The following is a 61161-nucleotide window of genomic DNA, read 5'->3' as shown; positions in this document are numbered from 1 at the left end:
TTTGTTAATGTTGCACGTCTACGCTTTATGTCAGTATGTAACCTTGTTTAAATGTTGCTCTTGCACTGACTGTGTCCCCTGTTTGGACTGTATTTAGCCCGGTTTGTTAATGTTGCACGTCTGCGCTTTATGTCAGTATGTAACCTTGTTTAAATGTTGCTCTTGCACTGACTGTGTCCCCTGTTTGGACTGTATTTAGCCCGGTTTGTTAATGTTGCACGTCTACGCTTTATGTCAGTATGTAACCTTGTTTAAATGTTACTCTTGCACTGCCTGTGTCCCCTGTTTGGACTGTATTTAGCCCGGTTTGTTAATGTTGCACGTCTGCGCTTTATGTCAGTATGTAACCTTGTTTAAATGTTGCTCTTGCACTGATTGTGTCCCCTGTTTGGACTGTATTTAGCCCGGTTTGTTAATGTTGCACGTCTGCGCTTTATGTCAGTATGTAACCTTGTTTAAATGTTGCTCTTGCACTGCCTGTGTCCCCTGTTTGGACTGTATTTAGCCCGGTTTGTTAATGTTGCACGTCTGCGCTTTATGTCAGTATGTAACCTTGTTTAAATGTTACTCTTGCACTGCCTGTGTCCCCTGTTTGGACTGTATTTAGCCCGGTTTGTTAATGTTGCACGTCTGCGCTTTATGTCAGTATGTAACCTTGTTTAAATGTTGCTCTTGCACTGATTGTGTCCCCTGTTTGGACTGTATTTAGCCCGGTTTGTTAATGTTGCACGTCTGCGCTTTATGTCAGTATGTAACCTTGTTTAAATGTTGCTCTTGCACTGCCTGTGTCCCCTGTTTGGACTGTATTTAGCCCGGTTTGTTAATGTTGCACGTCTGCGCTTTATGTCAGTATGTAACCTTGTTTAAATGTTACTCTTGCACTGCCTGTGTCCCCTGTTTGGACTGTATTTAGCCCGGTTTGTTAATGTTGCACGTCTGCGCTTTATGTCAGTATGTAACCTTGTTTAAATGTTGCTCTTGCACTGACTGTGTCCCCTGTTTGGACTGTATTTAGCCCGGTTTGTTAATGTTGCACGTCTGCGCTTTATGTCAGTATGTAACCTTGTTTAAATGTTGCTCTTGCACTGATTGTGTCCCCTGTTTGGACTGTATTTAGCCCGGTTTGTTAATGTTGCACGTCTGCGCTTTATGTCAGTATGTAACCTTGTTTAAATGTTGCTCTTGCACTGCCTGTGTCCCCTGTTTGGACTGTATTTAGCCCGGTTTGTTAATGTTGCACGTCTGCGCTTTATGTCAGTATGTAACCTTGTTTAAATGTTGCTCTTGCACTGACTGTGTCCCCTGGTTTGACGATGTCACCAGCAGAGGGCGCTGTGCGCGCGTTGAAAACCATCGCCGCTGTAACCCGAAGACGTTGAAAGCCGCGCTGGTCCCTCGTTCCTGGGTTCCAGCGGGCCCTGTCCTTCCAGGTGTCCGCTGTTCGAAGGCGACACGAAACGCGTGTCACGCTCAACCTGCAACGAGTCCGGCGGCTGCCGACAGCGCGCTGTTTCGCAGCCACTTTTTGAATTGAAACTCGCCAGTGACGTCATTTCCGGGATGAGGTCGACGTAAGACAAGTCAACTGAACTCAACAATAACAAACATTCGCGGTGACCGGAGTTAACGGTAAGGTGAACGTGGTAATCTTATTTGTTCGTTTTTTTTACACGACGTTCTGCGCCTGCTTCGGAAACGTCGCACGACGAGACGTTGGAAAATGTCAAGCGTTATTGAGTTATTTTTAGCCGCCTGCCCCCTAATGCCCTACTGTAACGCAGCCTGCAGTACAGTACGGTGCTTTTTAAACATATGTCGTCACTTTTAATCCGCACGAAGCACGAATTTTAACGAGTTTCGTTGCATTTCCATGACATTTCCTCGGTCGCAAAATAACCCTGCGGTTAAAAATAATTGCTGTAGTAAATATAGCCGCGTGTTTGTGTGTGTTTTCCTCCTGATCTTTTGCCGCACTGACTGTCATCGTTTTTCATCGATAATAACAAAAAAGGGGAAATATGGTTCATGTTCGTGCAACACGGTGGTTGTGCCGGATTATATTTTTATAATCTTGACCCCCCCCCCCCAACCCCAAACCCCGCCCCCACCCGAGTTCGTAACAATCCGGTTGTCATGGCAGCGAGTTTTAAATTCCGCGACCTGTCGCTGCGCAGCTGCCCCCCACCCCTACCCCCAGGTGACATGTGGTCCTAACCCCCCATCTCATGGGTAAGACATAGTAAGATGATTCAGGACGCGTGCAGTAATAACAATTACTAAGCCTTTGTTAGGGGGGCCATGAAGATTCCCCCTATGCAGGACCGTTTTAAAATATTAATAATAAAATGTTAAGTCAACGTCTCAAAAATAAAATTCTCTCCTCAATCCTCTACTTATAGACTATACTATATATTTATAGACTATATATAGCCCCTACCATTTATGAGACGGCACCCCAGAACCATTTAGAAACCTGTTAGAATGGAATTATTTACCAGAAGCCGCGTTAGTTTGTTCACATCAATCTAACCAAATGATTATTAAATAGGACCACTGCATGCTGATGAGGCTATAAAATCAATGAAAAGGTTACCATTAAATGGTTGGTCAGAGTGTTAACCTGTTAACCTCAGCTCTGTTACAGGCTTTAAGGCCTAATCTGTGGACGATTAAGTCGTCTGTCTTCTGTTCATGGCGGTTTCTGTTGCATAGTATATTCGCAGGCATGCCAATACATTTTTATAAAAATGCTAGCATAGTAGCAGAGGTCATGGCTACTTTTGTAAAGCCACTTATATATTATTGGTCGTATAGTTGTTTTAGTCTAGTCTTTGCATCCAGCTGTTGTTTTAGTCTTTATTAGTCTTAGTCGCATCCAGACTCGAATTATTCTATTGAAGTTTCAGTCAACTGAGTATTTGATATTTTGCACGTGCACGGCTAGATTCAGAGCGGGTGTTCTGACAGATCAGCATACTTTGTCAGAATAGCATACCAGTAGAGCAAACTGATAGCCCTAAGCCTAACCCTAACCACACTTACGCTGACAAACATTACAGACGCGACCAAAATGTGACCGTGATCGCGCAACGTATGTGCATTACCCAAGGGTATGCTGATCTTTTAAAGCACCGGCCTCAGACTGAACACTGCCAACATTTACTGGTCATGCAGGCGGTTTTAGGCGTGATATGTTACACATGTGCATGTGAAAATAAATAAGTAAGAAATACATTTGATCGGACAAATGTTTTGTGTAAATCAATCTCAAATCTTTGCGATGTGTTCAGGGCCACTTTGCCGCATGTATAACCAGAAAGTAAATGTTTTGAAGTTTGTAGGGGAGGTTTGTAGTAGCCTAGTGGGTAAAATCACAGGTTCAAACCCCACTTACTACCATTATGTCCCTGAGCAAGACACTGTCCCCAGGGGGACTGTCCCTACTGATTGTAAGTCACTCTAGATAAATGCTCTAAAATAGAAACGAGGTTATCCATTTTGTGAAATACTTTTTATAAGAAGCTGCGCTGTTGTAAGCCACAGAAGCCTACGTATGGCTACAAGACTCAGTTTTGCTGTATCGTGCACCATTCAAATGATAACATATCTAATGCAAAAATGTTCTCATACATTATTTACAAAATAGCAATATTTATCTAATTATAGATCATAAAAATGAATTAACACATATATAAATCTCACTTTTGTTCTTTATCTCACTTTGTCAGCATCTCTCCTCACCACTACAAGCCTTTTCTCAACAGCTGGTGAACATTCTATGTCCTGTGATGTCACTGCCTGGTGCCAAAGTTGGGATCCAGATGGGCTCCCTTCCATGCTGAGCCAAAGATTGGTTGTGTTGCGCTTCTCCTATCCTGGATATCTGGCATCAAGCAATTAATCTGTGAGTTGTTGTTTAATCTGAAATGGAAGTTTTTCCAGTCATTCTATGATCAGTGTGCAACTTCACCTTTTTTTCCACAGTCCCTTTGCACCTTGAGTCGTGTGTTCCGTCCAAAGGCTGTGCAAATATTTAACTATGTTAATGTCGATGGTTTTTTAAATATGTTTAGTGTCGTCACTGGCGGCTGTATTAAACTGCAGTCTAGTTGTATGGTCTCTTTTGTAAGAAAAAAAAAATTTGACCTGCATGTAAAAAAAAAAACTTTACTCCACTGCTCTTGTTAGCCAAAATACTGGGGAGACGCAATGGAGGTGTCAGAGGAGACAGGTGGACGCACCTTGGTCGAGGTGATCAGTGACAAATACAGCCCAGACAACTTCCCCTACTGCCGAGGGCCTGGCAAGGGTGTGGTGATCCTGTCAAGCCCACAGAGCTCACCTGTCAAAGGTAACCGCCGGCCTTGCTTCTGTATACGTGCTTGGTGCTGTTGACGGAAAACCCAAGTGTCCTTTTATTCGTCAGACCGCCTGAACCTGCCCAGTGTGCTAGTGCTGGAAGGCTGTGGCATCACCGAAGCCGGGGACGAGTCGGAGGTCGCCACCTTTTGTGCCCACGTGGTGGAGCTGGACCTTTCCCACAACCAGTTGCGTGAGTGGTCTGAGGTGGGTTGGCAGTGTTGTTGCCAAGTGAGTTGCCTTTTGAAAAATTGAAGAAAAAAAACAAACAAACGCCAAGACTTAAGTGGAAAAACCCACGCCATATTGATTATTGTCAGTTACTTATTTCAGGTCAGCAAGATATTGGCAAACATTCCAAACCTCGACTTTCTCAACCTGAGCATGAACCCTCTGTCTGGGTCTAACCTTGAGCCGTCTGCAGCCGAAGCCTTTTCAGGGCTCCGCCGTCTGGTCCTCAACAACACGCGCGTGTCCTGGGACGTGGTGCACACGATCACGCGGGAAATCCCTGAGTAAGGACCCGGACATTCTCTCTTTATCATTGATACGGGACACCAGGATGTGCTTTTAGTCTGTAACACCCACCGCTGGCGTGTGCTTTACATGTGTCCGGCCCAGGCTGCAGGAGCTCTTCTTATCTCTGAATGAGTATGATTCTGTGGCCCTGTCCCCTGTCCCCTGCCCGTCCCTGCGGCTGCTGCACATCACTGACAACCAGCTGCAAGACTGGAGCGAGGTGCGCAAGCTGGGCATGATGTACTCGGGCCTGCGGTCCCTCATCCTGGCCAACAACAGTCTGAACTCAATCCTGGAGCCACAGGACTCGCTATGCCGCCTGTTTCCCAACCTGAAAAGCATCAACCTTCACAACTCGGGTACACGAACAGGGCTCATTCATTATTCACTTGTTGTGTGTGGTGTTTATTGAGGGTTAAGCACATTGTTAAAGGTCCCTTGATAGGAAATTTGTATATTGGTCTTAGGGGTCCCCTAATACTGTATCTGAAGTCTCTTTCTGAAAATCAGTCTTGGTGCAGAATTCCCCAGGTTCCCAAGGACGTGCCATTTGGGTGTGTGTAGCTTTAAATGCTAATAAGGAGGAGAGAGGGGGGACGAGGAGGAGAGCGCCCTATAGAATGTGAAAGTGAAGTGATTGTCATTGTGAAACACTGCAGCACTGCACACGGTCACACAACAAAATGTGTCGTCTGCGTTTAACCATCACCCTTGGTGAGCGGTGGGCAGCCATGACAGGCGCCCGGGGAGCAGTGTGTGGGGACGGTGCTTTGCTCAGTGGCACCTCAGTGGCACCTTGGCGGATCGGGATTCGAACCGACAACCTTCTGATTAGGGGGCCGCTTCCTTAACCGCTAGGCCACCGCTGCCACCAATGTCAGAAATTACATAATCAACACCATTCACCAACCACAATGTTTGGCGCAGACAGGAAGTCGTGTAACCTTTGCCCTTATGGCGTCATAAGGGGACAAATTCCACATTCGACCATCTGAGCTACCGTTCTCTGAACGGTGAAGCAGAATCCAAAGCACTCTTTACACCTATCGCCATTTCTAGCCACTGCAGGACCACAGACAGGCTAGAGGAACTTGTATTACTGTTAAATCATCTGAATAAATGAAATTTTCATATCAGGGGACCTTTAACATCTTTTAACACATGAATCATTTAAAAATTAATCACCATAACGACTGGATTCATTTTGACAGACATATGTTAAATGTTAAATAAAAATTATGCTGTATAAAAATATATATGATATACACTTCCTGTCACAGGTTTCACACATTTTTCTCTTAGGGTTTTTATTTTACTGAGACTTCAGCAGTTGAGGTGTACAAAAGTAACCAAGTAACCGGTAAAGCGGTGTCAGCGGATTCAGTTGGAGATGCCACGTCTGAAATGACAAAAAGTGGTTTGACTGGGTCATGAGCTTGCTGAGCTGGTTTGAGATCAACTGGACAGAACAGTAAAAGCTGCAAAAGACATATATGTAGGGAATAACTTTTTGCAGAATTATATTTTTTTCCATTTTAGAAAGATGATTATGATTTTTGTGTATTTACATTTTTTTTTACAAAAAAAAGCAGTGTAGAAAAAATGTACATGGTCTGCATAATGATGCCGTGCGTGTGTGTGTTTGGTGAAGGACTGAGTGGCTGGGAAGACATTGAGAAGCTCAACATGTTTCCTCAGCTGCGGGAGGTGCGGTTGATGGGCATTCCTCTGCTGCAGCCCTACACCACCACAGAGCGTCGCAGCCTCATTGTGGCACGGTGAGTGGAGCACGAGAAGGTGGAAGTAGGATCAGATAGATATCAGTAAATAGTTGTATTTTGAATCATTAGGCAAAAATAGCCAGTACCCTAAAACATCACAAGACCACTGGGGCAGTGGTGGCCTAGCGGTTAAGGAAGCGGCCCCGTAATCAGAAAGTTGCCAGTTCGAATCCTGATCCGTCTCCGTCCCCACACACTGCTCCCCAGGCACCTGTCATGGCTGCCCATTGCTCACCAAGGGTGACGCGTTAAGTGCAGAGGACACATTTCGTTGTGGCACCGTGTGCTGTGCTGCAGTGTTTCACAAAGACAATCACTTCACTTTCACTTTTCACTTCACTTTTTACCAAGGGTGATGGTTAAATGCAGAGGACACATTTTGTTGTGTCTCCATTTGCTGTGCCGTGTTTCCCAATGACAATCACTTCATTTTTACATACTGTGCGTTTCCTGAAATTTACATTAGACATTACCATTAAAAAGTCCTATTTTCTAATATGCGCTGGTCAGTAACTCACATACGTCAGGGTCTTATGAAACTAGCTGTGATCGGTTGTAATTCATAGTAATTTGCTGCTTTTTATCAGGAGATTGATCATTTTAGTCTCCCTAGAGCAGCGTAAGGTCAAGTGTGTTGATCAGGCACTAACTGGCTAGGCTAGTATCGGCATATTTTGCATTTATTTTGACCCACCATGTTCGCATATGTAAAATGTTGTGTCATTAAAGGACTGATTGGTTGTGACTAAATGTCATGACAAATGACAACTGAGGAATAGGTCATAGAGCATCGGTCTGTGTTTATATCGTGAGGCAGCACTCTAGTTGTGTCTAGTTCCGATTAGAAGCATGTATTCTAGTTAAGTGTGATGCTGCTCGGAACACTGTCACTCCCTGGTTATCTCTGCGCTGCAGGCTTCCAGCTGTCGCCGTCCTGAACGGCAGTGTGGTGACAGACGGGGAGAGGGAAGACGCCGAGCGATTCTTCGTACGATATTATCAGGACAGCCCCGAGGACGAGCTTCCACAGAGGTGATAACGCACACCCGCGCACACACACACCTCACATACACCAATAAGACATAACATTAACACCACCATGTAATAGGCTGCAAAAGTAGCCCTGATGCATGGAGGCACGGCCTGAAAGAAACCAGGTACCACGTGGTATCTGCCACCAAGCTGCCAAAAGCAGATCCTGTAAGTCCTAGAAGTACCAAGATAATATATTTGTGGATCAGATTTGTTTTTAATGCTCGATTGGACTGAGATTTGCACACCAGCTCAACTCCTTAAATATGCTGCTGTGTTCCTCAGACTAGAGCTGACTCAGTGGAACCTTGACAGTTCAGGATTTAAACCCGCAACCCTTCGGTTATGAGCCTGCTTCCTTACATTTACATTTACATTTACAGCATTTATCAGACGCCCTTATCCAGAGCAACTTACAACCAGTAGTTACAGGGACAGTCTCCCTGGAGCAACTTAGGGTTAAGTGTCTTGCTCAGGGACACAATGGTAGTAAGGGGGATTCGAACCCGGGTCTTCTGGTTCATAGGCGAGTGTGTTACCCACTAGGCTACTACCACCCTCCTTACCCGCTAGGCCTCCGCTGGCCTTAGCGGCCGCTTCACAGCTTGTGAACTAAACACAATAATTTTTTTGTTTTGTGGCACCTGTACAGGCATCACAACACTTAAAGCGCCTCTTTCACCATTCCCAGTCGGTCCCATGGTAAAAATCCAGTCAGCATAACACAGAAATGCCTGATCTCAGATCAGTAAGAGCAATCCCCGCTTTGAGGATCCCCGAGTTAAAATCGTTTTGTCACTTCTGGGGATTCCTTGCCTTTTGCAACTCGAATTTGATTTAGGGGTGTTGGGGCGGTGCCTGTTCCCTCTTTCTCTCCCCTCAACCCATTCTTTCTATTCCAGACCTCACAGTTGAAATGGTTGGGGAGGTGTAGTGGGATCTGGAGGCGATGCCGGGAAGCAGGTCACCCACACCTTTTCGCCCACCACATTCCACTTAACTTGGGGAGAGTGCGGGGGAGAGCGTTGCGGGAATGGCCGCAGTGGACTCTCCTGCTGGAGAAGCTAACCTTTGAGAGACAATGTGGCCAGTCTCTCCATGCTCAAAGACACCTTTGTTTCGGCATACTTAGATCAGAAAACTGATACGCAAGGTGGCAGCTTGAAGTTTTTTTAATTTTATTAATTTTTTTTGTATTTCCCCCTCTCCATCTGTAGTTGTATGGGGATTGAGGTGTCAGATTTTTTTTTTTTTTAAAGTAGCGCCCCATTACCCCATTTCTTGCCTCGTTCTTTTTCTTGTTGTTGTTAAGTTGTCCTTTAAAGGGATTAAAGAACAGTCCTCTGTGTGTAATTGTAGCTGGTCCACTGCTGTCCATGTGGCCATGTGATCACGGACGTTCTGATGAGAGGCGACTGGCGGGGTTTCCACAGTGATTTGGGAGAAATGCAGGGTGTCCTATGACTCAATCTTCCCCTCAAGGTTGATTCATTCTTAGGATGAGAGGCTGTGAAAAGCAAACAGGTTTGGAGGTTTGGAAAGTTGACATGTTTAAAAAAAAAAAAAAAAGTATCAGGAAAGAACGTGACCCTGTAGTGACCCGTCCGCAGACTGAGATCAGAGCTGGTCACTGCCGTTGAGAGGACGGAGATCTGACACAAGCCGGGGACACCTCAGAGCCTTTGAGTAACACTAACCTTGGCCGTAGCACGAGAGAAAGTGAGAAAAGGGAGACTCCCTTTGAGAAACCTTAATCGCTCCTACATCAGAGTCTGGCCACGGTTTGCCGAAGGGACGATTTCAGCGGATGGGTAGGGGCGAGGGACAGTGCTGGACGAGGTAATCGCTTGATTCTTGGCTGTCTTTGAGGAAACAAAACCTTGTCCCACACAAAGGAAGCGACCTGTGACAATCTTAGGCCAAACCCAGCAAGAAGGGTGTGGGGCAGAACGTGCAAGAATGAGGAGAATGAAAACGGAAAGTCGGGTGAAAAGTGGCCAAGCTGCATCCAGTTTCCCTGCTGTTCTTCCCCCGTGGAACAGCGGGGAAACAGAGAGATGGGGCGGACTGGAAAGGCCAAGAAAGAGAGAAGGGAAAACCCTGGGCAGAGGGAGAAGAAGGGGAGAGCGAACTCCCGAACTGTGATGGCCTTTGAGTAACTGAGCCCCGGCCGGCGGGTTCGCGGCTACAAGCTGGGAGGCAGAGCTGGGGCTGAAAGATGTAGGCGAGTGGGACGAGAGGAGGAGATTTGGAGAGATATGAGAAAGAGGGAGAAGGCCTCTGACGGCCTTTGAGTAACCATAGACCCAACGATGAGTGTTTGGAAAGAGTGTAGAGATCCAGGGTTGGGATTGGGGCAGAAGGGGCTGAAAAATAATCGCGGCTGAAACCTTTGAGCATGTCATTATTCATGCCGGTAACCAAGTAGATAAGATCATGCAACTCTAGACAGTATGATGTGGCCAACAGAGGCCATTTAAATCCGAGATTTAGCATTCTTTACACATGCTGACCTTTTTCCGATTTTCTATATCCTTAGATTAGCATTATGGAGTGCATTAATTGTTTATTAAATAGTATTAACAGAGCTATGGACCTAATTCTTTTAAAATAAGATGTCCGTGTAATGCTTATTCATGAATGTTTATCTGTAAGCATTGAGCCGCTGCATATCGCAGCCATGGTATATGGTTTCGCTGGAATAATTCTATAGATTTCCTGTCCAGTGAGATTGTGGGCGAAATACAGCCGCTGCTTTTGTCTAGTGTCATCCTAGATAGAACTAATGACTGGGCGAGGAATCCAGGGCACCCACGTTATCACCGCTAGTGTGATTTAGCCGCGTTTAAGAGTGCTAAGCGCACTAAATGAGAGCTTTGAGTGAAACAGTGCCATTCTGAGACAGAATGGCACTTTGTACAGGCTGAATTCCCATGGCAGGCCAGTGAGCTTTAGGCACAAACCCAGGCAAGGGGCTCGCTTTGTGGGGAGACTTTTTGGGCAGGCAAGGGGAAATTGCTTTGATTGGCTCAGCTGTTACAGTAGCTCTCAAAGCAAAGTCTTTCTTCCAGATTTTATTTAATCGTTCCTGGGTCTTATCTCTGCCGCAATCCCCCTGTGGGGGTGGGGGGTGGGGGTGAGAGCTTTCTCACGGCAAAGGGACTCGTTGTGCTGCTTTGCGCACACACACACACACACACACACACACACACACACACACACAACCCTTTACAAACTATTAGTCATGCTCGCCAATAAGCAGACTTATTCAGGATTACTTCTTCAAGGTACTCTCCCATTCTAACTCTCATTCCCGAAGGCCCTTTTCTATTATTTGTTTTATATTAAACTCACTCTAAAGCTATTTCAGAGGTTCTGTACAAGATATAGCACATCGTAATAATCTGTTAATCTGTCTGCGTGTTTGCTTTGGCTGTGCATGGCGTTCCTGTGTATTGTTCCTCAGTTCTGAGTGTACAGTGGCATCATGTCTTAGATTATACTCAACATTACATATGTCAGATCCGATGTCAGATCTGTCTGTCCTCACTCTCAGATTGCACATTCTCACTTCGCTCAACATTACACTACATATTTACCTCTTGCACATTATATTATTTATATTACATTACACAATACACAGCATTAAAAATGTGCCAGTCACAGGCTTGGAGGAGATTGATTTTATCATATTCAGCTTGTGAGTATCTAGGCAGGTTTCTGAAGGAGTTCAGTTACAGTTGAACTTGTTGATCATGCGAGTAATGTGTTAGGACAAGAGCCCGTCTGACATTAAGATGCTTCATCAGGATTTGGTTTCATTGAAGATGATGCTAGATGATAATGGCTCATCGAATTACTACGTTTAGCTGCAGACAGAGCTGGATGAGACAAGACAGATCGTTGAAAAGCGATGTGAGGTCCAGCAAGCTAGTAGAGCCAAGGCTCTGGACCAAAACATGAACCAATTGACCTGAGAAGAAGTGGAAATGGCAACTATATGACATATTGTGCATTGGGAAGGGAGGGTTTGCCAAGGTTTATGAAGCCAAGGATCGTCAAGCGGGTCAGTTTGTCGTCGTAAAAGTTCAACAGTGCAACAGTGCAACCTAAATCAACCATGGTAGAAACCACTGTTCTACAGAGGCTAGACCACAATTACATTACCAGGCTTATTAAGACATACTATTTACATTTCCAGATTGACTTACACTCAGTAGTGACAGGGACAGCCCCCCTGCAGACACTCAGGGTTAAGTGTCTTGCTTAGGGACACAATGGTAATAAGTGGGATTTGAACCTGGGCCAAGGCGAGCGTGTTACCCACTAGGCATCTGTGCACAGTCACGGAGTCTTGTGAAGGTGGCGATCTATACAAGCTCTGCATCGTATCCATGACAAAGGTTGTTTCCACAAGGGTATCAAACCAGGAAATATGATGATGCTGGCTAGGTGAGAATTGGTCAGAAGAGAACGCACTAGGGTGGCTGGGACATATTACCTAGTCTTACATAGTGAACCACGTCACATGGTGCTGCATGTGTTGCCGCCATATTCCATCACCCCCGCAGCCGCGTGTCTCCTTTTAAAAGTCATGTCAATTACAGCTGATGATCTATGCCCGAACCTGATTGGGCCCTATTTTACTCGGGCTCTGGCTTGCACAAACTTGGGGAACAAATCACTGTTGTTTAAGTTAAGCCTTTAAGGGTTGTCTTAAGTTAAATTTAACCATTTTCATTTGACTTTTGTTTGTCACATTTGCACAAAAATTTAGATAGCGTTTGAAAATGTGCTTTAGAGTCATTGAAAAGTCATGGAAAAGTCAGGGAAATTCTTTTGTAAAAATGTGTAAGACCCTGATGGTCCCTGGGCATCATTCTCATCTTTTGGCAGAGGGCAGATGTCCTGTCTTTTCTGGCAGCAAACAGTCAGCTACTAGGCACTGGATGGGCACCAGCGAACCTCCAATGCTTAGGAAGGAAAGGAAGTGGTGGGGGCCACTTCACAGTTTCCTGGAGGTCACAATAAATAAAGACCCAGCGCAGAGGTCGAGTGTCGAGGAGCTACTGCAACACAAATTTGTGTGCAATCTGGAGAGTGATGCGTCCTCTTTGGCAGGATGCCTGCACCACTGTAGGGCCCTGGGCTAAAAATGTACAAACAAAGCTCTGAATGGTCTGCCGGCTCTTCCCCAAACTTTTCCACAGATGAAAAAATGTGAACGGTTTGGAGTAAATGAAGATGGAACACAGAAGAAAACGACAAATTTAATGGCGGCGAAACAAATTATACACTTTTTGAGTGATTAGCCATCTGAAATGAGCTCTGGAAGCTCTGGTACAACATCGTGACCACAGTCTACACAAAAAAAACCTTCACCAAAAAGGAAGATATTTGTAGAGTAATATCTATGCAAACTATCCATTTGGGCTTTTTGAAATGTATTAGAACTATAAAATTAATTTGTTTCACTTTCTCATGTCACTGCAGTTAATCCATCTATTACAGCTATTTTGGGGGTTGTAATATAATATTTAGAATTATAATATATATATGATTTAGAATTAGTATTAAAATAATATTTTACTAATATAATTGTCATATAATAATTTAACTGTTTAGCATTGTAATAGTTAGAATTCCAATAACAGAAAGTAAAAACTTTTCTCAGAATGCAATATAAAACTATTTTTAAAAAGTGCAATCCAAAGAGCGTTCTTTGGACTCTACTTCTTGTGTGCATTCTGCTGTGCTCATCTTTTAATTACGAATGGGAATTACTGGGCATATCACTGGTCAATCTGGATTATTGATACCTCATTAGGAAGTCGTTACCTGGACATGCAGCCTGCGTATGTCAGGCAGACCGTAGCAGGTAAATGACACCATGCTTTCAAAAGTATATACACAGCCAATGTGTGAATTCTTCATTTGTCACCAGCAAAACTGACCTGTACATTTCCATTTTTATTTGCCCAAATTAATTTTAACATGCATTTTGAGTGCGGTGCGGTCTAATGCAATCTAACGCAATCTTTTTTTACAACTTTTTTTACTTTTCACTTTTTTCACACCTTCACCCTACCTGTTACACCTATTTTATGTTTTATGTTAAAGACATAAAAGTGTAATTGTTTACTTGCAATATTTGCAATACTGTAGTCAATAGCAGTAGCTAAAGCATTTCACTGCACATCATATTGTGTACGACTATGTATGTGACAAATAAAATATGAATTTGAATTTGAAAGAAACAGGTACTTTTGACAGTTGCAGTCGGTTTAAGACTTTAAGTAAATGTCTTGTGGTCTCTTGTGTTCCTCAGGTACCACAGCCTGGTGTCCCGATATGGGCGCCTTGCCCCGTTGGCTGAAATTGACCTTCGCCCTCAGTGCAGTGTCCTCGTGAACATGCGTTATGGCGAGCAGGTGGAGCAGCTGACCCTCAGGCTGGAACAGACTGTGGCCGAGCTGAAGAAACAACTGAGGCCGGTAGTGCAGCTACCACCCAACAGGATGCGGGTCTTCTACATTGACCAGCAGCTTGGCTATGCCCTCGCCCCCCAGGAACTGAAGTATGGTGCCCGGGCGCTGCACTCCTACAGCATGAGGGATGGAGATGAGATTTTGGTTATGCCTAAGAGTCAGTGATGTAGAAATCTGTGCCCAAAGAACCTGCTTATCCTGAATCTGGTGGCTTGGGGTGGAGGAAATCATGGACGATGCTATGCTGTCACCTAATAGGGGTCTTTTTGTAAGGATATTGGTTGGTTGTAATTTACAATGTTTTCTTCCTGGCTCAGAGAGCCAAAGGTGGTGGATTGTCGACCTACAAAAGGTGAGGTGTAATATTGGGTTTTGATCAAGCTTTCTTTTGTGAGTGCTAAAAGTGAACAAATGTCAAAATGACAAAACATAAGCCCTCGCTGGGACTTTTTATAAACAATTTTTATGGGCACAATTTTTGGTGAACTGAACATCAGGGTGTCACTGTTTTATCCAATTTATATTACCTGTTGTCTTGATTCTTGTGAGGTAAGTTGTAATTTAAAGCACCATAGCTGCAAAGTTGACAGTGGCATGGACATTCTTTACACAACCTTTTATTTGCTCTTTATTGTCTTGGGCCTCATTCACCAATTTCTGCTTGATTTACCCCACCCTCGTTCTTGAAAAAGATATAAATTTGGTTCTGGCATTTCTAAAATGAGTAATCCTACCATTGTTCCTAGTGAGTTTAGGTGAACCCTAGGCTGTGTTCACAATTCTATCTAGCTGTTCTCGAAAGCCAAAATATCTTTCAAAAGTTGTCATGTGTGACACACCACGGCACAGCACCCAGTGCACACAGTGAAATTAGTTCACTGCATCCCATCCCTGAGGAAACTTTGGGCGGCCATGAAAGACGCACAGCGAGCAGTGTGTGGGGACGGTACTTTGCTCAGTGGCACCTTGGCAGTTCGGGATTCGGATTTCTTCGGGTCGGAGCAATTATTATACATTTTTACACTAAAATGACTGTTACTCATCCCAGCTCTAAAGCAGTTGCTGAATGAGGCGCCTTGTGTTGAGTAATATTTTATTAAATTACAGAATTTCAGTAGACAGTGGCCTGTCTATGAACACAAGATTGTGTTTTGCATTGCCAATGCCAAGAGGTTGCAGAAATTGTGACGAAAGTCTTTCAGGAAGAAAAACCCTATAGAGCTGTTCTCTGTGCATCTCAGGAATAACAGATCGTCTAACGTCAGATTGAGAAATAGTGCACTGATGTCTGTGTCAGTTGTCACTTTCTTAATGATTTTGCATGTATATGCGTGTACTGTACCATAAGGTTGTGAAGGGAGACGTGTCTAAGCACTTCTGTATCCCAAGGGGTACAGTAAATATAGTGCGCTTGATGTTAAATTTACATTTTTGGCTAAAGGTGTATTCTGGAATTCAAGCTTTGCCTTGAATACAGCATGAGGAATCACAGAGGTGCATAGTGAGTGAGTGTGTGTGTGTGTGTGTGTGTGTGAGAAAAAGTAAGGGCCAAAGAAAGTGAACCTTAGCCGGCAGAGGTAACTGCACACCGTCCACTCTGTCAGGGTCACTTCCTCTCTGCTTGGATTACAGCGGGTTCAACCAACGGGCTACAGCCCCACCTCCCTCGATGAGTTCGTATGCAGCCTATCTCAACCGCATTTCACACCCACAAGTCCAACACCTCCATTAGCAGAGGTGTCAGCAGGCTGCAACTTGGCCGTGTTTGCTTGATCCAGACCTCTGGCTCATGACGGCGTGTGTAAGGCCAGTGTAAAATAATCCCAGTGATCTTTGTTTTATTCAAGATGCCACAGTACAGGCATTTGACTTAGTATTTGTTTTAAAAAAAAAAAGAAGAAACTAACTGATTGTCAGGAGAACATGTGCCTGTGGTACCATGTCTCACCTTATGAGCCAGATTTCTTTTACAAAGAAGCAGCTTCAGGGACAGTCCTCCCCCCAACATCCCCATGCTTCCCAGCATAGAACGGCTAATCCTGGGATTGCTGTTACCTTGCACAGCCCACTCTCTGATTTCAGTGTGCTGCCCATGCAACTCTATCTAGCACGGGGTGTGAGCTGGGAGATCAAGGCCCCTTCCGATGTCAAATAAAGCATGTGTGTGCAATATTGATATTGATGGGTATTATCTTGTCAGGTGAAAACATTACTCATCTTATTGTTATGCTGTGTCTCATCACTATCACAATAGAAGCTTAATTGACATTTGTTTTGCAAAAAACCAAATCAGAAATACAGAATATATAAATAATTATTACATTTGCAAATTGTAATATAATATAAAAGTAAATGTTTTATGTCGAAATTTTAAAATCTGATAAAGCAAATGTGGTCTTGTTTTTGTCTTATCACTGTCCCATGACTGTCTAATCACTGTGTTCACTGAGTGTCCCCATGTGGTCCCTGTTCTGCCTTTTGTATTGGGTCGCTGTTGATGTTCTTATGTCCTGTCTCAGAGCTGAACCCCGAGATTACTGCTCCTATGAACAGCAGTGTGCGCTAAAACCTGTTTGTGTTCAAGGAATGGAGAAATGTGTTGTTTTTTTGTACCATAACAAGTATGTTTATGTATTTTTGCTCATTGTGACTGAAATAAAGACAAAAAATTCAGAATCATTCATACAGTGAGACACACCTGGGTATTTTGGAGGAGTTCAAAAAGATGAAAAGGATTATTATTTGCTTTGTGACACACAGCATAGCACAGCACATGATGCACACAATGAAATGTGTCCTCTGCATTTAACCCATCACCCTTGGTATCCATGAAAGTAGCCCAGGGAGCAGTGTGTGGGGACAGTGCTCAAGGTGACCTTAGTGGCCCCATGGCGGTTTGGGATTCTCTTACTTCGCAGCTAGGCCACCACTGCCCCAGTAAGTAAGATTTTGAAAATAAGATTTTTGCACATATGTCAGTGCCAACTTGAAAGCATTCTCTGGGCTTGAAGGTTTGGATGGATGCCTCCTGGTGGAGCCCAAGCAAGCTGCAGTCCAGCTGGAGTCGACCCAGTGACAGAATGGCCAGGCAAACACCAATGACTTGGCTGAAATAATCATCAGATTTAATTGAAGTTACAAAAAACAGGCACAGGTTCATAGATTATGGCAAATACATTCCTGATTAGCACCATCAGCCCACCTACACTGCTGTCAGGAAACTCATGGCGCCTGGACTTGCTCACCAGCTGGCGGCTTGGACTCAGTACAGTGGGCAGGAGTTGGGGGTTATCAAGCCAAGACAGCCGGGACTGTCTGGTAGTGCTCTGCAGGAGGGTCAGTGAGGGCTAGAAAGCTTTTTACCTTGCTCCATGCCCCAGAACCTGGCTGGACATTACGTAGCCTGATCCACCCCATGCACCATGGCACTGGAGCCTGGGCAAAGAGCACTGAACGAGAGCCATTGTGCCCTTAAAAGTGGTAGGTTTTTCTGGGGGAGGTTTGGGTTACCTGAGGGGGTCTGCACTATGGAGTAGATGTAAGAAGAGCAGGGCAGGGCAAGGCCAACTGCTGGGCAGCAGGTATGGGGCTGGGCAGGGAGGAGAAAGGCAGTGAAGGGATTGGATGACCCAGCTGAGATGCCTTCCAGGATCTCTCCATGGAGCTTCACCTTTGATGGACCCGCGTATACGTGGATGAGAGGGCCTTTTTGATACTTTTGACCCTTTTCCCACGCTTCCCTCTTGTTGTCAGCAATCCATCCCTGTCTTGGTTGACATTCGGGTAACTGGGTCAGCCTGAATCTGATTGGACAGGTCTACATTAGTGGGCTACTCCATGGCAGTTTGCCTAGATCCTTGATGCCATGAGCGATGCTCAACACAACCCATGCATGAATAAGATATATGAACATACCACAAAGAGCATTAATACGTTTAGATTTACTTTAAAGATCATGGTGAGGAACAAGAGCAGTCTGGAGATCCAGAATAAGGACGTGGAACTTCTTACCTTCCAGCTCCCCCCTCAGATCCAGAATAAGGACGTGGAACTTCTTACCTTCCAGCTCCCCCCTCTGCTTCATGTGAAGAAATATGCCAGGGAATATGCTACTTATATGTTTGGTCAAGTTCCTGCATGGATTGAGTGGTGTGATTTGTTCATTTATGCGGTAAGGTGTAAAAGAGCAGTCCGCTGAGAGCCTCAGCTGTGGTCACTGGGAATCTGGGGACAGCCTTGTGTCCTGCGGCCTTTCACACTCCCGCTGTCCCCCGACACAGCGCTCTCTGGTTACCTAGACTGTCCGCGTCCCAACAAAGCCACGTCTGACTCCTTCTCCCTCCCGTCTTCTTCCCAGACCCCATCGGCATGGATTCACCTGAGATTTTCCCCTGCCGCCGCAGAAATCTCTCCAAAGATCTATGGTAATGAGGTCCCACTGCGGCTGCTCTGGCACTTGTGTTCCACGGGCTTAATGAGTTGGAGGGGAGGTACACAGAATGGGGTGGAGGTTTAAAGTGTATATGCACACACACACACACACACACACACACACTGAGTGTCCTAAGTGACTCATGTTAATGCTTTAACCTAATCCCTCAGTTTTTAACGGGGAAAAAAACGTATAGTTTTTTTTTTTCCCACAACATTCCATGTTTTCTTTTGTCAATAAATGTCCCAATGTGGGCTGCACTCCACTGGCCTTGTGTTTTTTCGCACAGAGCACTGATGGTAGTTTCTTAGTTTTAGCCACCACACATGGACAAGAGCAAGGCTACAATATTTCTGTGTTGTTGTTGTTTTTCTTTTTACTTTTAGCCCTCCCCTCCCTCTTACTGTTCTTTCTGCCTCTTGGACCTTCACTCTCCCTGTTCTCCCTCTCTTCTGCATTAGAAACACCTCCACCCCTCTCTCCGCCCCCCCCCCCCCACCCCACCTTTCCCCAAAAGCTGATCTCAGATTAGCTTTAACACTATCCCCGGTGACAAAGGTAGCACCCGCTCCTGGTGAGGTACCCTCCAGTGTGGCGTTAACAGGGGCTAAGACAACTCCCGTACTCCCATGCCAGGATCACCTTCCCGGACATCCCTTCTCATAACTAGAGGACGCCATCATTAAGGACTGGCCGGGCACTGATGCACCTGCTTCTGCTGGTATAGCCCTGTAGAGCTGGATCAGTGGAGAACACCTGCGTTCGGGTGCTCAGAGAGTGTGGGCATAGCCCCTTGGTGTGCCCTCTCCTCCATCTTGCCCCATCAGCCTTCACCCTTCACACTGTGGATGGTATCCAGGTGGATGGGACTGACCTTTGCGCTAGTGGACGACTGATGCCACAGGTGAGGTGCTGATCATCGTAGTGCTGACTGCAGGTGAGTGGATCTCTCTTTCTCTCTCACAGCTTTATACATTCACCTCCATTACATGTGAATGTTATTTGTCTTCATACATTCAAATATCCACTGAAATCTGATTAGTCATTCACTGCATTAGTCAAAATTCAGCACTGAAATAAACTATTCCCAAAACGATTCATTTAAAATGTAAACCATATTGACAGAAAAAGAAAAAAATTTCACTCCAATATGAATTATTACTAAATAAAATGACTAAATATTCAAAAAAGTATGTTCCTTTATGACATAATTAAGCCTTGCAAAATATGGCAAGGCTTTAAAAAATGTATTAATATGTAATTGCACTTTCCATGGGCACTACAGGATGCTACACTTCAGATTCGATACTCGTGCTTCATTTAGCTAACAAGCTTGGCATTGAAGGATGAGAAGTACTGACTTCGGTGACCAGGCTGTGGGCTGCACTCTCTTGAGTCACTGCACTCTTTTTGATCTATTCTTGCTGATCAATAGAAACAGTCTGAAATAAAAGCAGCCCTGGACGCAAGCACCAGTGCAAGGAATGGCTGAGAGTGTAACTTTCACTGCAGATGAATGGGTGATGACTACATGATGACTCACTATCAGCAATATCAGCACTTAAAAGAAACCTAAAAGAACTCTATCATCAGCTACTGTCACTTTTCATCTTATAAGTGGTTCCTCAGAAGAAACTAAGTAATCTGAAAAAGGCTGAATCCCACAGAACGTAATGCCCATGGTTGGGTACAAACTTTGAATTTAAAAGATGTCCCCCCAAAACAGAAATGAAATCAAACCTGAAATGATATAATGTCAAGGACATTCACTTCTGTATTTGAAAGTGTTGTTGACCTCTAATTAATTTTGTGTTTGAGTGTACAACAGGGTTGTTTTCTAAAAGTTATTAAATTACTTAATTTTGTGTTCAGCGTGTGGGATGCTGACAATATTTAACCACATTCTTAAATCCTTTAAAGAAATGAATTTATGTCACACAAACAGACTTTTCTCTTCTTGCCTCCTGGGTCAAAGGAAACCCCAAATGACTGAAACATGATCTGAGGGAAATAAGGAGACAGATTAACGTGCCTGTTTAATCAAGTTAAATTTTGTTAAATCTTTGGTTTTCTGGCAATTCCCAAATGTATCTGTCAAATGCCGCTGAAGAAAATAAGCATGAGAATGGCTGTACATCCTGATTAGGGACAAGCTGGTGATGCCAGCATGGCTCTGAGTCCTACCCTGAAGGGTCACTGCTAAGACCCTGGCAATTCGAGGCTGCTCAATTAAAGCCATTAGTTACCTCTGTTTACGCCTGTCTCAGTAGCCAACAAGCCATGGCACACAAACAGACATGGTAATGGACTCCTGGTCTCACAGAGAGACGCTGCCTTTGGGTGCCTGGCAGAAAGTGGCCTGGTCCAGCCTCTCTCTGGTCCACTCACACGGGCGCAATGGAGAACGTGATCCCTCACACATTGTTCCAAAAAGCATAATGGGACCTTTTCAGGGCTTGGCCAGCAGGCCTAGTATGGTTGGGGAGAAAGGGGGAGAGCGCCCCTGGGGAAACTTGGGAGACTGTTCTTTACAACAGGGAAGATTAGGAGTCATTGGCCTGCTGGCTTTGCTAGTCTTCTTTTCCTCTCTTTGCATCTTGTTCATGATGTTGTTCATTTTTGCCCCTTGCCTTTATATGGACGTGACCGAATCATCAGTTAAATTGTCTACCTTTCACAATACAAAATTGCACTGAGAAAGATGGAGGAATATATGGTGTATATGGTTTTGTCTAATTCATTATGTAATGCATTAACAGTCTCATTATTATTATTATTAATGTAGTAAAATACCAGTCCTTTCATTAGACGTAAGGTGATGGAGAGGATCAAGGTTCACTGGTTCAACCAGCAAGGTTGAATACTGAGGTCACTAAGCTTACTGGTGTCTTTTCATGTTTAGGATGGGCCGAGCAGGGACTTCGTTTGCTTTGCTCCAGCTCTTCAGCATCCTTGCTCCTGGAAGATGTGAGTTAATTCCTCGTTGCCCCTTTAACTCAACAGTTATGCACTGATATGCAGCCAAACTGGAAGAGCATGGCTGCTGCAGTCCAACTGTCATTAGCTATCACTGCAATCAGCAAGGATAAGGATGGAACATAACAAAAGCTCATAAAAGGCAAACATGAGAAATCCTCCACTGCCAATTTGTCACAAACAGAGTCCCTGGTGTCTTGTTTCACGTTTACCATACGTTTCAGTGATTTTATCTGGAAAAACTGACTACTCGCAATGTATCAGGTGACAGTCGGCCAGACTATTGTGACTGGTTTGCAGCTAGTAGCCCTTTGCTCTGATGACAATGCACTTCAGTGTCGCACTCTTCTCTTCCTAGCTCTTTCTCAGGATATCCTCTACCCCTTTGGACCAACCCATAGGGATTTAGAGACCCCAAAGATGGATGATGGCAGCTCTCCAGAAATTTCTTTGCTCATCCCATTTGTCTTCTTTACCATTCCTTACCGCACCATTTACGTAAGTCCTCAATGGCCTTACATGTGACCACATAGCAGAGTCAGAGGTTCTTAGTGTTGCCTCCTGGTTCAATCTAACTATTTGTTCTTTGAATGAAAGATTTATGACCATCATGCATCCATTAATGTTCTGCAGGTGAACAACAATGGAGTGATTTCCTTTAATGTCCAGGTGAGCCAGTTCACACCTGAAGCGTTCCCTCTCAGTGATAGCCGATCCTTCATTGCGCCCCTCTGGGCAGATGTGCACAACGGTATCCGTGGGGATGTGTATTATCGTGAAACCACAGAGCCAGACATCCTAGATAGGGCATCCCAGGATGTCCGCAAGTACTTCAAGAACATGCCCACATTTACCGCCACATGGGTCTTCATCTCAACCTGGCATCAAGTCACTTTCTATGGGGGCAGCCAGACCACTCCGGTAAAACCTTTTAATCATTTAAATTGAAATGATTAATTAAACACAGGACCTAGCTCAAAAAAAGCTGATTATTCCCAAACAGGTGAACACATTTCAGTGCATACTGATCTCAGATGGAGCAGCATTCTTTGCTATGTTTAACTACGGGGAGATCACATGGAGTACAGGTACTGCCAGTGGGGGGGACCCACTGACTGGTCTTGGTGGAACCACGGCACAAGTAAGTTAGACATGACTCTCCTGTTGCATTCCGAGTTCTAAGCATGTTACAAAAAAGTGACCTCTCACACGACCATCGCTGTACCCTTCAGTCAGGTTTTAATGGTGGAGATGTTAGTCACTTCTTCAACCTCCCTGGGTCACGCTCCAACGATGTTGTTAACATTGAACAAACCACTAACGTCAACCAGCCAGGGAGGTGGCTCTTCCGGATAGACTCTGAGCAGATCGACCCAGCAAATGGTTGCAGCTACAATGGTAAATCAAATGCAGTGATGCACACCACTGTTCAGTCTTTGTCAAAAGCTCTTTAAAAGCTCATCAGTTCACCTTGGCTTCCTCGCTTTAGGCCGCTTTTACCGACGCGGGGAGGTATTTTGGCTCTCAGAGCAGTGCTCCCAGCGATGTCGCTGTCTGGATGTGGATAATGAGGTCATCTGCCAAGAGGCTCCGTGCGGGCAGCTTGAAACGTGTGAACAACAGGAGGGTGCCTACCACTGCCAGCCCACACGCACCAGCACATGTGTGGTGTTTGGTGACCCTCACTACCACACCTTTGATGGGTTCCTGTACCACTTCCAGGGCACCTGCTCATACCTCCTGGCCCGGCCTTGCTGGGAAACACCAGGGCTCCCTTTCTTCAGTGTTGAGGCCAAGAATGAGAATCGTGGCTCTACCACTGTCTCCTGGTTGAGGGACGTCACTGTTGATGTCTATGGCCATCGGGTGAACCTGCCCAAAGGCAGCATGGGAACTGTTCAGGTGAATTTATAAATCCTCTGCTCGAACTGATGCTGCGAAGGAATATGAAAATATGAAAACAGATCTTGTTTGTCCAATGTTCCTACTCAAAATGTTTCTCTTGCTTGATCTCAGGTGGACGGCCTCGTGAGAACTCTTCCAGTCCACCTCCAGTTGGGAGCAGTGAGGGTATACCAGTCGGGCGTGGCAGTTGCCCTAGAAACTGACTTTGGCCTTCTGGTGACGTATGACGGACAGCACTATGCCTCCATCTCGCTGCCCAGTCCCTACTTCAACAACACATGTGGGCTGTGTGGTAACTATAACGATGACCCTGCTGATGACCCTGTGTTGCCCGATGGATCGCTGGCAGAGAGCGTGGTAGAACTAGGAGGAAGTTGGCGGGCGGCGGACACCGACTGGAGGTGCACAGACGGGTGTACGCATAACTGCAGCATTTGCGATCCGGCGACCGAAGCCTTCTACTTTCGTTCAGACTACTGTGGCCTCATTAACAAGACAGATGGCCCTTTCAGGGACTGCCGAGCTGTCGTTGACCCCACTGCCTTTGTCTACAGCTGTGTCTATGACATGTGCAGTAACCGTGACAACATTACCACCCTATGCCAGGCTATACAGGCTTATGCCCTTGCGTGCCAAGCACTAGGGGTCACCATTCATCCCTGGAGGTCACGCACTTTCTGTGGTATGTTCTCTCAAGAAATCACAGTAAAATATCTGCAGCATACTTTTGTGGCCATTTACTACAGACTACAAACTTATATGTATAGAAATTTCAATGTACAGTTTTTTTTTAATCAGAATGTGGGCCTATAGTGCATATAAATATCAGATCCTTAAAATAGATTACATACACAATTACAAACTTTAGCACAGGTTAACCTTCTGATCACTCTTACCAACAGCTTTGACATGTCCAGAGTTTAGTCGCTATGAGGTGTGCACCAGTGCCTGCCCTGCCTCCTGCTCAGACCTAACCGCCTACCTATACTGCAACCATCCCTGCACCGAGGGCTGCCAATGCAACCCCGGGTATGTTCTGAGTGGCAGCCGCTGTGTTCGGCGTGAACAGTGCGGCTGTGAGAGGGACGGACTCTACTACCCCCTCAACGCCACATTCTGGGCAGAAGAGAGCGGGGAGCATGGCGAATGCTCCCAGCGATGTGTGTGTGGGCCAGCCGGAGAGGTGTCCTGCTTTAATGACTCCTGCAAGGAGGGTGAAGTGTGTGTGGCAGAGGTTGGCCTACTGGGCTGCTACCCCCGGAGAGAGAGCGTATGTTTTCTCTCACAGACCCAGGTCATGGCCACCTTTGATGGCATCACCCTCCCCGTCCCTGACGAGAGCTCTTTCTATTTGGTGAAGCCGTGTGGTGCTCTGCCGCCCAATGTGTCTGTGGTGGAAGTAAAAATGGGCAGGAAACTAGTTAATAAAGGACCGACTTGGATGCGACCTGTAGTGATGCGGGTGGGTCACCTTGAAGCTCAAATAGGTGGATCTGATTTTGATGCAGCAAAGGTATGAAAGTTTTTACTTCTTACTTAGCTATTGTTCAATTTTCTTCATTATGTGACACAGCATATCAGTTCAGGCAATAAACTTTTTCTGCACTCTCCATAGCTGAATGGTGAACCAGTTGGCCTGCCTTATGTACATCCAGGAGATATGTTGATAATCTATAAAGCGCCTGGCAATGTCACCGTCGTAGAGTGGAATGGTTTGGTGAAAGTCCGCTACAACCGCCAAGGCCATGTCAATGTCACTCTTTCCACTCTCTTCTATAATGCAACTTGCGGCTTATGCGGCTTCTTCAACACTGACCCCAACGATGACCTCCGGCTGCCTAATGGTCGACAGGCAGACTCGGCTGAGCTGTTTGTGGAGGGTTGGAGAGCCATCGCTGACGACCTGACATGTAATGGCGACTGTGAGGACCTGTATCGCATGTGTGTGGACCTACGTCTCTACCAGAGCCCCTGGTTGTGTGGAAACATCAATGACCCTGGAAACAGCTCCTTCCTGGCCTGTCACGTAGCCGTCAATCCTTCGCCATTCTTCAGAAACTGCCTGTACAACATGTGTGTGCGGGAGGGAAATCGCTCAGCCCTCTGCTCCTCTCTTCAAGCCTATGCCTCTGCCTGCCAGGATGCACAGATCAGTCTGGGGGCCTGGAGAACAGCCACTGGCTGCCGTAAGCATCTTCAAGTGTCAAATTACCATTTTGTTCTTAAGTGGAATCAATGTTCATTGAATAAATGGTTGATGGATGAATCTTTCAATCTAGTTTGTTTCCAGACTGAAATGAATTGTTGGATTCATTAAACATAAATGCCTACTTAAAGTGGGAAGAGAGACATTTACAGCATTTATCAGGCGCCCTTATCCAGAGCAACTTACAATCAGTAGTTACAGGGACAGTCCCCCCTGGAGCAACTCAGGGTTTAGTGTCTTGCTCAGGGACACAATGGTAATAAGTGGGATTTGAACTTGGGTCTTCTGGTTCATTGGCGAGTGTGTTAACCACTAGGCTACTAGCACCCCAGAGACATTAGAAAACCTCTTGATGCCTTATATTTCCTCACATTCCTTTATCCTCATTTATCTGACAGTTTTCACCTCTCCTTTTCATACTGATAGCTCTGCCCTGCCCAGAGAACAGCCACTTTGAGGAGTGTACGAGTGCCTGTCCTCTGACCTGTGAGAACCTTGATGAGCCTGATGAGCCATGTCCACTGCCCTGCTCTGAGGGCTGCCAGTGTGAAGAAGGTTACGCACTGAGGGATGGTCAGTGTGTGGCACGGAGTGACTGTGGGTGCCAGTACATGGGTCGGCAGCTGGCTACCAATGAGACCTTCTGGACAGACTGGGAGTGTCAGGAGCGCTGCTTCTGCAATGGCACCGACAACAGCGTGTATTGCCAGCTCGCGCCATGCCATCCTGAGGAGTTCTGCCAGGAGGATGAGGGTCTCTTCTTCTGCCAGCCGCGCACCGAGGCCCTTTGCATCGTTGCAGGCTACAGCCATTTTTTGCCTTTCGGGGGTATGCCCTTTGACCTCCAAAGCAGCTGCTCCCTGAGGTTGGTCACTACTGAGTGTGGTGGGGTTCACGATGACTCCGATGAAGACTGGGTGGAAATGACAGAAGGCATCTTCAGCACCCGAACAAGAGGGCTTCCAACATTCAAACTGTTACTAAGGAATGAGGAGCGGGACACGACCCAGGCCATCTGGGTCAGGGGCTTTGTCCTGGAGGTGTATGGGTATGAGATAGAAGTTTCGAGGAGCTACAAACATACAGTGACTGTGAGTAAAAGAGTGCAGAGGGCAAGCAGTAACATATAAAGGCAAAATTCACAAATATTGTGTTTTCTTACAATCCTCTGGCGTTTCTCAGTCTTTCTCTCCATGCCATGGATTTCACTACTTCAGATATTAAAAAATATTTGGACAAAGCCTGTGCTGGTCCAGTAATGTTTCATAAACGTGACATAGTTATTTTTAATCAAGAATTCCAAATAGGAAAGAGGGAGGACATTCCATTTTAATGGTGTCCGAGCTCTCATATTTCAATCAGCATCTGTTAGCGTGCTGGACTTGGCTCAGAGAATTGCCCACCTGAGCAGCATTTGGAATGGGTTCACAATGCCCTCCAGAGATCTAAAGAAATCTGTAGATCAGACAAGCACACCGTTTAGAAAGAGGCTCTTAGAATCAGTCCGAGGCGATGAATGTGTGACGCGTTGTGGTTCCTCTCTCCCACACAGGTGAATAAGGAACGTCTGTACCTACCACTGAAGCTGGGCCCCAGCAGGGTCAACATCTACACCCTCGGCCTACAGCTTATATTAGAGACAGACTTTGGGCTCAAAGTGGCCTTTGACTGGAACACCCTCCTCCAGATCTCCCTGCCTCGCAGCCACTACAATGCGACTTGTGGGCTGTGCCAAGGAATGCCATTGTATGGCCCATCTGTCAGCATCAGTGAGTTGGGCAAGACATGGGCCGAGAGGGACACTTTCTGCCAGGTGGGCTGTGGAGACGCTTGTCCCCGCTGTGGACTTGCAGAGCGAGGTATAGGTGCAGACGGCCCTGTTCAGGTTGTTGACACTTCAGGCAATATAGAGACAGACAGTGGGAACCCATTCAACCGCTTCCACCTATCAGATGGGCGGTATGTGTATGTGGAGCCTGATGCAGTTAGACTGTGTGGACTAATTGTGGATCGTGGTGGCATCTTTGCCCGGTGCCACAGCAAGGTAGCACCAGCATACTTTTACCAGAGCTGTCTGCAGGACACTTGCCTGGATCAGGGGGGACGAGAGACCATATGCAACTGGCTGCAGATCTACGCCAGCACCTGCCAGATACAAGGCGTTCCCATTATCGGCTGGAGACGCTCCACTACTTGTGGTGAGACAGATAGACCATCGCGGAAGCGGCTCACGTGTGGGTCGGTCTGAGACTGTGTTCAACTGTGTTCTTGTTGTGCTTGGTTTTTTGCAGCACTGACATGCCCACCAAACAGCCATTACGCCAGCTGTATGATGGTGTGCCAGCCACAGTGTGCCCCTGCCCGTGGGCAGCGGGACTGTAACCAGGATTGCGTGGAGGGCTGCCAGTGTGACCAAGGCTACGTGCTTAATGGCAAGAGCTGCATTCTCAGCCAGAACTGTGGGTGTTACAGTGATAGCAAATACTATGAGGTGAGCTGCAAAACGTGATAATTCCCGGTTAAAAAATTTGGCAAGACCGCATTAGAGAAGTAAAATTATGTAGATGTGCAGTAATAAAAAAGGTGAGTAAATATGCTAGCTAGCCCACTGAAATCTATGAAATACTTTCTTACTATTCTTACAATGTAAAACAAAACTGTCAAAACTATGAAATAAAGCAAAGCAAAATGTTTCATATTTTAGTAGTATTTGTAATACCATTTTTACTGAAAATAACATTTCTGTAATGTAATGACGGATTTGTTGTACCAGGATCCTGGGCAGATTTAAAAAAAAAAAAAAAAAAAAAAAAATTTCTTGCAACATCACTGAACTGTAAAGCTCGCCAAATGTACTGATGATGTAACGTAATTAAAAGAGACGGGAAATACCAATTCTTTCTTTCGGGTTTGACTTGCAGCCAAAACAGCTGTTCTGGAACAGTGACTGTACAAAGCGATGTCAGTGTATTGGGCGAAATTTGATCCAGTGTGACCCACGTCGATGTAAGGCAGAGGAAGAGTGCGCCTTACGTCACGGTGTGCGGGGTTGCTTTGCCCGGCGCAACCAGCACTGCGTGGCGTCCGGAGGTGGGGTTTTCCGTACCTTTGATGGCGCCTCGCTGCGTCTTCCTGCCTCCTGCTCCTTCGTCTTGTCCACCATCTGCCACAAGCTGCCTGAGCTTTCGTTCCAGCTTATTGCCAACTTTGATAAGTGGAGCACGCCCAACCTTACTACCATTTCCCATGCCTACCTCTACATCAATGAGGAGAACATCCTCATCTCTGGAAGCACTGTTAAGGTTAGAATTTTAATTCAATTAAAAGGTCCAGTCATACCTACTACAGACATACCTACTGCTATATGCTAGTAGGGAATCACAGACAATACCATGATACAAGAGAATATCTTTATGCAGATATTCATAAATGATGATATTCATTTATGATTATGTCTGCAATACTTAGATGATCTTGGTGTCCTCTATGTTTTGTAAAAATGTATAGAATGCATTAAAGTATATAAATTAAGTGATCTGAACTTCCTGTTCTGCTCAGGTGAATGGGACACCTGTCACAGTGCCCTTTGTCACAGGTCTCAATACCCGCCTGTCCACCTCTGAGGGCTTCCTTGTTATCGACACAGTGCAGGACATTCAGGTGCGATACAACCGCTTCAACACACTAAGCATTACCATGGGCCCCAGACTCCAGAACAAGGTTTGTGGCCTGTGTGGGAACTTCAACGGTGACCCCACCGATGACTATATCACCTCCCGTGGCAAGCCTGCTGTCAGTGCTCTGGAACTGGCCCAGAGCTGGAAAACCAATGGCATGCAGAACAGGTGGGTGTGGGCTCGATGGACATGATTTGGGGACTTCTTGAGGCCATTTGTGAGATAATTCATTATGCTTTGGTGAAGTGGTGCAGAGATAATCATGTTGCAACAGAGAACTCTCTCTCTCCAGCTGTGATGAGACCCAGTATGTGACTCGGGCCCAGTCCTGCGAGAATACTGCAGTTGCAGCTCTCCAGGGAGAGGACAGCTGCCTGAAGCTCACCCAGATGAAAGGCTTCTTCCAGCCCTGCCACGGCCTGCTGGACCCTCGGCCATTTTACCAATCCTGCTACCTGGATGGCTGCTACAACCACCGCAAGGCCCAAGTGTGCGGCTCCATGGCTGCCTACGCCGAGGCCTGCCGCTCTTTTGGCACACTCACCACCAAGTGGATCACTCAGGAGAACTGCTGTAAGGAGATGGCACCACCTGATACACAGACTTATGGCAAAGGGGGCAGGGAGGGCTGGTGTAGCTGACAAAGTGTGTGTGATGGGTATGTGACGGCATCTTGTAAGACAACTAACGTAGTGTCTGGACCTACCTTTAGCAGAATGGATCTATGACCCGTGCGTAGGAGAGATCTGCAGCAACAACACATGTGAGCAGGAGAACGGCGGTGACCTGTGTGGCTGCCCTGAGCTGCCCAGCAGTGACATCGGTGAGCACCAGAGCTTGCACGACACCTCTAGTAGGATTTTGGACACAAGAGAGTGGCGCTCAGTGCCGTGTTGTGCTTCCAAACTGTTACATACTGTACACAGTCAGGCTATAATTGATCACTGGGGCTTAATTAGGCAAGCGAACATGTAGAACAAATTAGATAACCGCTGCCTTAGAGAGTTATTGAGAGTTCTCAAGAGTTCTGCTCTGGCCAACAAAAATACACTGACAGGCCCAGATAAACCCAGATCAGCAGGCCCGGCTAATCTCGGTTAGAAGATTTCAAAGCCTAACCAGTGGACAACTTAGATCCGTTGCTAAAATTACTCCAGGAAGTGATGAGCTGAAGCCAGCTTTCACAACAGTAGTCACAGATGGCAGTTCTGCGTTTTAAATTGTGTGTTTTATAAGGAAAAAATACATAGCTTGAACATAGTGAGGGGATTCTCCTCTTCTGAACTCTCGGCTGTCTTCTTTGTGGCACTGTATGTAGGGGAGGATGATATCATCCAGGCGGAGGTGACCTGTAAACATGCTCAGATGGAGGTTTCCATCTCCAAGTGCAGGCTCTTTCAGCTGGGCTTTGAGCGGGAGGACGTGCGCGTCAATGACCACACCTGCCCGGGGATAGAGGGAGAAGACTTCATTTCTTTTCGGATCAACAACACAAAGGGTCACTGTGGCTCCATCGTGCAGGTAGGCAGGACAGACTATTACCTTCCGGGTGTATAAGGCCCAACTGTTGCTAAGGGCGGTATGTGTGAAGCATCTTCTGGCTGATAAGTGGTCAGTTTCTGGGTGTTGGATGGCAAGAATGGACCACTTCCTAAATAATACCTGGAAAAAAATTGGATAAAAGGAAACTATTAATCTTACAGTGCTTTTTGTTAATCCATCATGCATTTTTGACTGTGGTATATGTGTGTTTTTATGCAGTCCAACGGAACACATATTATGTACAAAAATACGGTGTGGATTGAAAGTGTGAACAACACCGGGAATGTAGTAACACGAGACAAGACCATCAATGTGGAGTTTTCCTGTGCATATGAACTGGACATCAAGATCTCGTTGGAAACGGTGCTGAAGCCCATGCTAAGGTCATTTGATTAAAAAAAAAAATCTCAGCCTTCATACTGTACTATTCTCAACAAAAGAAAGGCCAAACTTGTCTGAGAGGCAAAGCTTTTCCAGGCAGTTTGAACTGAAAATGAAATCTCCATAGAAACCGTGATTAAGGGAGCTGACTTGTTTCTATTTTTGATTTATTTATTTTTCTCACTCAGAAAATGGTCTATTATTTGTTGCTAAAGCCCAGATTTGACCAAAGTAAAAAGCCAAACATAATAAACTGTAATAAGTAAAAATAAGTAATAAACTGTTACCTTATAATACATATTCTATTGTTAAATTCTTCTTATTATAATTACTACAGTTAACTATCAGAACTCATCGTCACCTTCTTTCTCCATAGTGTGATTAACCTCACCCTGCCCACTCAAGAGGGGAACTTCATCACCAAGATGGCACTGTATAAGAACGCCTCGTACCGACAGCCGTACCGCGAGGGTGAGGTGGTTCTGAGCACAAGGGACATCCTCTACGTGGGTGTGTTCGTGGAAGGGGCTGATGAACACCAGCTCATCCTTATTGTGAACATGTGCTGGGCTACGCCATCTCGCTACAGCAACGACAGGCTGCGCTATATCATCATAGAGAGAGGGTAACTGTGAAACACACACACGTATATGTACTGTATTTATATCATGAACAGCGACTTGCGTAAATGCTTTGAAGTGATAATCAGTGTATACGTTGCAATATATATATATTTTAAAATATGCAAAGAATACAGACAAACAGTTATTTCAAGCTCATAATCCTGCCTCATTCTGTGTATATATTTGATTTGTTCGACTGTGATAGTTACATTAATGTTAAGCATTAGTTCCTCCAGCTCGCTTCTGCCACACCATCACTGCACTAAAGTCACTAAAAGTATGCGGTTTCTCCTTTTAGAAAAAAAGTAATAGCTGCAAAAAGACCGGTTATCGACATGCACAAGCACAGACTTCCTTGAGCCACATGTGTTTCTGTTCAGATGTCCCAACATTAAAGATAACACCATCGGAATGGCTGAAAACGGCGTCTCCCTTACATGCCGTTTCCATGTGACCGTCTTCAAGTTCATTGGTGACTACGATGAAGTCCATCTCCACTGTGACGTAACTCTCTGTGACTCCGAAACCAACGCATGCAAAGTGGTAAGGACATGCAGGCCGTATTTTAATATACATATTGAAACTGTGGAATACATTAAATATTTATAGAATTATGAAATGCATGTCTGTGTGGGGGGATTAATAAAAAAAAAAAAAATAACTTGTAAATGTGACATTACAGAACTGCCCACACAACAGAAGGATGTACTCAGATCCTGGCGAACACAAGGAACATATACTGTCGGTGGGACCTATCAGACGCAGAGGTAAACTTTGTGTGTATTATGCTGTTTTTCTATTTCATCCTGATGATAAGCATATGCAGACCATTTTATGAATTCAGCCAGAACCAAATTTCAAAACCTTTTGATTATGAAATTTATTACAAGAAACAAAAAGTAGTTAATGACCATAAAAAATGTTTCAAATAGAGTATGAATAAGTTTACATAAATGGCAGAACAGAACAACAATAAAACCAACGTCGAGCTAGTCCCTTCCAGTTCTCACCTCCATTCCTGCTCTTCAGCTCCAACTGAAATTGTCCCCACAAGGGCGGTATCCTTGAAGCACAAATTCACCCTGACTGGACAATGACACTATGAAGCAGATCAAACAATCACAACTACCGCACAATTTGGTAGACATGGAACTCATGGAATATCTAAGAATGTTCAAAAGTTAGATCTCAGCTACGTATCTGTGTGTGTGTGTGTGTGTGTGTGTGTGTGTGTGTGTTCATTCAGCACTGATTAGCTTATCTGTCTACCTCAGAGGCAGACTGGTGTGAAGAAAATAATGGAGGCTGTGAGCAGATTTGCACCAGCCAGCACAACGGCGCCGTGTGCAGCTGCGTTACAGGGATGCTGCAGAGAGATGGGAAGAGCTGTCGGGGTAAGATATACTGGAATGCTGTCCAAAGAATCGGGTTTTGTGAGTCACGCACACGCACACACCCACTCACATACACAAATGCAGCCTACAGGAAACCTGCAGGGAGGTGAGGGTATGTAAAAACATACAACATACAACGCAAATAAGACCGAGGCATATTGTCATAGTGTTTTGGCCCATCATCCTCCTGCCATTTTTTCATACGCACCTTGTTGTTATCTCTTCCCTCAAAGCTACCAGTTCCAGTGGTGACCTGCGGCCTCTCGTTTCTCTGCTTGTCCTTTGTGTGAGCTGTTTATTCCTAGTTCACCCCCACGGCTCCATTCAACTCTCCTAAACGTTTTTTTTTTTTTTTACTGAACAATGAGAAATGAAAGGGCTACAACTGATAAAGGACGAGAAAAGCAAAGTTGGGCATAAAAAGGGGCGGCAAGCACTACAGCATCCCAAAAAGCAGGGGGTGAGCGCCTACTGCACCTGTCCACTGCCACCGAGAGGAACCACAGAGACCAGACACTCGCGCTAGGAGGAAACATCATGGGACTGAAGACTCCAGCACATCAACACACACACACAAAAAAAAAAAATAAAAGACTCTTTGGCCCATATTGTACATGTTTGAGTGCAAAGGAATAATTCAAGGATAATTGTATATTTACGAATGAACATAAAAAAAAAAAAAAGAAAAAAAAAAAACAAAACCTACTCAACCTAGAGAGTTTTATGTCTTTGCATATGCGATAGTGGTTTTTATGATTTGTGTCCTTGGTGCCGAAACTCACCTGCCAGCTGTGATTCTGTGGGTCGATTTCTATTTATGTCCAACTTAGGAATTAAATTAAAACGTGCAACTGTTTGAAATCACTTCTTCCCTAGTCGGCCACTGTTGGTGAAACACACTCAGAACTGAAATGCTGACGTGTTGTTTAACTAGTACTGTATTTTATTTTATTTTTTTTACATTCCACACACCTTTCAATTCACACAAAGAACTCGCATTTCGGAGTATTAAATGTTGCAGGAAGGTGCTCAAATAAAACATTCACCTGAATCTTGTAGTACAACATATTTAAATATTCGAAAATAACCATGCATATGCCATATGTCGTATGGCTAATGTAATTAATAATAATATCGGTCCCACGTGTGGATGCTGGAATTTTCAGTTGGGTGTAAAATGATCAAGATGTTGAAGTAGAAGACGTAGGTGACGATAATATTGGCTGAGAGAGCGTGTTGCGAGTTTCACACAAACCTTTCATACGCGGAACGAAGACAGTCATGAGTGCGGCCCGGCACCCTGTGCGTTTACCTGGTTAACATCGAATCCATTTCTAAAGCAAATTGGGATTTTTAAGTTCCTGCTTTTTTTTTTTTTGGTAGCATCCCTTCCATTCCACTGGGACGGCGATTCCATAATAAACACAGACGTTCTAATAATTCAATATGCAAAGTCTGCATGTGTCTTTTCTGCCCTCTAACAGAAATGCTAACGGGCCGCGCACGTAACCTGCGTGAAGTGCGTGATGACGTATGTGTTGCACGTCGCTAAGGCGACCGCTTGGTGGGCGGTTCCTTGCGTTCGGCTTGAGGTAAAAAATAAATAAATAAATAAATAAAAGAAAATAATAAAAGAAAAAAAACCGAAATCCTAAATATTCCCGCGCCGGCGGGACGACAGGATTTCCGCGGCGGAACTTTTCCACCCTCCCCGCCCCCCGGGGCCGAATTCGGAGGGGTGTCGGCGCCGCCGGGGAACGGCCACCTTTCGGCGCCGAGATGGAGCGAGCCGGTGCGGGCGACAGGAGCCGCTCACTGCGGGAAATGCCGTGACCGTTCCCCGGATTACTGGCCACCACGCTAGCACCGTAAGTCGGGTTTTTTTTTTTTTTTATTATTCGATTCGACAAGGTGTAGTTTCGTTACGTAACACTCCTCCGCTATGCTCTCACTCCCCGTTGCCGTAATTATTATAATATTATTAATGAAATGGTTTCTTTTCCCTCTGCATTGCTGCTTGCGTTCTTTTTTTTTGCCCCCAAAAAAGGGTTATTTTCCAAAAGTGATATTTGAAGTTTAGCGGACTACGCAGGGACGTTACTGGCGATCTGTAATTCTTGGCAATGTGTGCAAACCCTCTCATTCTGACATGACATCGGCCGTAAAGCGAGATTAACTGAGCTGCAACGTTCTGAGAAATTACCCACCATGACCGAGTAAAACCTTAAAACGTGTCAAATAATCCAGCTCTTCATTGGACCATTTTAATGGGAAATTGTGTGGTTTGGGTTCGGCGTTTGTGCTGTTCTGTGTGAACGATGCCAGTTTGTGTTTGTTCTCATGTTCCTCCGTCGTCAGAGTTCCTCAGCATGTCTCCTGTGTCCTCAACTTCAAAATACCCGACGGGCTCCACTCTGGTGAGCCACTATGGGCCGTTTGACCAGGCCCTGGGCTACAGCGTCCGACCTCAGCTCCAGCCCTCCAGCAGGTACCCTCCATCAACATCTCGCTACCTCACTTCCAGCCCTTGCCTGGCCAGGGCCCACATGTATCCTCTGGAGCTCGAGCGGAGAGGACCTAGCCCACAGCTGGATCCCAGGGCCAAGGCCGGCCAGGTAATGGGCCCACGGGCGATCGGGGTCAGGGGACGCTCCACGTCTCGTCTGATGTACCCCTCCGCCTCGCCGCTGCTGTGGCGGCGGCGCTCGGTCAGCCACTCGGACCTGTCGCAGGAGCTGGCTCTGCTGGACATCAGTGAACCCCTCTCACCGCTCACTGCTGGCCTGCGCCGGAGGCAGAGGGACGGACCAGAACGTTGGGGATTAGGGTACTCCGGCTCTCTGTTCTGGAGCACTGAGGTGTGTGAAACACACAAATAAAACCACATAGTATCTTTACTCACATGCACTCGAACACATGCATATTCACGTACATATAAACATTCCCAAGACACTCATACACTTCGTACACAGAAGGATTGATATAATTTATGCTTCAGCCAACAGTGCAATATAATTCAGGTTCAGTATTAGGACGACCAGCTAGTACAAAACTGTTGTAAAACAATATGGAGAACAACAAAAAAATAAGCAGTGACATTTACATTTATGGCATTTATCAGACGCTCTTATCCAGAGGTTCAAATCTCACTTACTACCATTGTGTCCCTGAGCAAGACACTTAACCCTGAGTGTCTCCAGGGGGGGACTGTCCCTGTAACTACTGATTGTAAGTCACTCTGCATAAGGGCGTCTGGTAAATGCTGTAAATGTAAATGTAAATGTAGAAAATCCATAAGGAACGAGTTGGTCTTGGTTACCCACGTGATTCATTCTTGCTCCTTGCTTCAGCCAGCCCCTCACTTCTGACCTGTGTGATGTGTCCTTGTGGTCGCCAGAGGGCGCCAGTGTCCACATTTATTTCTCATCCCCTCCAACCCACTGACTTCCTCATATCTAAATCCACATTGAGCCGCTGGCTCATTACACCACAGATCACAGAGTGTGTCAACCACCATGTTTGGAAACAGACATCATCAGTTTGGTTGTGCAGTGAGTCAGATTAAGCACACTTTGGAGTCATGGGGGGTTCAGGTACGCACAATCTCTGACCAAAAGCAATAAATTATCGTTAGACTCTGCCCGGGCATGTTACCTGGTTGGTGAATCAGGTAGTAACTATATTCCAGTTTTTATTTTAACAAAAAAAGGAAAGGAAAGAGGAACAGAATGTATTTAGTGTCTCTATCAGCGTTAAGAAAGGCCTTGACAGCTTTCCTCCATTATCTTGGACATTTTTTTAGCTGCCACATGAAAACACGTACACGATTATTTTTTTTTGACATTGTCTTTGTCATGATCCTCTTTCTTCTAGCTTTCAGGTCCGTAAGTTGTGAGGCCTTCATAAACTGGTCACAGATGTCCGTTCAGATTCAGCCCAGTCCAATGTTCCTCCAACCATTTGTGAGCATTTTGTAGTGTTAGAGGGTGTATTATCATGCAGAATGTCCTTCACTGAACCACTTTAGTTAGGTACTGACTAAAAACCTGCTAGCCATCTGTAACCAGATAATCACAGTTATTCACTTCACCCGTCAGTGCGATTAATGCGTGGTGTATTAGGAGCACTAGAGACCAGCACAGAACTGGGTGTGTTTGTATTCTGTACATACTCTACTTCCTGCCCCTTGGCTCTTGCTTATGTGAAAATATTACTATTGGCCTGTCCTCCCAGCACATACCAGTTTTGGGAGTGGAAGTCACGTTGGTTGGGCTGTAGTATATTGATGAAGCTCTGTCATTTACATTCTGCACTTGTATAAACTGCATTATGACCTGGGCAAGAATCAAGACATACACAGCACCAGTGAATAGGGCTGGGTTATTAATTCATGTAAATTAATTCCATTACTGCCCCATCAGTATTCATACTTTCCACCTGCTTATTTACAATGTAAATAACATGCAATGACCGAACACTATTACACTGCGCTTACTGTTCTTTAAACAACACTGTGGACTTCCAAGCTCAAGCTTCACAAGTCACATTTTTTTGCCTCTATTAGGGTGATTTGAAATCAGCAAATGCACAGTGCCATATTCTTTCAATGAATCTCTTGCAAGAAAACATTTTTAAAATAATTGCCTTTCTAATCTTTTTGGGGTCAAATATGCATATCAAGTGAAAGCTCATGATCAAAAAGATATTAATGGACCTCTAAAAATTATTTTAAAAAAAAGTTATTTAAAAAAAATTCTAATGACTTTACACTGAACACACAGAAGATGCCAAAAAAGGGACCCGTGCTTTGCTCTCCTAAATATGTTCCTTAGTTGCAATCAGGGCAGGGTGATGTTTATCATGGCATTATGTAATTTATTGCAAGTGAGAGATTAATCTACAGCCACATGCTGGCTGCCAGGGTGCTGCCTGGCCTTTACACAGCCATTAAAACTCAATGTAGTTCAAGCTTTCAGTGAATGTCTGTTCATATTCTGTATCCGGAAGTTGGGTTAATCGTGTTAATAATTTAGATTTTTATATTTCGCCACCCAGCACTGGTGAACCTGTTGGCAGTTTTGTGTTTTGTATGAATATCCACTTCCATTATCTTTCCAGAACGCATCCCTCTCTTCAGGAGAATTCCCCTGCCTGGGGAATCCGTTCCCAGTAAAGTCAGTCATCCCCATAGCAACAAAACAAGCTGAGGCATTTTGCATGATGAGTGCTATCTATCGTGACTAGCCCTTGACCTGGAGCAGAAGAGTGCATAATTGTTTTACAGCAGCTGGTTGTGGTGTGTGTGTGTGTATGTGTGTGTGTGTATGTTCGGGTGATGTGTTGGCTGAATCGAACTCTGAACGAACGATAAGAAAGTGTTCAGCAACAACCTTCAGGACTGTTGGAAACCGTCCCCGTTGTCTAACTTGAGGTGGTGGAGAGAAGCCAGGAGTGAAATGCTGCCATTATTACATAACCTCACATGTGTTATTTTATAGTCCTGTGTTTTCAGTTCAGCTGTTCTACAGATTTTATATGTGGATAAATGAGTAGGTGCATTTTGAGTAGGCGTATTGCCTTATTGATTGATACGAAAAATGTGTGTTTTATATTCCCGCAGGATCAGACTGAAATTTGACAGACCTTTGAACATCTGCAATGCACTAAAGCACACTGGAGCTGTTAAGGCTGCAGGTTATCATGCAGTGGTAGTGATAAAACAATTATCCTGGTATCCCTCTTCTCCAGAGATGTTGAGGACGATCTCAAACTCCGCCCCAATTAGAATCAAGACTCGGGCGTGAAGCCTGAATGGTTAACCACCCGTTTGATGTGGAGCTCCTCAGATGACTTCCAGAAACCAGCTCATGATGTAAAGAGCCAGCAGACGCCAGATAGAACCATGGGCTGAATCACGTACTGTGAATTAGGCTGGAATTGTCCCCCACCACACACACACACACACACACACGCACACACAGAACAGCAGTGAAGAGCTCCAGTCCTCTCATTAAATGACATCATTAAATTTGCATATTTCGTTCAACAATGAACAACAATGATTACATATAAATCTAAAACTAATTAATTGCACATTTTGCAGATATCATATTTAAACATGATTCATTCTTAAGAATAAAGCTTGCTATAATAATTAAATCTATTTTAGAGACAAGTCATAGCTGTTTCCAACTCTCTTTAAATGGGGTGACATCAAATCTCCTGGGGCCGCTTTCGAACCAGCAACTGCAAAAGAGTGATCCCCCATGTATTTGACCTTTTCCATGGAACCTTTAACAGATGCTGTCCAGCCGAGCTCAGGGCCCTGCTTGGTTGATGAAACTGTAGAAATCTCACCTAAATAAGACGGAGCAAGGCCACTTATAGCACTAAGAACAAACGCTAAAAGTTTCAACAGAATTCTGTACTCAACTGGGAGCCAGTGTAGAGAATATGGACATTGCATTTAAATAATGCGTTATACAGCACGTAATTGTACAGCGTGTGGATGCGAGAGTCCTGGGGATGCTGATTCCATCAGCATCTCGAGATCAGATACTTTCTTCTCATGTCTGCTGACTGAAGGGCCGACCTGTTAGAGACGACCTGTCGCGTCACTGCGGTGTCCTCAGCATTTCTTTACAGCCATTGGTTCAAGTGTTACGTAAAAGCAGAAAAAGCAACGATCTCTAGGCTGATTGTGAAGCATCAGACGTTTGTGCGGGCCGTTTGCGTAGCACACAACCCGAGTTCCTGCTTCAGGTTTCAACTCCTAACCCTAAAAACACAAAGTTCAGATTAAAAGGTCGGATAGGACCCGGAGAGGAATGTAACACAAAAGTGGACTATGTGGACAATCTTCTCCAGAGTCAGATGTGCAGTGTCCCTTTCCATTGACTCATTTCTAAGTAAACACGCATTTCGGATATTTGGCTGTCCTCTCCTTTAGATATGCATCTTTAGCTTTTTAGCAGCCTGGATGATTTGAGTGTATCGTTTTTCTGCCTGCAACAGGATGAGCCTTATTCAGTGACTCCTCTCAACCTGAGAGAGGACCAGACGTCAGCTGACGTCTCTCTTCCCCTATCATGTCCTTCTTTCTTTTACAGAACAGAAATAACTGCGATAAAATGGCAGCCGTCTCTGTGTGTCAACCCCACCCCAACTGAGCCTAACACATCTGTGCCACAATTAGACTTTTGGTGTCAGAATCAACGCAGACTTCTCTGTTCATGCAGCTTTTCAGTGGAAGTAGTAGAATACATTACGTTATGCATAAAAATTAGTTTTTTATAAAACCCTGCTTTTGAAGTATAATAAGCCATAAAATATTCTACCTTTTTGTTAGATGGGCCTGTGTGGCCCGGCCCAGTTCACGTGTAAGTGTGAATCAGGACAAAAGCTGTCCTGTCCCACACCGGACGCTGTTTTCACTAATGACACGGAGTGATTACGTCAGTCCGTGAGCAGGAAACAGGACACGAGTGAAGAGATAAAGAGAGGTCAGACAGTACCCGCTGTACCCTCACACTGCAGCACTGGCCTGCTGTGTACGTGTGTGCTTCTGATGTGTACAGGGACACCCGACAGTGGCAAGGGCATTCGAAATGTTAAGCCAGTCTCAAGCACACAGTTTTATATCCTGTACTCCTATAATCCCAACTCCAGCTGTCTCTATAAAAACCCCCCTCATGAATGTGAAATCAAACATAAATACAGTAGACAGAAATCTAGTCTCTCTCTCTCCCTCTCTCTCTCTCTGTTTCACCATGCTCATTGGCCATAACCAGCACAATGAGAATCAGTACAGTACCAACATATAGCATTTTGACTCATTATTCTGGAGGCAGCCAGGCCGAGCGAGTTTCTGATTCCTTCTTTTCATTGCATTGCCAACGAGACGTACTGACATCTAATGCAATCTTAGTGGTGGCCTAGCGGATAAGCAAGCGGACCCGTAATCGGAAGGTTGCCTGTCATGGATGCCCACTGCTCACTAACTGCTCACTCACTGATGGTTAAAAGCAGAGGACACATTTGTTGTGTCACCGTGTGCTGTGCCGTGTATCACAATCACTTCACTTTCACTTTTTTTTTCAATTTCAGATACCGCGACAAAGTCTAGAACAAGAGGCACATTGTTCTTCAATTTTTCTCATGTAAGGCTTACAAACCTGTGACCATGCCTCCTTTTAATTGCAGCGGGAGTCTGGTTATTAGGTGTTATTAGGTGTTCCTTTTATCTGCTGAAAATCATACATGTTAAATGTCCTGAATATAAATAAAACGTAAATCTGCTCAGAGCGGTATTGTACACAATGCACTCCATGCAGCGCAGGGTACGATATTCATCTCTTTTGCTGGTACTACTTCTAATGTGAATTTTGTAGTTGCATTATTGATGAGAATTGTTGTCAGGGGAAGGGGAAATAAGCATATCAACCATCAACCATCAACAGTTAACCCCAAAGTGCATTTCTCATCTCGTGGGCCATGCAGGGGAATAGTAAATAAAAGTCTCGTCAGCCTCACTATGGTGGGACCAAAATGGGAAATTCTGAAAATGCCTTTGAAGTAATGTTTACTGAGGTTTACGTCCCATTCAGAACAGGACCACATGGGAACCTGGTAAACATGTAAGTAATATAACAGTAACTTTCAACCATCAGAGGATGTGCCCTGTTTGCTGGGTATTTAGCAAAGTGCTCATGATGTGCAAGGAATTTAATTTAAATAGGCATGCAGCAACCAGGGAAAATAACAGTGACGTAATGTATAGTTCCAATCCAGGATAGGACAGAAATAATACCTTTCTCAAGAACCAAGAGCTGCAGCCTTCAAAGCCAGTGGCTTGTTTTATGTAATAATGTGTGTGAAAGGGAAGCTCTATAGAAGAGAATATTGTGTAATTTCCTTATTTTCAAGATCCATTCACAAGACAGACAAATATTGGAAAAATTTCCACATCGCTGCACCATTTCAGTGCTCCCACGCACGTGTTCAGGTCACGGCGGGTTTGTTCTTTAACTGTTTGTTGTGGGCACAGGCCCAGTCATGTGACTGCTCCTTCCTCAGTGCCGGAAGTCCGGAAGTCACTTTCTCTGTACAGCTCCCATTCACAACCCGGCACCCTCTCCTCTCATGTGCCCGTCTCACCCGTGTCCCGTTCTCCCTCCTCCCGTAGTTACCCATTTGCCAGGCGCGTGTCTTCAAACAGCTGCCATGGCAGTTAAAGCCTTTCACGTTACGTAACCAAGATTTCTGTAGCCAAGTCTACTGCTGCCCCTGGTGTTCTGGATGCCCGCTGGGTGTTTTTATTAAAACTCTTATCAACCCGAGGTCAGGAACCACGATTGTACGCTGTGTCAACGCGGTCAATTTGGTCTTGGCCAAGACCTGATCTTGAAGAGTACAGTAGATGACTGACAGGAAGTGCACTCGCATATTTAAAATTTTCTTTGTGCATATTTGTTCCATCTAGATTGTGATCAGAAGCTACTGATCTTCATGTTTGGCCTCATGACTCCGTTCGCCCCAATCTGACTCCTAACCCCCGCCCCGCTGGGCTGCACCCAGGAGTCTCTGAACAGCAAACAGATCGGCTGCTCGATAAACATCAGCCACGTCGGATTACAGCCATCTCCACATGCACTGTACGAGCAGCTGTGCGCTCAACTTTCCTCCGGCAACATCTGTCAGTAAACAGCACTTATAGAGAGTCCAAAGCTCAGGTTGAAGTCAAAGGGCTAAATTATACTGTTAACTTTCAGTAGGTTTCCTCTAAATTGCCAAAATGAATAACCTGATATAATATGCATTGACATAGTATTATGTCACATTTTATGATGACCTGTTACGTTAGAGCACTATTCTTGCTCGGCACATAACAGCCCATTCAAATATTTTGCATACTCACCATCTGAGCCTCGAAGGCCCTGCTGTGTTCTTCTAGGGTGACGCAATCTTTCTGAGAATTATTTTTTTTTGCCTGGCTAATCCAGGAGGAATGTTCTGATCTCTAACTTAAGGTCTTCTGTATATATCTACTGTTGGTGATGCTTCTGATAGACATTTTTAACCATGAAAGCTGTGTTAAAAAAAAGTTAAAAAGTACAAAAGTACCATACAACATGAAAACGTTTTACTGTTTAAGTAATTTGGTGTTGGTATGTGGTATGATGAGGAAAAGAAACAGAATGGATGTAGTGTATTCCTGAGTCTATAAGGTAACAATAATGTAATAATAAGATAACCTTATTTTAATTATGAAATGGGTTTGACTAAAAGAAAATGTTTTGTCTGTTCTACTAGCTACTTGTACTATATTGACTGGGTAAAATAGAATTGCATTAAAAAAAAAAAACTAAATACAATTTTCATTGACTAAAACTATACTAAAATGTCATTAGTTTTCTTTGACTAAAACTATACTAAAATATTCAAGGATAATTTTGACTGAAATAAGAAACGTATTTAGTCTAGTTTTTAATTGTCAACAATATTGATGTATTTTGTTAAAGTTATCATCACATGAACGGCATTTAAGTCTCGTCTTGTCTCGTCTTCATCACGTCAAAAAAAGGTTCATTGATGAAAACAACGTTACTTGGTAGGAGTGCTTGAAACATCAGGTCAGACTAAAATGCTACTGAAACAAACTGTACAGGGCCACAACTGGACTGCACTGAGCCGTAATCCGCCAGGTGTCCCTAATAAAGTGGCCAGTGAGTGTATATAGACGTTTGTGACATTTAGACAGCACATGTATTAGTGGTCTCGAATGAGTCACCGCAGTCATCCTGATGACATCACGTCTGTGTGTGTGGCTTATAATAGCCGCGGTCCTGACGCCCATCATGCTTTCTCATGCCAGGTGGTGAGAGTGACAGCGCTTCTTTTCTCACCCTTTCCCAAGCCTGCTCACCAATGACAGCGCTGCGATGGGAATACATTCGCATGTAATTCAAGTGTGATGAAGGTCAAAGACCCAAAAGGCTTCTGAGAGGTCCTCCTGCCTCCCTGAGGCATTTATGCTCAATAAAAGAACTCATTTTTTTTATTGAGAGGGAGCTATTTATAAACCGGCCCTTTGTGGCTTCGACCTTTTGACCACATTGTGTTCTCAGATTAATGAGCGGTGACCGGCGAGTAGGGTCTCCATTGTGGAAGCCAATTGTGCAATGCAGCAACGCTCGCATTCCAATTAGTCCACTTATGTAAACAAGCTTCATTCAGGCTCTTTGTCGGCCTGGGATGTTGCGTAAGGGGATCGGCACGAACCTGCGGCTGGCGAAAGTTTTTCCCCTTCCCTCCCGACAACTTCACCTCCAGCGCCTGCGGTCATGTGAGCCGGGCTCCAGAGTATGTTGTTGCACCCCCCCGCTCCCTGCGGGTCCGCCCCGCCGCTGAGTCTGCGAACAAGTGGCTGACTAACAGAGTGGGGGGGGGGGGGGTTATTCAACATCTGTGACTCACGATAATGTAGAGGAAAAAGCCGCAGCAGCACGCAGTCCGGTGGAGCTCAAAAATGGCCTTCTAATCACAGATTATTTCCCCATAAAACATCGAAATGATTGGTGACGTGATTACTCATGTTTGACATGAAACAATGCCTTGATGACCAGTTATAGACAGATTATATCGATCATTTGCTCCTTTCTGGTCGTCCGCGTTGCTTGTAATTCATAGTTGGTGAACCAGAATTGATCTCTTCATCGATGGTAACTTGAAAGCATGTTATAAGTTGCTCTGGATAAGGGCGTCTGCAAAATGCCTTAAATGTAAATGTAAATGTTGTAAAATGCATCGGTGTTGGAGTACTACTGGGCTGAAATGAACGGAATCATGTGACCATAAACAGCGCATTCACCTTGCCCCGCCTCCAAGGGTTTTGTCATCTGCCGTCTGCAGCACAGTGGTCAGAAATGCCCATCACTTGCGTATGCCGTTCTTCTCTGGCAGCCACGTCCACCGGGCTGTACATAATGTGCATTGAGAGGAGGGGACGTTCATAAGACGGATGCCCTTATAGCCGCGGAAGGGTCCGGCTCCCCGCCGCTTTTTTCCGATGCTGCTTATGTAATCGCTGGTGAAAAGAGCCGGCGGCCCCTGGAGCCGCCGGAGGCTTGTACAGTTTCAGCGCTAATCTGAGGACTTATGGGGCTCTGCTCATTCAAAAAAAATAAAATAAATAATAATAAAAGAATTACTGGCACCATTGGAAAGGAACGCCAGTGGCAATACACCAAGCATGGACAATGGCATATTTAAATTCTCACCACCCGGTTCTCAACCCGATAACAATGTGTTGAGAGCAAAAAAAAACGGGGCAATTCAGCTTGGTGCAGAATCTGAGAGGCGTGTCCAAAACCCGCCGCGATAAGAAGAAGAAACGAAGCGAGGCCTCCGGTTACACGAGGCGCAAGTGGACACGGCTGCAGTTACTCACGTTTCGGCGCCACGGACACTCGGGGTTGCTCCTTCGCAAGCGGCCGTTAACGTGGCCGTTTGCCTTTGTTTTTTATTGCCACGCTGACTCATTCGGCAGCCCAGCGGGGCCCGGTGTGTGTCACACTCCATGCGCCACCGCCATCCCATTCTATGCCAATGGCATTTCTATTCTGCCCACGGCGTCACGGTTCTGCTCGCCGTGGTCCAGACTAAGCCCCATTCGCACGAGAGCGCTGAGAGAGAGCCACGCCGAGCGTTGTTGTGGCCTGTAGGTGGCGCTGTAGCTGTGGTCCTCCTCTGCGGTGAGTTAAACACGTCGTTGTTCTCCAGCCTTTTCATTACAAATGTGGATTTCTTTTAGCGTGTTATCCGCCATTGTTGTATGTAGGACATGCGACGCGGGGCGGCCATAACTAAAACGCACCGGTGTTTTACTTTATATAGCTGAGTTGAGTCAGCGTTGATGTCAAATCTTCACTAATACGCCAGCGTTTTCGCAAAAATCCACTTTGCCGTCCACACGGAAACGAAAGAAATTCACTGGAACTGATCTGGGGCCCCTGAAACGCCATTTCCGAGTGGATGCAGGGCCAGATCGGATATCTGAACAGAGGTTGTTTCACTGGCAACTGGACTTGTTATGGATCCTTGACCACCTTTCGCCCTTCCATTCCAGAAGGCTTTCTCAAGTCTTGGCTTTGTGGTCGTGCCGCGGCAGCTACAAGAAATCCTTTCTCAAGTCTGGAATGGAAGGTCGAGGATCCATAACAAGTCCAGTTGCCAACGAAATAACCTCTTTAGAGATAAACATGACCTGGACGGCTGAGAACCTTCACAAATGCATAGCCAGATCGGACAGGGATTTTACCGTTTTAGAGAAAAACACTCGTTGTGTGGACAGGTCTTTAATCGACACTGCCGGAGAGAAACGTTTGGCCGTTTATGTTCTGCTCTGCATGCCAACAGTTCCTCAGACGCGTGGTAGCGGATTTGTGGTCAATGACACCGACTGTCAGCAAGGGACCTTTTTAAAAACCCCTTACAGGCCGCTCGCTTTGACCAATTTTGACTTGAAACGTCCTCTTCTTGTTTGACCTTTTCTCAGTCCAGCAGCATGCTCGAAAAACACTCGCCATTCTGATAATGCATTCTGATAACCAGTATCAGTAGAGGGCTGTATAAATTGCCATCTCAACTTATTATCCCGTCTTTGGTCATAAGCCGTGAAAAACGCACCATTGTGTCCATGAGCAACACACGTCGACTGAATTTGACGTAAAACCTTTTTTTATTATTTATTTGAATGCAGGTATGATTTAAATCTCTCGGCCGCTGTGGAGTCCCCCCACTCCTTGGAGGTGAATGTGCGAAGGTCCCGTCCTCTGCCGTCTGACGTGCACCGCTCCAGGCGCGTCGTGACGTCAGCGCCGCGCGAGCGGCGGGCAGGGGTGGAAGGGGGCGTGTCCGCGGTGCGCTAAAACCGACTCGGAGCCCGGCTTCCCGGTCCATTCACATCGCGCCCGACGCGCAGCAGCCCGGTCCGTCCAGCACCGGGGGACGCACGCACGCACGCAGGCGCTGCGTAATAACGCCGCGACTCTTGCGCGCGTCTGGATTATTATTATTATTAATAATAAGTTGTTCGTTCCGTTATTATCGAACCGTCGCGCTGCTCTCCATCCCGACCGGCGGTCAGCCGCTGCCGCGCTCAAGGGCAAAGGGCTGAGAAGTGACCGCCCGGGGAGGCTGACACCCACGAGAGGGACTTTCGCCCCCGCGCCGTCGCCATGCCCAGCATGCGACAGTCCTACACGGTCACCGTCCCGGAGGAGCCGCCGGCCGCCGCCTTCCCCTTCCACCACAAGGCGGACCTGCGCAGGAAGAGCCCGCCGATTTCGCGCTCCATGCTGGTCTCCACCTTCGTGGGCCTCTTGATCAACCAGGCGAAGGTGAGTTGCGGGGCGCTTCGCTTACGTAACGCGTGTCTCGACGGGACCTCGCGTCCGGCTGCGTGACGCCGCGTGCCACAAATCTGACCTTGCGTTACGCGTCCCGTCGCCGTTGCGTAACAGCGCTCATTTGTCCCTTTTTGTTCCGATTCTCGCTCCCGTTAAGAGTTCCATCTTGGCGCCACCGACGCTGCCTTAAGTTCACGCGGTCACGTGATTAACGTCAGCCCAAGCGTCCCGACCCACGATCGCGTCCCCTCGAAGCGACGCGTCATGACATGGAACGAGCACAGTGAGGACCAGGACGCCTCTCGTCATCTGACCGTGAGGTGCAACAGGCCGCCCGCGTTTCTCCTGCAAGTGCGAAATACACGAAGAGTTCGGCGAAACGTCCAGGGTTGCGTAACCCAACCAGATAAGAGTCTGTAAGAATGCGCCTTATCACAGCACCGCCATGCAACGCTCAGCTTCGAAGAGCTGCTGTGGGAGCGTTCCACAGATAGCTGACGACCTTAATGACCACGCTAACCTTGGCTCCTGATAGCGATCGGGACATTTTATCTGCGCGCTTGTGTTAGATGAGTTGTCTCTTGATGTCAGGAATGTGCCTTGAAGGGTGTCGGGGCGTGTGACCGGCAGGCCGGTGGTCGGCGGGGGACTCTGTGCCCGTTTGGTGCTGGTCCAGTGGCTGAAGGAAAGGTTAGGACACGCTGTTCTCCCCTCTCTGCTTCTTTCATCCCGTGCCAGCCAATTAGCTGCCGGCCCGCCACAGAGGTACCTGGTGACGACAGCCACTTCCCCTCGGCCAATCAGGGCCCGGCGTCCTGCAGAGCGCGTCCCCTCCAGCCGTTGCTGCCGTGGGTGTCGCTTGCAACAAGGCGTGAAGAGTTTCTCCTAAAGTGAAGTGATTGTGATACACTGCAGCACAGCACACGGTGCACACAGTGAAATTTGTCCTCTGCATTTAGCCCATCACCCTGAGTGAGCAGTGGGCAGCCATGACAGGCGCCCGGGGAGCGGTGTGTGTGGGGACGGTGCTTTGGTTCAGTGGCGGATCGGGATTCGAACCGTCAACCTTCTGATTACGGGGCCGCTTCCTAAACCGCTGGGCCACCACCGCCCCCTGCAGCACCACGCGGACTGACCGCAGCATCTCTCGCGTTCTAGCGGAAGACCCACGATGATGTAATCGGGTGCTGTCCCATCCGGCCCGGCGACCTCTGGACCTTCGTCGCCTGAGTCCGGAGGAGCGGCCGTCAGCAGAGGCAGCGGAGCGGCGCGGCTTTCGGCACCGTCCCGGCGTTAAATTTTGACTCCGCTCACGGGAAGCGCCGCCCGCGCCTCCTCTCTGGGCCGGGATGGGGGGGGGGGGGGTAATCTTTGGATCTGGCCCCATATGGACCGGTGGCTTCTCATTAACCAGGTCATCTGCAGAATTAGGCTTCAGCTTTAAATCACGGTGTTGCCCTTTTCTTATTACGTGTGTGTGTGTGTGTGTGTGTGTGTGTGTGTGTTTTCGCTCCAAATACTGTCATCTGAACCAGGTTTGTGTGTGTTAAGCCTCAGCCAATGGGACGGCGAGGAGATGTGGCGTGAAGCATATTGCTATTGCTATACATCGCACGCTGGGTGTTTCTGTACTGGGTGTCAGGTGTGGTGCCTGCTGTGCGCGGTCACGTGATCCGGAGCCACCGGTAGAACGTGAAACTCACGCCGCGGCCACAATAGGCCGCGGAACGCGGGGCCTTTGTGCGGCGGCGCGGATATCCGAGTCCCCGGAACGGGGCTGAGATTTGCTCGCTCCCTCGGCCTCGTTCTCACGGGCGCCCTCCTCACACCCACACCGAGCTCCCGGGAATGTAAACAGGTCGGCTGCCGTGCCAGGAATTTTACTCCTTTTTCCTGTGTTTTTCCCAACAGAATTCCAAGAATGCTCAGGGTCTCGTTGGGCTGAGGAACCTTGGCAACACTGTGAGTACGCGCACACACACACACACACACACACACACACACAGCTCTGTAAGAAATGTCAAAAAAACGTGTCAAAAAAAGTCCACTTCATGTGCTTTTAATAGTTCAAAATGTAACAGCAACACATGATCAGCTGCTGATTACTTGATCAGATCAATCAAATCAGTCACTGTTGATCCCTTCCTGATTTAGTATTATTGTAGTAGCCTAGCGGGTAACACACTCGCCTAAGAACCAGAAGACCCAGGTTCCCACGTACTACCATCGTGTCCCTGAGCAAGACACTTAACCCTGAGTGTCTCCAGGGGGGGGACTGTCCCTGTAGCTACTGATTGTGAGTCGCTCTGGAAGCTGTAAATGCTGTAAATGTATTATTATTATTATTATTATTACACATACACAAGCCTATCAATTGAGAAACAAGTGAAGAATGTTGTGGTGGCTTCATCTTTGGTCTGGAGCTTTGCGAATCCGATTGTGGCATTTTCGGAAATATTTAGGGAGAAAAAAATAAAGTTTTGTTGGATTAGGTGGGAGGAGATTCCCAAACTGTTGTAAAGCATTAAGATTTTGCCCACATTAACGGTGGCACGCGAGCGCGGTTGGTGATGCGACCGTGACGTTCCATTTTGTCCCCCCAGTGTTTCATGAACTCCATTCTGCAGTGTCTGAGCAACACGCACGACCTGAGAGACTACTGCCTTCGCAACTGCCACCGCGGCGACCTCGGCGGCAACTGCAGGGCCAAGGCCGCGCTCATGGAGGGTGAGGAACCGGCCCGAGGCGCCCGCTGGCTTTTTACCTAAAAACCTCCATTCCCACGCGCCCTCTCCTCCTTCCTCTCGCCGCAGAGTTCGCCAAGCTCACCCAGACCCTGTGGACGTCTGCGAGTAATGAGGCCATCAGCCCGTCTGACTTCAAAACCCAGATCCAGAAGTACGCGCCGCGCTTCATGGGCTACAAGTAGGTGGAAAGCTCCCCGACAGCAAATCGCACGTTGTCTTTTCATCAGTGGGGCGCTTGAAAATGAATCGATTGGCCGGATTTAGAATCCATATGCGCACCGAGTAATCAACCCCAGCAAGAACATTGGTTACTCATCGCTCCTCTTCCTCCCCGTCTGTCCCCGCGACAGTCAGCAGGACGCTCAGGAGTTCCTGCGCTTCCTGCTGGACGGCCTTCACAACGAGGTGAACCGGGTGACGGTGCGGCCGCGGGGCCCGGCGGAGGACCTGGACCACCTCCCGTGAGTAGAGCGGCCGGAGCGAAAGGCCTGGCGCGGCGCTGTAACGCGAGGTAACGGCCGCCCTCCCGCCCACAGGGATGACGAGAAGGGGAAGAGGATGTGGAGCAGGTACATCGAGAGGGAAGACAGCAAAGTCGTGGGTGAGCAGCTGAGCTGATCGACGCTGGCGATTACGGGCGTGGCGGCTTCCGAGTCTGACCCCTCCCTCTTCTCTCTGTTTCTTTTTTGCGTGCGTGTGTGTGTGTGTGTGTGTGTGTGTGTGTAGATCTGTTTGTGGGGCAGCTGAAGAGTTCGCTCACTTGCAACGAGTGTGGCTTCTGCTCTACGGTGTTCGATCCGTTCTGGGATCTCTCCCTGCCCATCCCCAAGGTCTGTACAACAGGCACGCACCGGCAAAACGCCGTAACTGTGACCGGTCACTAACACGAGTCCCGCTCTAGCATGAAATGGACACACACAAAAGCATGCGTAATGTGTGTGTGTGTGTGTGTGTGTCTGATGTCTGTCCTGCTCTGTCTACAGAAGAGCTCAGGAGAGGTCAGTCTGATCGATTGCATCCGCCTTTTCACCAAAGAGGACGTGCTGGACGGAGATGAGAAACCGGTGTGTGTGTGTTTTCTTTTCAGATTAATTGTCATGATCAATTGTGTTTTTCTGACATTGTTTGACCTTTTACAGTTAAAGCATGTTGACATTTTTGGTGTCGTCCATGAAATATTTTCCCCAAAGTGATCGATTGAAGCAGTGTCCTCATAAAAATCCATATGGACACAAGAACTAGTGTCGTGTTGTGTATGTTTATGGATAATTTCTTCAGTTGGCCCTGACTGACCTTCTCTCTCCATCAGACGTGCCAGAAGTGTAAATCCAGGCGGAAATGCACGAAGAAGTTCACCATCCAGAAGTTCCCTAAAATCCTGGTGCTCCGTATCCTTTCCTCTGCCACATGCCCCGCCCCCGCCCCCCCCGAACTTCCCCGCGTCAGCTGAGTCGCAGCCGTTGTGTCCTAGCGCGTTGTCCTTGACCGAGCCTCTGCATCAGACCTGAAGCGGTTCTCGGACGCGGCTCGGGTCAGAACCACCAAGCTCTCCACCTTTGTCAACTTCCCTCTGAAAGAGCTGGACCTCAGGGAATTTGCCTCTGAGAACTGCAGTGAGTGTCTCCATCGAGTCTTTTTTTCAGCCACACTTCCAATTATGTTGCAATGAAAGAATATATGAAATGGATAGGAAAACATCATCATCATATGAGAAACATCATATGAGAAAAAGATATTTTGCTACAATATTATTGTGATACGTTCCACTTAATTATAGATCGGGGTGGTAGTAGCCTAGTGGGTAACACACTTGCTTATGAACCAGAAGACCCGGGTTCAAATCCCACTTACTACCATTGTGTCCCTGAGCAAGACACTTAACCCTAAGTTGCTCCAGGGGGGGACTGTCCCTGTAACTACTGATTGTAAGTCGCTCTGGATAAGGGCGTCTGGTAAATGCTCTAAATGTAAATGTAAATCCAAATGAATGCAGACAGATGGGCCGATTCAGGCGGGAACTCTGTTTTTCTCTCGGCAGCGAACGCGGTCTACAGCCTGTATGCAGTGTCCAATCACTCAGGCACAACGCTGGGCGGCCACTACACCGCGTACTGCCGCAATCCTGCCCTGGGCGAGTGGTATTCCTACAACGACTCCCGGTACGGCCCGAAACCACAGAGGCATGCTGTCATGCTACAACGTCTTGCTGATGGTAGTACGAGCGAACTAAATAGAGGGCGTTTCCATCAATCCGGAAGAATCCACGCATCATGTGATCCGGCCAACAGCAAAAGATGATAACGCAGTTTATAATAATGGCACTTTTGGGATTTTGGGATCTCTCCCTGCCCATCCCCAAGGTCTGTACAACAGGCACGCACCAGTGAAATACCGTAACATGCGTGTCCTCTGCGGTCGTGCCCAAAAACAGACACAACTGTGACCGGTCACTAGCATGAATTTGTGAAAGTGAAGGGATTGTGACATGTGATGCACAGCACACGGTGCACACAGTGAAATTTGTCCTCTGCATTTAACCCATCACCCTGAGTGAGCAGTGGGCAGCCATGACAGGCGCCCGGGGAGCAGTGTGTGGGGACGGTGCTTTGCTCAGTGGCACCTCGGTGGCACCTTGGTGGATCGGGATTCGATTACGGGGGCCGCTTCCTTAACCGCTAGGCCACCACTGGCCCAAACACAAGAACATCGCCTCCCCATCAGGGAATCGAACCCCGGTCTCCCGCTAACCCTAACCACTATACTAACGAGGAGATGGCAAGAAGCTGCTAGAATGAAATTACACATTCAAGAAATACATTTTTAAAGATCCTCGGCTTAAACATTTTTTTTGTCTCTCTGTGCAGGGTGAGTCCAATGTCTTCCAGCCAGGTCCGCAGCAGTGACGCGTACGTACTGTTCTACGAGCTCGCAACTTCTTCGCGCATGTGACTCCGCCCCAGCCCAGCGCCAGGACTTCCTGTGTGACAGTTCGGCGGTACCGGACTCGCAGACCGAGCCACAGTCCATTGGGCCACACGAGCCCGAGGTCCGGGACTAAAGTACGGCCTAGAGACCCGAGTCCACGGCCTGGACGTCCAGAACTGCTGCAGGTCGCGATGACTGGGGCACCTTAATCTTGTACTCCGCGAGGGGGAGGTTCCCTCACCGTGGAGTGGGGAGGGTTCCAACCCTCATCTGGGACACGTGAGAGAGTGGATTCTCTCATGAATGAGCAGGGTAGTGTGTGTGTGCGTGTGTGTGTGTGTATGCTGATGTTGTCTAACTCTATGCACTGTGCAGACGATGCTTTTTTTTTTTTTAAAGGCCACATCAGTGACCTTTTTGTAACTTGTGGCTACAACAGCAGCAGATCACCTCTTTCCTTCCTAATGTTTATTTATTTACGTTATTTAATGCTGCCGACTGTAGCAAACTTTACAAACCCTGGCTGTGGCTATTCAGCCTGACGTGTGTCTCCCCCTGGTGGCCGGTGGTGGTACTGGACGTGGGATCATGGGGAATGTAGTCTTTATCACCCAGCTTGTCCGTACCAGGGTCCTGCAGAACGAAGAATGTGTCGAGGCCTGTGACTACCCTGCACCCCCACGTGTGAAGTCCCGACTGGTTTGTGTCTGGGACCCATTTACCAATGAAGTGAATGTTTTTTTTTGTTTTTTAATGAAATGTTTCATGATCCTACGACGAGTCACTCCTGAAGGTATCAACCCTCCTGACTTGAAAACCCAAGGTTGTACGTCAACACAAAAAGAATAAATGAACCAATTTCAACAATCTTGTAGTCTTTTTGATGTGTGGCTCTTTAACATAATAATCACTCTGATTCTGTGAATTATTAAGCTGTGGAAGCCTGGAAGATAACTTTTCTGCAGTCGTGCGCCTGCACTACTGACATAGACTTCTATAAAATTATGACAATATGTGTACTGACACAGAAAACCATCGAGGACCAAATGAAAACATAAAGTATTAAATGGGAAAAAAGGGAAGTGATTGTGACACTAGAGCACATGCTGAACACAAAATCTGTCCTCTGCATTTAACCCTGCATCACCCTTAGTGAGCAGTGGGCAGCCATGAAAGGCACTCGAGGAGCAGTGTGTGGGGACGGTACCTTCATCAAGGGGACGTCAGTGGCACCTTGGCTGTTCGGGATTTGAATCTGCAACCTTCCGATTACGAGTCCGCTTCTTTACTTGCTAGGCCACCACTGCCCCTTAAGTGGTCTCTACAGCCTAAATGAGTTTCTTGTGGAACGTTGGATCACTCCTCTCATGCATACCACTCCAGGTCTTCCATGTGTGATGGTGCGGTAGACTTCTATGAATCGGAAGATCGCGAAGTCCCGTGTTCAAACCCCACTTACTACTGAGCAAGACATTTAACCCTGAGTGTCTCCAGGAGGGGGGCTGTCCCTGTAACTACTGATTGTAAGTCGCTCTGGATTAGGGCGTCTGATAAACGCTAGGCCACCATTGCACCACATATAAATATAAGTTTCCCCCAGTGTCTCTTTTGGGATCTCTCCAGTGTTGTACCATGGGAGTTAGACATCCTCAGTTTGGAACCAGCTCCGGGCGTTAGAAAGCCATATTGGGCATGCTGTACATCATTTATCATGTATCATAACCTTCATATGTGTTCATAGTTCCCAAACAATTGTGTCGTGGTGAATGATGTTGGTAACAGCTAACAGCTTAACTGTAGAACGCACACTTTTTCATTCGGGTGGAATGTAGATTTTAGTTTTATGAGCAGTGGCTCTCAGAGACTGCTCTGTACAGTAAAGGTCTAGAGAAGGTTCAACACAAGGTGGCGCTGTGGCACAGCAAATTCCCTAAAGATGCCGCTACTCCAACTTCAACTTCGCTGTCGTAAACCTGTACCGTACAAAGTTTCAATTCACTTTTATCTTAATGACGCAAACTCGATTGTTGATTTGCAATGTGCATGAATCTTTAAATATAACGGCCTTTTCCTGATTGGACAGCCGCTCTCGTCTCTCTAATCTTCCCTTTTTTCTCTTTTTTTTTATCTCTCATCCTTTGTTTCCTCTATCAGAATCCACAGCATCTCTCGTGTTGGTGGCTAAGTCACTGATCTCATTAGTGTGTGTGTGTGTGTGTGTGTGTGTGTGTACAGGCAGAAGGGGAAGCTGTCAATGGGGTGGTGATTAGCAGACGCTTTACTCGGATGCCTGAGCATCTCGGAGAGGGATCATCCCGCTGTGACCTTTGTGAGGAAGAGCGGGCGTTTGTGCCTATTGCCAATCGTTCCCTCGCGGCCTGTCGCGGTGTCTGTGCTGATAAAGTGAAATGAAATATCTAAGCGTGTGTTGCGATTCTGGCTGGTTAATAAGGTGTAAATCACTGCCACTTTTCATTATGAAAATGTGACGCATCCACTGGCTTGTGTGTGTGTGTGTTTCGTGCTATCTGCCCCGTGTTGTATTTTCGGTGACTCTCTGTAGATTGGGTTTCCTGGATGAGACAGATGATCTGTCCGAGAGGAGCCCGGTTTGTGTGAGGGAAGGATCGAATTCTCTCGCCAAGCGACTCCGGTGACTGTGCCGGGGGCCGGTGTCGGTCAGAGATGTGCACTGTTGAGAATGTCACTTCCAAACCCCTACGGCGCATTTATGGGAATTTGAGACACTGTCTGGTGGTGGTGGCCTGGTGGGTAACTCACTCGCCTATGAACCAGAAGACCCAGGTTCGAATCCCACTTACTACCATTGTGTCCCTGAGCAAGACCCTTAACCCTGAGTGTCTCCAGGGGGGGACTGTCCCTGTAACTACTGATTGTAAGTCACTCTGGATAATGTAAATGTCTGACGTGAAATAAAAAAGCAACTCAGTCTGAGAAAAATTCTTCAGTTTAACCTGCACGAATGTGCAATAACCAGGGAGGGTCAATATTCTGATGATTTGCATACGAATCTGTGGCTGTGTGTAGATGTCAACTTGATTTAGGAGCGCATGGTTCTGATGATCATCCTCGGGGTACGGAACGCCGGTCGGTAGCTGCCTTGTCTCTGTCTCCCCCGGGCTGGTAGGGTTTATCGGAGCTGTGCCGGATTAAATTGGATCCTGTGCAGAAGGCAGCTGTTCAGTGCGGGATAAATATTTGATGCGCTGCTCGGTCGGGGTGACGCGGGAGGCGGTGATGTTCGGTTACCTGTCGCTGCGGCTCCGTCTCCGGCTGGACTTTGGCACGTGAAGGCCACTCTGCACGAGTGGCTGTGCGGTAACCTAGGAAACCTGAGTGCCACGGCCTCACTCGCGACACATTAAGCACAGACACAAGCTCCATGGATTGCCTTTCCGGCTTCTTTTTACCAGACCTGCTGAGTGGTTTTTGCGCGTCTTTAATAAAATGTCACTTTCCAGGAATCCTTCGGACTTGTTTAATTCCGTTTGTGGTGGCTCGGAAAGGCGCCCAGCTCAGTAGAGCTGAATGGGACTGACATTATTTGTGATTTGCTGATGTAAAGCCACTGGCGCTGCTTTTAGTGCTGTGATATACAGTCAGTAGCTGCAAATTTGATGAGCAGATGGAAAGTCCTGAGCCAGAGAGCAATGTTCTCACCGCACAAGGTCCACCCCGCCAATTATGATGAGAAATTAAGACCACAACTGCATGTTGTTCCCCCCATTCCGGTCAATCAAGGTACGGTGACGAGTATTACTCAGGCACCTTCATCTCTTATCATCTCATTATTAACTAACCAGATTTTACAGAAATAATAAACAAAATCAGGTCAATGTCACTTTAAACTCAATTAAGATTTTAAACTCACTCACAAGATTACGTGATTTCCTCTCGTTTAACCATGTTATTATTTTTATGCAGTATTTCTGTATCTCCCATCTGGTCGCACACATTACGTCACTTCCTCCATACACATGCGCACCATTAATTCGATTTCAGGATACTTATGATGGGTGAGCAGATAGCTGGAATAAAATGAGGACGCAATCTTTGGACGCACCTTCTTTACACTTTCTTTAGAATCAGAATATCTTTATTGTCGTTGTAACAAGTACAACAAAATTAGGTGCAGTCCTTGAGTCAGAGAGGTATTTTAAATATGGTTTATAGAAAAAAGCTAGCTTAAAAGAAGATATTTTCTAGTATTGTTCATTTATACTCTTTATTTGTACATTACTGTATAATATGTTGCTCCAGTTCATTGTCTCTTTACATATTGTTGGTTTGTATTGTTCAACTGCAGTCAAATTCCTTGTACGTGTTCACTCACAGAATCACCACACACAATTTGTGTTTTACACTTTTAGATAGTCACTTTACCGTCCACGGCTGCTCCATTATCCAAAAGCAGATATTGTGTTCTGAGCCAAAGTCAGACCAGGTTGCAAAACTGTCATTAACTCCTTAATGCCTGAACCAAGAAATAATGGACAGAAAATTCTCTTGAATCTCATTCTTTATTAGGCCCTAAAAGTAAAAAGAAATAACAAAAATAATTTGCAAGTCTGTTTTGTTTGTATCGTATTTAGGGTGGTAGTAGCCTAGCGCTTAAAACACTTGCATAGGAACCAGAAGACCCAGGTTCAAATCCCACTTACAACCATTGTGTCCCTGAGCAAGACACTTAACCCCTTAATTGCTCCAGGGGGGACTGTCCCTGTAACTACTGATTGTAAGTCGCTCTGGATAAGGGCATCTGATAAATGCTGTAAATGTAAATGTATTTGATACTTCGGGCAAACATCATCATGCTCTACATTGGGCTCAGTTCCTAAATTAGCCATCGTGCATATATAAATCTAATTACTTGCTGTAAATATCACTTTTCAATCTGTAAATTGTGTGATTCATCAAAACACTGTATTGTGGACTATTGAAGACAATGTATATCATATAAAAATTTAGGGACCATTTAGGGATTTACCGTGTGGTGGCCTAGCGGGTAAGCCAGCAGACCCGTAATCAGAAGGTTTGAATCCTGAACTGCCAAGGTGCCACTGAGCAAAGCACTGTCCCGCCACACACTGCTTCCCGGCCACCTTTCATGGCTGTCCACTGCTCCCTCAGGGGACGGGTTAAATGCAGAGGACACAGTTCACTTTCACTTCACCACTTACTCTCCCATTATATGTGAGAATTGCTGTAGTTTATATCTCATGGTAATGTAATGCGTCTCAGAATTGCATGTCTGAAATATGATATGCACGGCATTAAAGGGTTAAGAGAAGTATGGACGGGTGGAGCAGCGCACCAACAACCATGTGTGTCATCTGTTCACCTCCTTGGTTAATTTCCCCAGAGGGGAGGGTTTCTCTGCTCCACAGCGCCCCTCGCTTACCCACGTAAATCTGTGGCCAAGTGTGGAACTGCAGCAGGGCCAAGCAGGAGGCCAAGCAGGAGGCCTAGCAAAAGGCAGCTAATACCAGGTGTCACCCCCCAGTGCAGCCTATCCAACATTATTAGTCCACATTTGAACATCGGCGTGTAAACTTAAGAGCGCATGGTTCAAATCCCGCTTACTACCATAGTGTCCCTGAGCAAGTGTGTCCAGGGGGGACTGTCCCTGTAACTACTGATTGTAAGTCACTCTGGATAAGGGCATCTGGTAAATGCCGTAAATGTAAAATGTGACAAACAGTACAGAAAGAGAAGTTGTAGATATGATGACAGTGTGGCCGTTCCATTTAACAGGCGGCCTGGACGCCATCCCACGCAAGGTGGACAACTCTGGGCAGTAAACTGAGACGGGCTTGGGTGTTCATTCTCCGGCATGAGGCGAACAATGAGGTGCCTGTATGGAGCCCTGGGGGTTGGGGTGGGGTGTCACACCATTGGCTCTCGACCACTCAGCGAGCCACGCCGTGCCACTGCACGTCCCGACCAATCACAGAGAGGCAGCCCCTACAGAAGAAATGGCCGAATGTTGGTCATTAATACAAACTTTTATGGCCCGTTCATAATTGAGCATCCATTTACAAATCCAGTCCTTTGAAACAAATTCTTCTCACTGCGGGTACTATAGGTCCATATAAAAAGAATATGGAGTATGATAGACGTACAGGATACAACTGCCGTGGTGTTTGTTATTGCTTTGTTACGCTCCGTATTAAAAAGTATTATTTAGAACAGAGAGAGCCGGGACCCCGACCAGCCGCCGGGTGCCGGACCGCTCTCTCCGCGCCCCGCAGCGCCGCGTAACCGGACACCGTCGCGGCCGAGGCGGCGGGCCGTGTTTTTTTTTTAATAGGCAGGCGCAGGCTCCGGCCGCCAGGTGGCGCTGCTCCCGCGCCGGCCGGCCTGAGGGACGGAGGGACTGACGGACGGACGGAGGGACGGTCGTGTCGCTTTTCACGCGATATTGGGAATGCCTGCTGGGAAGGCTTCTCCCGGGCAGAAGGAAACGCTCCGGCTCGACGGCGGACCCCGCTCGGCCGCCCCGTCCCGCCCCGCCGCTCGGCCGCGTAGCGTTTTTAGCGCGATGCGCGGCGGCTTTTTCTGCGGGCCGCGCCGCGCCGCCGCTCCGTAATCCCGTGAGGATAAAGTTGGTCGCCCCGGCGCCCGCTCCCTCGTTTTTTCTTTTTCCATTTTGGTTCCGGGGGGGGTCGAAAAGCGGCGGCTCCCACGATCTCGCCCGCAGGAGGAGGAGGAGGCGGCCCGGCGCGGCGGCGGCGTCCGAATCGCGGCGATTAAAGATTTAAAACGCGGTAAAAAAAAAAAAAAAATCAACCAAATCCGCCGCCGCCTCGAGGGCGACTTCGCAGCGGGACGCGCGGTGCGAGGATGTTGGACGCGCTGGCGTGCGGCGCCGTACTTTTCCCCGGTCTGTTCCTCTGCCTCCGCAAACTTCTGCCCTGCGCCTTCGCCCGCTGGAGCGATGCCGACGTGGTGCTGGTCAGCGAGAGGTGGGTGCCGGACGTTCTCCTTATTACCACCACCATCATCATCATCACCATCATCATTATTATTAATCATGCCTCTTTATTCGCGCGCTCTGTTTACGTAACCGCGCCGTGTATTTATAGATAATAATATATATATATATATATATAAGTAAATCGCCAAATTAACCGGCGGGGGCCCGTTGCGCTTACGTCGCGTTTACGTCGCGTTTACGTAAACGTCGCGTCACGTTCGAGGGGCGCGTGTTGTGCTACCGGTTCGCGGGGACGCCGACCTTGGGACGGTTTCGTGCCGGTTCTTTTTTTTTTTTTTTTTTTTTTAACGCAGCGAGGCTGCCGCGCATTTTTCTCGTCTTAATTTGCCGCGTGTTCGATGCTTATTGGCGTTTTGGTTTTTTTTTTTTTTTTGCCGAATAAAATGTCAGGGTGCTAGTGGCCTAGTGGGGTAGCATACTATGAACCAGAAGACCCGAGTTCGAACCCCACTTACTACCATTGTGTCCCTGAGCAGGACACTTAACCCAGGGACTGTCCCTGTAACTACTGAGTGTAAGTTGCTCTATATAAGGGCGCCTGGTAAATGCTGTAAATGTAAAATCTAAAACAGAAGCGTTGCTGTGGTCCGTATGGGGTCGTGACCTTCGGGGTCGTAGAGGGCGGATTGGGCTGCTCAGCTGTGCACCTGACCGAGCGGCTTTAATCACTTTTAATTCTTATTAATAAGCCCCGCCTGCTTGGCCAGCAGAAAACCTCGCGCTCGTAACGGAAGCGCGTTGGCCCGCG

The 61161-nt window shown here is 46.6% G+C and overlaps 4 protein-coding genes and 1 long non-coding RNA gene across 12 annotated transcripts in view; 4 read left to right on the top strand and 1 right to left on the bottom strand.

Moving 5' to 3' along the window:
* Nucleotides 1-1370: 1370 nt before the first annotated feature.
* On the top strand, nucleotides 1371-16862 carry LOC114791795 (tubulin-specific chaperone cofactor E-like protein). Of its 2 annotated transcripts, none has more exons than XM_028982243.1 (9): nucleotides 1371-1629; nucleotides 3765-3904; nucleotides 4189-4351; nucleotides 4427-4590; nucleotides 4693-4874; nucleotides 4981-5237; nucleotides 6530-6656; nucleotides 7575-7691; nucleotides 14020-16862. In XM_028982243.1, exons 3-9 carry the CDS (start codon nucleotides 4210-4212, stop codon nucleotides 14342-14344), a joined length of 1314 nt encoding a protein of 437 aa, XP_028838076.1. In that variant the 5' UTR covers nucleotides 1371-1629; nucleotides 3765-3904; nucleotides 4189-4209; the 3' UTR covers nucleotides 14345-16862. The 2 variants fall into 2 exon arrangements, with proteins under 2 accessions (XP_028838076.1, XP_028838077.1); XM_028982244.1 differs by having other exon boundaries at nucleotides 4427-4566; nucleotides 14020-14344.
* Nucleotides 16863-19461: 2599 nt separating this feature from the next.
* LOC114791791 (alpha-tectorin) lies at nucleotides 19462-33518 on the top strand. 3 transcript variants are annotated; one of them, XM_028982235.1, is made up of 23 exons: nucleotides 19462-19548; nucleotides 21514-21578; nucleotides 21946-22085; nucleotides 22221-22508; nucleotides 22591-22728; nucleotides 22820-22985; nucleotides 23077-23489; nucleotides 23604-24174; nucleotides 24395-25005; nucleotides 25108-25678; nucleotides 26125-26789; nucleotides 27251-27896; nucleotides 27990-28189; nucleotides 28620-29000; nucleotides 29257-29543; nucleotides 29668-29948; nucleotides 30088-30198; nucleotides 30694-30896; nucleotides 31137-31300; nucleotides 31675-31923; nucleotides 32302-32464; nucleotides 32604-32688; nucleotides 33196-33518. In XM_028982235.1, the coding sequence occupies exons 2-23, from the start codon at nucleotides 21515-21517 to the stop codon at nucleotides 33423-33425; spliced, it is 6627 nt and encodes a 2208-aa protein (XP_028838068.1). In that variant the 5' UTR covers nucleotides 19462-19548; nucleotide 21514; the 3' UTR covers nucleotides 33426-33518. The 3 variants fall into 3 exon arrangements, with proteins under 3 accessions (XP_028838068.1, XP_028838067.1, XP_028838070.1); XM_028982234.1 differs by lacking the exon at nucleotides 19462-19548 and having other exon boundaries at nucleotides 21467-21578; XM_028982237.1 differs by lacking the exons at nucleotides 19462-19548; nucleotides 31137-31300; nucleotides 32302-32464; nucleotides 32604-32688; nucleotides 33196-33518 and having other exon boundaries at nucleotides 21467-21578; nucleotides 31675-31711.
* On the bottom strand, nucleotides 29176-34822 carry LOC114791805 (uncharacterized). Of its 2 annotated transcripts, none has more exons than XR_003750043.1 (3): nucleotides 34571-34822; nucleotides 30918-31037; nucleotides 29176-30817 (listed from the first exon to the last, which is right to left on the bottom strand). It is a non-coding gene; the product is annotated as an uncharacterized LOC114791805 (long non-coding RNA). The 2 variants fall into 2 exon arrangements; XR_003750044.1 differs by having other exon boundaries at nucleotides 34628-34822.
* Nucleotides 34823-34934: 112 nt separating this feature from the next.
* LOC114791794 (ubiquitin carboxyl-terminal hydrolase 2-like) lies at nucleotides 34935-54262 on the top strand. Of its 4 annotated transcripts, XM_028982240.1 has the most exons (13): nucleotides 34936-35183; nucleotides 35674-36173; nucleotides 49635-49685; nucleotides 50327-50450; nucleotides 50537-50648; nucleotides 50821-50931; nucleotides 51007-51071; nucleotides 51197-51300; nucleotides 51454-51534; nucleotides 51780-51858; nucleotides 51973-52083; nucleotides 52509-52629; nucleotides 53335-54262. In XM_028982240.1, the coding sequence occupies exons 2-13, from the start codon at nucleotides 35685-35687 to the stop codon at nucleotides 53417-53419; spliced, it is 1533 nt and encodes a 510-aa protein (XP_028838073.1). In that variant the 5' UTR covers nucleotides 34936-35183; nucleotides 35674-35684; the 3' UTR covers nucleotides 53420-54262. The 4 variants fall into 4 exon arrangements, with proteins under 4 accessions (XP_028838072.1, XP_028838073.1, XP_028838074.1 ...); XM_028982239.1 differs by lacking the exon at nucleotides 53335-54262 and having other exon boundaries at nucleotides 34935-35183; nucleotides 52509-53327; XM_028982242.1 differs by lacking the exons at nucleotides 34936-35183; nucleotides 35674-36173 and adding an exon at nucleotides 46509-47714.
* Nucleotides 54263-59776: 5514 nt separating this feature from the next.
* The window catches only part of LOC114791800 (protein FAM57B-like), a 7480-nt gene continuing 6095 nt past the window's right edge, over nucleotides 59777-61161 (top strand). The window contains exon 1 of the mRNA XM_028982248.1: nucleotides 59777-60381. Within this exon, the coding sequence (XP_028838081.1) occupies nucleotides 60260-60381 (122 nt within the window). The 5' untranslated portion in view covers nucleotides 59777-60259. The remainder of the gene's footprint in view (nucleotides 60382-61161) is intronic.

The sequence above is a fragment of the Denticeps clupeoides genome, chromosome 6, assembly GCF_900700375.1.
Source record: "Denticeps clupeoides chromosome 6, fDenClu1.1, whole genome shotgun sequence".
NCBI lineage: Eukaryota > Metazoa > Chordata > Actinopteri > Clupeiformes > Denticipitidae > Denticeps > Denticeps clupeoides.
This window is presented reverse-complemented; position numbering and strand designations above follow the sequence as displayed.

Bases quoted from the DNA above. Each gene is read 5' to 3' on its own strand.
- LOC114791795 (XM_028982243.1), top strand. From the start codon at position 4,210: ATGGAGGTGTCAGAGGAGACAGGTGGACGCACCTTGGTCGAGGTGATC. The intron at 4,591-4,692 runs GTGAGTTGCCTT...TACTTATTTCAG, and splicing joins GTTGGCAGTGTTGTTGCCAA to GTCAGCAAGATATTGGCAAA. The intron at 5,238-6,529 runs GTACACGAACAG...TGTTTGGTGAAG, and splicing joins CATCAACCTTCACAACTCGG to GACTGAGTGGCTGGGAAGAC.
- LOC114791791 (XM_028982234.1), top strand. From the start codon at position 21,506: ATGTTTAGGATGGGCCGAGCAGGGACTTCGTTTGCTTTGCTCCAGCTC. The intron at 28,190-28,619 runs GTGAGCTGCAAA...TTTGACTTGCAG, and splicing joins GTGATAGCAAATACTATGAG to CCAAAACAGCTGTTCTGGAA. The intron at 30,199-30,693 runs GTGAGCACCAGA...CACTGTATGTAG, and splicing joins GCTGCCCAGCAGTGACATCG to GGGAGGATGATATCATCCAG.
- LOC114791794 (XM_028982239.1), top strand. From the start codon at position 35,685: ATGTCTCCTGTGTCCTCAACTTCAAAATACCCGACGGGCTCCACTCTG. The intron at 36,174-49,634 runs GTGTGTGAAACA...TTTTCCCAACAG, and splicing joins CTCTGTTCTGGAGCACTGAG to AATTCCAAGAATGCTCAGGG. The intron at 50,932-51,006 runs GTGAGTAGAGCG...TCCCGCCCACAG, and splicing joins GAGGACCTGGACCACCTCCC to GGATGACGAGAAGGGGAAGA.